The 72089-nt window shown below is 37.9% G+C and overlaps 1 protein-coding gene across 1 annotated transcript; it reads left to right on the forward strand.

Moving 5' to 3' along the window:
* The first annotated feature begins 17975 nt into the window (after positions 1 to 17975).
* RPE65 (retinoid isomerohydrolase RPE65) lies at positions 17976 to 37569 on the forward strand. Its single transcript, XM_017877274.1, has 14 exons — positions 17976 to 18032; positions 19232 to 19314; positions 20753 to 20903; positions 22688 to 22795; positions 22899 to 23040; positions 26593 to 26740; positions 27993 to 28074; positions 28312 to 28444; positions 28553 to 28692; positions 29316 to 29445; positions 34754 to 34868; positions 34963 to 35057; positions 35164 to 35275; positions 36414 to 37569. Exons 1-14 carry the CDS (start codon positions 18022 to 18024, stop codon positions 36563 to 36565), a joined length of 1602 nt encoding a protein of 533 aa, XP_017732763.1. The 5' UTR covers positions 17976 to 18021; the 3' UTR covers positions 36566 to 37569.
* The last annotated feature ends 34520 nt before the right edge of the window (positions 37570 to 72089 follow it).

Raw genomic sequence — 72089 nt, forward strand, 5'->3', positions numbered from 1 at the left:
GGTACTGTCTAGCATCCCTGAGGACAAGGCCAATGTGCCTTACTTACAGATAAAACATGTATGTTAGATAAACTTCATTCAGGTCTGAGCTATAGTGCTGTTGGCTGTGAGTTTCATGTTAATGGATCAGCAATATATATAAAATAATGTGTTTTTATAATAGAAATAAACATAAAATAAGGTAATGTATTGACTGGTTGATAAAAATGTTGGGCTTACAGTAGCCTAATCTTGCGTATCTGCTAGGAACAAAAGTTCAGTATTCACTAATTCAGTATTTGCAGTGACTTTATAGAACATAACTTCTACAAATAATGAGAATCAATTGTATTACCATATGTTTACAAAACAGTGGCGGTATCATGGTTGATTTGTTTTCCCTAAATATGGCTATATTTTCCAAATTTATAATCATGAATATGTACTAATTTTGTGACAAGGAATAAAGCTTTTAAAAATAGAGACACTGTTTGTGATACTGTAGTATGAATAAGAGGTAATTACGTAGCAGTCAGATCTAGGTTTGAGTCACCATGCTGCCACTTACTACCTATGTAGTAAGTATTACTACCTATATAACTTTGGAAAAGTTGTTTAACTTTTCATAACCTATTTCCCCATTTGTAAAACCAGGATAACACTATGGGGCCTTATTTTGAGGATTAGAAACAATATAGCTAAGTTATCCAGCTCAATATTTAGCATACAATGGACATGCAATAAAAATGCAGGTATGAATATTATTAACTTTCTCCTAGGATTAAACTGCAGGAAATCAAGCCTCAGTGGCTTACACGTCTTTGGGAAATCATGACTTTTATCCTAGTTATTATCCCCATTCATAAGCACAAATTTTACAGACTCAGTGCCTCAGCTTCTCATCCCTTATGTTCATTCTATCAATTTTTTCTTTTTTAGGAGAGACAGGGTCTCACACTGTTGCCTAAGCTGCAATGCAGTGGTACAATTATAGCTCATTAGAGCCTCCAATACCTAGGCTTAAGTGACCCTTCTGCCTCAGCCTCCGTAGTCACTGGGACCACAGGTGCACACCACCACACCCAATTAATTATTGTTTTGTTTTTCATGGAGACGGGGTCTTGCTATATTGTCCACTCCTGGCCTCAAGTGATCCTACCGCTTCAGCGTCTCAAAGCAATGGGATTACAATCATGAGCCATCACACCCAGCCTATCAACTGTTCTTGAGTGTTCATGATGGGCAGGTACTCTACTAATGTTGATTAAAATAGACAAGGGTCTTGCCTTGGTTCTTGCCATGGGTTAAAACATGTAATTTATACCTCTGTAGGAGAACTATAGTGATTTTGACTTCCACTTATATACCCCTTTGAATACGGGGAGATAGGGTTAAGGTAATTAACCATAAAATATAGCATATTCTAAAAAGTGCTTCTTTTTCAAATCAAGTCCCACCAAGTAGTTGCTCAAGGACCACCCCAGTTGTTTGTTCTTTAAACTGCTTAATATGTGTGGCATTGGAGTGTTTGATTTTCTTTCAAACAATAATTCTCCAAAGCATGTTCCACATGTTCCCTTCCTTTGAGAGTTCATGACATTCTCCTCTCTCTTTCTGACAACCTGGGCAGATTAACATAGCAGTACACTTACACTAGGTTAGTCTGCGACGGTCAACAGGACCTGACTAGTGTACACATTTAACATTTCTAAAATGGAAACTATTTCTAAAAGGAGTTTTTGAGAATAACTGAATTCATATCCCAGTTACGTTTAATAAGGTTGATTTAACTTGAACATAATTAGTGACAGAATTTATGCTTCTAAAATTAAACTACACAATACAAGGAAGTTCCCCTTGGCCTCTCATACAAGGAGGGGTAGCAGTGTGTTTCTGTGTTTCTCCTTACTTCTGTGTTTCTCTGCCAGCCATGATCTACCCACCTGTGTTGCTGTGTTCCTTGGTGTAGGGGCATTTGAAATGTCACTTCCTGTGTTCTCATATTTTGTCCAAGAGGCAGAAAAATTCTCTCCACCTATGGCCCCATGTCCTGTTGCTCCCATGAACAGAGTTTGCTCCCCTCTCCCGTGGGTTGCAGCCTTTCTGCATTTGTCTGTTTGATCTTATCTCAGCTTTTATGTTGCATTCTGTGTCTCTCTACCTTACATTATCATGTCCTCTCTCTGCATGTTCTCTTCTGCTTCAGTGCTCCACCATGTAGGAAAGACTATTTACCTTTGGGAAATGATTTTATTTTGCCACCAGAAAACCATTCCTTTCCCCTAGTGTTTCTTCTCTCACACACCATGGGTCCTGAGAACAGGACACAGTAAGTAGCTTTTCTTCATTCCAGAACATCCTGGGCCATAGTTACACAGCAGGGATCAAAGCAGGCACACATCAAAAGCAACCCTGCTGAGAAATGCAGCCCTGAGGCTTCAGCGCCTCAGGCTCATTATCCTCACTGCCTGAAAGTCATGTATATCTCATCTCATCTTTCCCTTGTCTGCTGTTCCTTCTCCACACCCAGCAGAGATCCACTCTTTACTAAACTTTCTTACCAACTCAAGATAAAAACTATTTCCCCTTCTCTTCCCCTGCTTCTTCCTCTCCTAATTAACTGATAAACAGTTTCAGTGATACTCACATGTTCAGTCAACATTTCTTAAACCCTTAACTGTGTGCCAGGTACTATGCTAAGTGATGGGGCTAGAAAAATGAATGACACCTCCCTGCCCTCAAATAGCTTTTTAACTAATGGAGTAAGACAGGCAACACCTAAACAGATCTATATAGTGTGATGAAGTTGGTGGTAGAGGCAGGCACAGAGTCTTTTGAGAGTAAATGGGAGAGGCCCCATTTCTTAGACAAGGTGATGCCCTAGCTGAATATTTTGCCAGACAAAGGGTGTAGAGATGTAGGGAAGACGAATGGGGGTGTATGGCCTGGCAGACAGCTGGAAATCACAAGGGTGAGAAATAGCAGAGGTGTTCTGAGTTGGGGAGGATAATAGAAGAAGGTCAGGACTGCTGAACTATGTATTTGTAGTAGAGAATTACTAGAGATAGGGCTAGGAAGAAAGAACATCACAGAAATTCATTTGAGTCATATTCAAGAACTTCAACTTTATTCTGGACAGATGAGCTTTATGGCCAGGTGCAGTGGCTCACACCTGTATTCCCAGCACTTTGGGAGGCCATGGCAGGTGGATCACCTGAGGTCAGGAGTTCAAGACCAACCTGGCCACCATGACAAAACGTCGTCTCTACTAAAAATACAAAAATTAGCCCAGTGGGGTGGCATGTGCCTGTAGTCTCAGCTACTGGGGAGGCTGAGGCAGAAGAAACACTTGAATCTGGGAGGGGGAGGTTGCAGTGAGCTGAGAACACGCCTCTGCACTCCAGCCTGGGTGACAGAGAGACTCCATCTCAACAAAAAAAGGAAAAGAAAAATGAGCTTTACTAAAATATAACCTCCTTTGGTAGGTAGAATAATGGGCCCCCAAATTAGTCCACATCCTAATGTCCAAAACCTGTGATTCTGTTACCTTATGTGATAAAATAAAACTTTGCAGAAGTGATTAAAGTGAGAATTCTGAGATGAGGAAATTATCCTGGATTATCTGGATGTACTCAATATAATCACAAGGGTCCTTATAAAAAGAGGGCAGGAGGATCAGTCAAAGAGAGAAGGTGTGGAGATGGAAGCAGAAATCAGAGAGGACAGAAGATGCTGTGCTGCTGATTTAACAGAGGGAGGAGGGTGCCACAAGCCAAGGACTATAAGCAGCCTCTAGAAACCGGAACCAGCAAGGGAGCATCTTATCCCCCAGGGGCTTCAGAAGGAGTTTGTTGTGACAGATGCTGGGAATTTGCCAGACGGACAAGGGAAGGAAGGGAGGTCCAAGCAAAGGTCTCGATGGGCTAAAGAAAGGGAAGTCTGAAACTATTTTAGACTTCTGAACCCCAGAACTGTAACATAATAAATTAGTGTTGTTTTGAGCCACTTAAATGTGTGGTAATTTGTTACAGCAGCAATTGGAAACTAATAACATTCTTTGAAAGCAGGAGTTTTTGTTTTATTCGCTGCTGTATCTCTAGTGCCTAAACAGCGTCCGGCACATGGAAGACACTCAATAAACATTTGTGAATTGAGTGAGTGAGGGAGGACTCACAATGAGAAACCACAGAGAAAACCTGAGACCTAACTACTGAGTCCTCAGTGCATAGCATGTGACTGTTTTGCCCCACCATCTTGATCTAATGTGCTTTTCCATTAGCATTCAAGGTCATATGCCAGGGAGTAAGTGAACACACAGGACAGCTAGGACTCATCTGTCTGCAGAATCAATTTATCATAACATTTTAGAGAATAAAAAGTATATACTCATATAAACATAGTATTTTATGTGGTAGGTGATTTGTTTTATGCGACCACCAGAGCCAGCGCCAGAGAAAAGGCAAGTAGGCAAGATAAAAAGGAGACTTTATTACATAGCCAATGTAAAGAAAGAGGAGGTGAGGTTCACCAGTCTCCAGCGGCGGAGGCCGAGGAAGTCACTCCAGCGTTCTTGGGCGAGGTTCCTAGGTCCGCATCTGAGGAGGGGCCGAGGAAGTTCACGCCGCGCACCTGCCGGGAGCGGCTTTTATGTCTTGGGCCCCGGGGGGTGGGAGGGCGGTAGGCGGGATGCAGGTGGGTGGAGGGCCCTGCGGTGGGCACCGCCAGGTAGGTTTCGGTTTCCTTGGTGGGATGTCATGCTGCGCCTGCGCAGTTGACCTGTGCCTTTCCCGGGCACGGGAAAGTTGGTGATGAAGAACCCGGAAGTACGCCATCTTAGTCACCTTTGTTCTTTGTTTTCCCTCTCCCTCTGTCCAGACAGTAGGCTATATGAATTTTTAAGAAACTTCAAAAAAATGTGGTCCCTCCAGCCAGTAGCCTCTGGCTATGGTCTTAAACATGGAGCATATTTTGGTGAAGAGAGTTGAGAAGCACATGAATACTGTTAAAGATGGGAAGATCCCCAGTCAGGCAGAGCTGCTCTCTTAAGCTCTCCATGTGTCATTCTCTTCAGTCTTATGAGAGGAGTTTCTGAGCGTTTTTCTTTACTGTGTTTCCAAAATTGATATTCATTTGCTATGGTTTGCCTTTTTTATTACTCTGCTACCACCCTGTAAATCAAGGTTTACAATGATCTATATGATCTTTTACAAATCACTTAACCTCTTTGGGTCTCAGTTTCTTTACCTGTAAACTGAGTATTTTCCACCTGGAGACCTTTAAGGTCTACTTCAAATTTTATTATATGATAATATGTTCTATAGGATTAGTTAACTGCTAATAATAGGTGACTCACAGCAAATAAGCAAATATTTATGACTTAATGCCTGTCCCTTATTTTTAATTATAGCTTGTATCGGGTAAGTATTTTTGCATTAAACAGCCACCCCAAAATTTAGAGACTTAAAAATAATGAGCACTTACTTAGTTCACAATTCTGTAGGTGATCAATTTCATCTGGAATCTGAAGGGCAAGTTTTCTGGTCTTGGCTGCTGTAGAATGGCCTCAGCTGAAATGTCTCATTTCTGCCTCATGTGGTCTGTTATTCTCTAGCAGGTTACCCTGGGCTTTTTCTCAAGACAGAGGCAAAGTCTCAAAAGACAGAGTGGAATTGTTCAAGGCCTGCAGAAGATTAGGCCCCAAACTGGTGCACCGTCCCTTCCACTGCATTTTACTGGCCTAAGGAAGTCACATGGCCAGCCCAGATGTAAGAGTTGGAAAAATAGGCCGGGCGCGGTGGCTCAAGACTGTAATCCTAGCACTTTGGGAGGCCGAGACGGGTGAATCACGAGGTCAGGAAATCGAGACCATCCTGGCTAACACGGTGAAACCCCGTCTCTACTAAAAAATACAAAAAACTAGCCGGGCGAGGTGGCGGGCGCCTGTAGTCCCAGCTACTCGGGAGGCTGAGGCAGGAGAATAGCGTAAACCTGGGAGGCGGAGCTTGCAGTGAGCTGAGATCCGGTCACTGCACTCCAGCCCAGGTGACCGAGCGAGACTCCGTCTCAAAAAAAAAAAAAAAAAGAGTTAGAAAAATAGCCTTATCTCTTGATAAGAAGAGTTGCCCAGACACATTGCAGAAAACATGGAAACAGGGAAAACATAAATTCGGGCCACCATTGTTGTCAATCTTCCCCATTGTCCAATGGTATTTTCTTTCTTCCCCTTAGTATCTTAGATACTCTCATGCTTAACCAACAATAATAACAATAATAGCTAACGATTTACTGAGAACTTGTTGCCAGACACTATTTTTAGCACTTTATATTCATAATTTATTTTTTACAAGAATTCTTTGAGGTAGGTACAATTATTCTTGCTATAGTACAGTGAAGAAACTGAGGCACAGGAAGGTAAAACAATTTACTAAGACCTTTGCACCAGGAAACAAAAGGCCTCAGAGGATAAACTATGTGATGGTAATGATAATTTCATAGCAATCTCTGGATCGTCTGAGAACATGAACACCTTTACAAAGCTCCTGTCCCACCAAAAGGCATATCTTTTCCACAAGATTCAGAGGCTAAAGTACTTGAGGAAGTGAAGTTTTCCTATCATTGTTAAAGAGATATTTGTACATTTACCATCTCAGCCAGAAAACAAGAACAAAATAACAACAACAACAACAAGAAAACCTTTTCAATCATTTGTAATGGGAAGAATTCCTCTGCATAAGATTTCCTCACCATCTTTATGGAATCTGTTTTATTTTAATTTCAGCAATATGTATCAAGTGACAATGGTGTCGGGCACTGGGCATATTAAGATCCACAGGGACTTTGGGTTTGACATATTAAACTCAACTGATTAGACAATTCTAGAGGAAGCACCAAATAGGAAAGTCAAGAGCAGTGAGCCTGTCCTCAGAGCCACTAACGTCACTCAACAACCTCAACTTTGAAGTCCTTGCTATCCAATAAGTCTAAGACCCTCTACCTTTATGTCCAATCTGCTTCTGTTTAGAGCTTGCCTTTTAAACTTTTCCTTCTTTGAAACAGCCATCTATACACTGTACTCTGTCTGCCTTGTTTCAGTTAGCTCACATATCCTATTCTAGTGTTTTTCAACCTTGCATAATATATTAAAACACACCTAATGAGTGACAATCTTCAGGAGAGAACCTGTATCTCTAACAAGTGCCCCTGGTGAGTCTTATAATCATGTAGATTTGGTAAATCCTGCCATACCTATTAACTAGATTGACTTTAAATACAGTCTAATTCTGATGGACTTAACTGAGTCCTAAAAGCTGGGTTCATGAAAATTGGTTTCTGTGGTGAGAAGTAAACTTTGCCTGGAAACTCAGCCTGGGCATTCTGTTTCAACATGTTGGGTATAGCCCAAACAGGAGGCAAGACCTAGGGTTCCCATTCCTAATAATTAAATGTGATGTGGAAAATTGCTATCTAGTATCCATATGGGCTACACGTCGGCTGTTGGAAATAAACATTCTCTGGTGGCAGAAAAGAATAAGACTGATAAATAGAAAAACAAATATGCTCTAATATGCCTAAAATCTAGTTGCTATATGCTATAACAATGCCATTTCAATTTTAACTGAATTGAAAGTAAAAGTAATGATACCCCTCGGGTTTTTACTAATAGATTAGATTACTATTCTTTTTGAAATTTAATTTCCCAATATGTAAAATGCGAAGTTTGGATGAGATTATCTCTAAACTCCTTTAAAGACAAGAATCTTGGATTCTTAGAGTCAGTTTAGTCAAACAAAATATAACAAGTCATGGATATGACTGAAACGTTTATTGAATTGATTGCAGTTTTACTATACTGATTGATTAATATGATAAAGACCAATAAATAATGTGTTTCTACAAGCCCAGCTAGTATTTTTCTTTAATCCAAATTTGGATATGAAAGAGGAAAGAAGAAGGAATTCCTTGTCATTCCTTTACTTCTTGTTCCAGACCTGAAATGGTCCCATGCTCCAACGATTGTTGAAATAGTGCTCACTTATTTCAAAGTGAAGAAATTCCCTTAACGCCCTTCAGAAAATAGACTGGGCATGTTGGTTCATGACTATAATCCCAGGACTTTGGGATGCTGAAGTGGGAGGATCATTTGAAGCCAGAAATTCCAGATCCGCCTGGACAACATAGAGAGATCCCCATCTCTACAAAAATAAAAATAAACAAATTAGCTAGACATGATGGCATGTGCCTTTAATCCTAGTTACTGGGGAGGGTGAGTCAGAGGGATTGCTTGATCCCAGTAGTTTGAAGCTGCCATGAGTTATGATCACCACTGTGCTCCAGCATGGGCAAAGGGCAAAATTCTGTCAGAAGAAAGAAAGGAAGAGAGGAAGACAGGAAGGGAGGAAGGGAAGAAGGGAGGAAGGGAGGAAGGAAAAGAAGGAAGGGAGGGAGGGAGGGAAGGAAGAAAGGAGCCACCCTGCTGCTTCTTCTACCCCATTTCAAATTTTAACTTTACTGATTCTTTCAAATCTGTTACCATCTGCTAATTATGAATTTTGCAGCCATAATAATCTAAGGTAGATTTTTTTAATGTAACAGTTGAAATGTAATTTAAGTGCAATTGGAACCTTTCTAAATCCAGTTGTTAAAAAAATTCCTAGTTAAACAAAACATCTCTAATTAATGAATGCAAAAAATGATAATTTTGGTATTCAAAAACTTGTCCTCACAAAGAGAAATAAAATGTGAACTTAATACTAGATTATTCAGACAAAAAATAAAGTGTTCATTTAGAAGTATGAACATTAGCGATCAAAGTGTTTTTTAAGACCAAGATTCTTTGGGTAATTACCTTAACTGCACACAGCCTGTGCAGATATGATTAACTTAGCTAAAGAAAGATTATGAAGGATTTACAGTGGGAAAAAAAAATTGCTAGCAGATCTGATTGTGAATTTCTGCATTTATAGATTGATGTCAGAGAATGACATTGTAGCGGTTTCATGAAATATTTCACAGCTTTAATGCACATATCAGCAGCTGCAAACTAATCATCACAGCTTGCATGGTAAACTATTAGAATCTACTAATCTGCCCACCATCGAGCTTTTTGAAATCTCCATATGCAAGATAAGCAGATTCTGGAAATAATTAATTTAACAAGTCTGATTTAGTCATCTTTAATAGATTATTGTCTGCTATTTTACCTTTTCATAATTACATTTGATGTCTTATCAAATGTTTGACCAAATGTTTAATTATAAAATAAGATTAAAACCTAATAACATGCATAACCTGACTACATTTTCTCTCATATGTGACTTTTCTCCTCTTCTCCTGTGTGTTCCTGTCCTCTTTTATAGTTTGGATACAAGGACCTTCAAAATACAACTAATTTTGGCAGAGGTTTTCAAATTGAGCTCTCTTTTATAAACTTGATTGAAATTTAAGGTATTGAACATGACTTGAATAGCTTGGCCTGAGCTAAAACATTTTATTCCACAGATATTTTTTAAAAATAGCTTGCTTGCCCATTCTCTATATAGTAGCCCAAGTCCATCCATTTGGTTATAAAATACCCACTTTGCTGAACAGGCAGTTTTAGAGGACACCGGTTGGGAAATGGGAATTGTCTTTATAAACCATAATAAAAGCATCCTCATCAGATGTAGATATTTCTATGGAAAATGGCTTACCTTTCCTTTTTCCAGCTAGCCTTTCAGACTCATTTTACTGACGGTGAATTAGCTTTGAGAAGGATACCTGAGGTACTGCTCATTCATCTATTTATTCATTCGTTTCTAAACATTATTTGAGATCCTGGGGACAGATACAAGGATCCTGCTGCCATGGACATGGTTCACAATTAGTTGCTGTCCTTTTTTGCCTTAGCATTTTTTGCCACATAGCTGTCTTGACCATATTGTGAAGTAAGTACTGAATAATACACAAGTAGACACATAATTAGCTTCTGTCTTCTTTGAATTTAGTGGATTCAAACAAGTGAATAACTGTTCACTTGTTTAAAGGTGAAGGCAAAAGAAATGGAAAAACAAAGTCATCACTAGAAGATTATTATTAGAACTTTAGAAAACATATACGGAGACTTAACATATTACAACACACCACCCTCAGTGGGGGTTGAGAATGAATGCATTGGCTATTCAATTGAGAGATGTCAGGGCAATTAGCTAAAAGTAACCAAAAGACCATTTATCCAAAATAACTTCCTTGGCCATCAATTTTGATACAAAAAAATCATACTGTCCATTTACCTATTCATTCACTGGTACCTACTATACGCTCTGTACTGTGCTAGATAATGGGGATAAAAGACTAGATAGGATACCCTGGTCCTGACTCCAGAGAAGTATGCAAACTGGTTGGAGAAAGAGATGAATACATTACCAGTTACAAAATAATGTAACAAGTGCTATAACAGGGGCAGCATAAGGCTATAATGTAACATAAGGCATATGTTGTGTATCTTTTGGTTATATTGTCTGTTGCCTCACTAGGATGAAGTTTGATTTTAAAAAAGGACTTTGTCTTCTAATTCACTGCCATATACACAGTATACGACAGGGAACTTTTATAGTTTATGAGTCTAACCGTAGTCTTTCTTAGGTTTCTTGCCTCCTATATTATTGAACTTCCACTACCACCATATCATACCTAGTGGTTTTAGTCATGAAACTTTATCATCTCATTTTCTCATATCTAAAGACTCACAACATAAATGTTTCCCACCGCAACACACTGTTCTATATGAAGGTCAGACAGTTCTCTGAAATTATTTCAAAACAAGTACTTATCAATTTATGAACTTCAGCTTCCAACTAAGATTGAGCACTAGGGACCATAGTTGGCCTCTGCCTAAAATAATTCAAAAATAAAACAACAGTGTTTAAGATACAAGACATCAGCGAATAAAGAACAATAATCCCTAAACAAGGTGAAAGCCATCCAATTGCAACATCTTAGTGTTATAAAAAGTTTTCAGGCTGTGGTATGCAAGAAGTGAGCGTAGATAAAGCCAGGCAACACACTTTCTGAGTCGAGGAGATGAAACTGAGAATCTAGAAAGAACGGGGTGACTAGGATTTACTTTTTAACTAATGGGTTCTACAATACAGTGACAAATTAACAGGGACACTACTCTCAAGAAACTCTCTAGGTAGGGAGTCAAACATAAAACAGATAATAAATACATGCTGGTAAAAGAAAATAAATATAAATGTGGACATTCAGTCAATTTATTAATAACTATCTCCTATTTAGGAAGCCTATTCTTTATTGTCTAAGAAGGCCCCCCAAGCAATCTAATAATTCCAAAAAATTCCATAAACTGGCTCAGCATAACCAGAATTCCTAATGCTATTAGAATAGCTCTTTGTCTGATACCTACAGTAAGAGGTTAAGTGGTTTTAATCTACACTTGAGGTTCTTTGATCAAATAAACCAGTTCTCTGGTCCAAAGAGTCAGGGAGAAGGGTCTCTTTTCCTAGAAGATTTCAGCTGCCCATTCTTGTTTGCATTTGCACCGACTATCATGACCTGAGAACTTCAATAGCTGAGGTACCACAGGCCTTCAATAGCTGAGCCACCATTAATCCAACAGGGCTGACCCAGAATCCTCTTTTGTGCTTTTTTTTGGTGGGTGTGAATCAAGAGCTGATTAACTAAAATCAGAGTACAATCAAGATTTTAAGTAAAATATTTCAAATTCTCTAAAAAAAAAAAAAAAATCCTTAAGCACTCATTTATAAACAAAATTTTTACTCTTGCCTGCTCAGTTCACTCAGGCAGCTCTTCTAGTGGCCTCTACTAACTTAGTCAGACATCAACAAGTTTTAAGCTCTTTAAGTACTGATGCCCTGAGCGTAATGCTCCACATTTTCAAGATATCAAATGTCAATACATATCACTCCCAAGCCAGAGACCACAAGTAATTTTGATGTTTACTACACACACAGGCATGTGGAAGGCAAGAAGGATTCTTTAAATGAGGGATGAAACTCACCAGCAAGAGGGCACTCTGATGTCCACTAGAGGAGGGGAGATAGAAAGATACGTGGCCGGGGCTATCCCTAGGTCCCTCTTCCCCATGACATTTTTGAATCATGCCAGGAGAGACTAAGTTCTGGCAGTGGTGGGAGACAAGAGGAGCAAGGAAAGTTGCCTTGCATGTGATTTATAGGTGTAAAGCAGAAGTGAGTGCAAAGCTTTGTTAGTCTGTCCATTTTCCCCTGGGGGAACAGGTGGCTGTCTCCAGTTTCCACCATGACAGATATTGAACAGTTTAGCCAACTATCAATGTGCTAGGGGTGACAATTCTATTTCTCTACAATAAGCAAGAACAGCAAGACAGACATGCTAACAAGTGAAATAATATAATGTGATCTATACAAAAATAGGCATATATGAGTTTCAGAAAAAGAACAAAGGATACCATCCTGTCTGAGGCATCCCAGCAAGGTTGTACTCTATCAGGGTTATGACAGACACTGGGAATTTGACAGATGGACAAGAGAAGGAGGGGAGGCCCAAGCAAAGGGCTAGACAGAGTGAAGGGAGGCCTGAAACAATATGCACTCCATGAGAGACAGTGGCCAGCTTGGTCCTACTGGAGCACAAAGGAAAGGAGAAAATGGCAGACGATGGCACTAAGAAGCCAGCAGGGGACAAGATGGGCAGGATCTTATGGCTGTGCTTTATCGAGTAAGTTCTATAGAGCTCTTAAAAACCTCAAGGAAGGAAGATGGTCAGATTTTCCTTTAAAAGAATGCGTCTGGCAGTATGGTTGGGAAAGGGTTGAAGAGAGATTTCAGCCCTTCCCAGCTAACTTCCCAGCAAGACAGCTGGGAAGCCTCCAGGATCATCTGTCTATAAGGAGTACTAAAGTATCATTGAGCAGGTAATGAAACCAAGAAAATTGTATTTGCTAGAATTTCTATATGTGGATGGAAGAAATACTTACAAAATATAGGCTCAGACTACTTTGGGTCAAATCCTACCTCTACTGAGAAAATTCCTTCAGGGAAGGGAGGATGAGGGCTGCTATCAGGGAAGGAGCAAGAGGGACAAGTAAGTGTCTGGAAAAGATGAATGTCTTACAGGCTTCTCACATCTCGTGTTTAACTGAGAATTTGTAATATACCCATTTCCACTCTGCCGTTTCTCCCCTAGTCCTGGAGAATAGTGTGACAGTCATTCAATTGCTCATTCTAAAACCTAGAAATCAAATTTGGGTCTCCCATGTGCTAAGCTGAAAAAATGCTTTCAATTCTACATCCTTCCCTATTTTCACGACCTCTGCAGTGTGACACTGTAGTTCTTCTCACTAAAGACTACCAAGGTAGAAGCTATTTTCACCCACCTCGAAGTCTAAGCTGGCCGCATGACTTGTTTTGGCTGGTAGAAAGTGGTGGAAGTGACAGTAGATTAGTTCTGAGCCTAGGCCTTAAACGGCTTCCCCTGTTTTCACTTGCTCTTTCATCTGTCATTGCTAGGAGAATAAGCCCAGGCTGGCCTGCTGGAGAGGAGAGGTATAGCACAGCCAAATAACCTCACTTATCTCAGCCAGCATCTAGACAGCAAGGTAAACTCCAGTTATGAAAGCAAATCAAGACATATTGCAGATATACCTTGCCAACCACCCCAGAAACTTACTCTTGTGTGACACTGAGGTTTGCTGTCTGGCTTTTATGCTACAATATTAGCAATAGATACATGATGACCTTTAACTCTTTTTCTTATATCCCAGATATATCAACCTATCCCATGTGTCCTGTAATTTCTACCTACAAAACATATCTCAAATCTTTCCATCTTTTTTCCGTATGCATTGCTCTACTCTAATCGAAGCACCATCATCATCTCACCTGAAATGAACTGCCAGTTCCCTACTTCCTCTCTAGACACTTACAATCCATTCTGCAAATATCAGTGGGAGTGATTTTTTTCCAAAACATAAATCAGATCCCTCAGTCATTCCCCTGTTTAAATACCTGAATATCTTCCCATAGCTCTCAGAACTGAATCCAAACTCCTCACCATGACCTGCAGGCCCCAGCTGATCTGCCTAATATCAGGATGAAAAAGCAGCTTTTAAAATACCCTCAAAACCAGTTTCTTCAAAGAAATGTGGAATCCATTTCTATTTAGAAATCTCTGTAGAAAGATGTTTTGCTATTTTAATTCATGGAATATTATTTTGGTAAATGTACCAAAGTATATCAAAATGTACCAAAGTATATCAAAAACAGTTTCTTAGGCAGACACAGAAATTGGACATAAAGATCTGATTTTACCAAAAGGCAAAAAATTAAGGTGGGGAAGGAATAAAAGGAGAGGATGAAAGGAAAAGTAACAATACACTGGGGATCCGGTGAATCACACTGAAATCAGAGAGAGATAAAGTTAGACCTAGAAAAGAGGTCTACATTTGAGGCTATAGGAGCAAAGAGGTCAAAATCATGCTTTGAAAGGATGTGGACATCTGATCTTTAACTTCACACCAATGGCAGAATAGGAAAAAAAAAAAAATGGGTTGCTTCTGAGGTAGGAAGTATAAGCCAGAAGATTAGACACTCCCAAACTTCCTGAGAATTGACATTAATAAGCATTACTTAATATTTGTATGGAATACTTCTGGCTAAAGAATGCTTTTGCATATTTTCCCTGCCTTATACCTGAGGAACTCAGGGATCAATGAAATTTCATACACAGAAATTAGTTTTCATCCTGAATTTCTCCAAGCATACTAATTTGATGATTCATAAGGCCTCTGAGTTTGTGAGCCTTCCTAAAATGAATTGCCGTGATTTGCACTTTTGAAAGAAATATCCTTCAAGAATCTGACTTCTAGGATCTATACGTTGAAGCGTAAAGGATACCACAGATGCAAAACAATGCAAAAAGCGTTAAAACTGGTTGCTGTCGTTAAACAATGTGTTTTTAGCCCCAGAATACCAAAGGCAGCACAGGGATATCTAAGAAAGGCACTTGGTGCAGTCATGGACACCAGTAAGACAGGATTCTCATCTCCCAGGAAGTGATGTTAAATGCAGTTAGTTAATGCTCTATCACTCAACTAATATACACTTTCTTTCCGACAGAGCCTTCTCTTTCAGCCTGTTGTAATGGGAGGGGAGAGGTGAAAATTTTACAAAGCTGCTGGATCTGGATATTAGTGGAATTTCTCTCCAGTGAACTGACAATATACAGGTTTGACAACATGGCCTGTAGCTCTTCTCAAAGAGAAGAGACTCTGCTGAGAAAATAAAATCCAACAAAAATGCTGCAGGAGAGTCTTTCTAACATGCTCATTCCTCTGCCTTCTCTCATTCTGCATATTTCCCTAGGAATGCCACCTCCATCTTTTTTCTGTGTCAACGTTGAGCTTATCCTTCAGATGCTAACTCATTCAGCCTCCCTACTAGGCTCTCAAATGATTACAGGCCCTGAGGATTTTCTCCTTTAATAGATAAGTTCAAATCACAATCATAATTCATTTTCTCTGTATCCCTGAAACATCACACACACACACACACACACACACACACACACACACACACACGGTGTGCACTATCTCAATGAATTGTACCAGAAACTGGGAACCTACTGGTAATCCTTTTTTATGCCTTTTGCTTCCCCAACACATTTACCAGTCCCAGAGTTAGATTAGGCCTCCTCTGAAGTATCTCTTGAGTTTGACTATTCCTATCCATACCTCAGTGCACCTGCTTATAACAGCTATCTCCACTTGTTTGATCTGTGCCTCCCTTTAAAGTGTCTTGCCCAAATCTCCCATTCCAGTATATTATCCACAATGCAGTCTAAGTGGTCTTACTAAAATGCAAATCAGATCATGTCACTCCGCTGAATAAAATATTTCAGTGATTCCCCCCTTCTCATGACAAGGGTCTGGATTTCTGTTCATGGTTTATGATGTTCTACACAATCTGGCCTATGATTATCTCTAGTCCAGTTTCATCTCTAGCTATTTTCCCACCTTACGTTAGCCTCTAGACTTTTGTAAATTCTACAAGCTGTGCCTGAACACTCTTCTACCTGCTCTTTGACTGGCTAACTTTTATATATTTATCCTGTCTCAGCTTAGATACTTCCTTTTTCTCCTGGAGCTTCCTGATGCTAGCATCAATGTTCTTCCTGGGTGGTACCACAGCATCCTACAGTGACGAGGAGGAGGTGGCCTAGATCCTTCCTTTTCTGGGTAAAGGGTGGAAGCAGTGTGGATTGTTTACATGGTGTGTTCTAATATCCATGTGTCACTATGCCCTTGTTCTTTGTGTCTTCACATCTCCTCCTGTTGCATTTTAAAGCACCTGCATAGTATGTGGTTTTGCCTAATAAAGCATTCTCATAGCAAAAAAATGTATATATGGTATTGTGCAAATAAACGCTCACTCCAAATTAGCGGTGTATTTATTGAAGTTTAATATTGTGTTTATGATACAGAAGTATTTGCTTTAATTATAAATAAAATTTTTTTTATTGCTGGTTTAAGAAGATTTGGATTATCCTTGTACTTTGGGGAGAATTTCTTATTTGAAGTATTTTGGAAATAGGTCTTTTAACGTGCAAAGATAGATATTAATCTCCCCTTCTAGCTCTCCAAGATTCAACAAAAGTGATTATACCCCAAAAAAATTGATGGTAGTATAAAATACTACCATCATTTTATAGGCATAGGGTTCTTAGCTGCAAATAATGGAACTAACTCTAATAAAGCAGAATGCAAACATTTTAAATATTAGGGAGGTAACAGAATCTCTGGGATGGCTAAAGGATGGAGCTTGGAGGCTACCCAGCCAGTAACAATTTTCCAGGCTCCACTGTGGAATGGAGACACTACGATTGCCCTGGGTGGGCAGAGATATTATGGAAGCTGATCCCCAGGTGCTACCACTAGGACTTCTACCACTGTCCCTAATGGGTGGAGCCCATCACATGCCTATGCCCTCACTGTAAGGAAATGAAGTATTGTTGTATATCTTGGGAAGCACTTGGATTAATTGTTATACAGTTTTGTTGAAGAAGACCCCTAGGGTAAGTAGCCATAACTACTAACTGAATTTAAAATTGTTAATGAGTTTCTCAAAAAAATGTTAAGGTTGTCAGCTGGCATAGTATATATCTTGCCTGTTTTCCAAGGACTTCTTTGGGCAGTACCATGTCTGTGCTGGCAAACAACTGAGACTTAATGAAAGAGTGTGGAGATATGAATGAATTAGTGCTGTATACTCTCTGAGTGCCAAATATATACCAATGGACAATAAGGTCAGAGCGAGAACAAGCAGGCATTAGTGACAAGCAAAGATATGCAGAATTTCATTCTCAGCAAATCAGAAGTCCTCAACCTGGTTGGAAGAATATTGGTACTGAATGCTATCAATAAGGTGGCCAGAGAGGGTTAGAGGTGAACAATGTGCTTCCATAACATTCTATACTTCTCCAACCTCAGCACTAATCAAAAGTTATTGAATAGTTTGTTTCCTGTAACTCTTACAGAGTTATAACATCTGTGAAGACAGGGACAGGGACAATACCCATCTCTGTCTGGTTCATAGATAGTATGTTTATAGATATTTTTAAACATAAGTGAGTGAATGAAGGAGGGTGAGAATGAAGGCACAGAGGCATTATAGGGAGGTGGGCCCCAGAGAATGGTGCCAAGGTCCAGTGGGGTGACTGGGATCAGCTCAGGCCTGATGCTGGCCACTCCCACCCGGGTCCTTTCTTTCTAATCTGTTCTCATTCTCCTTGGGAAGGATTGAGGTCTCTGGAAAACAGCCAAATAACTGTTATGGGAACAGCAAGCCCAAATAAAGCTCAAGCATCAGGAGGATCTGAGAGCTGAAAGCAACTTCTGTTCCCCCTCCCTCAGCTGAAGGGGTGGGAAAGGGCTCCCAAAGCCATAACTCCTTTAAGGGGATTTAGAAGGCATAAAAAGGCCCCTGGCTGGGAACTTGCTTCTTCACTCTGCAGTTGGTGCCAGAACTCTGGATCCTGAACTGGAAGAAAATGTCTATCCAGTAAGTATTTCTGGGAGACTTTTTAAAAACACCTTAGTGGATTCATGATAAATGTGCTATTTCAAGAGCTCCTGAAGAGAAGGCATTGATTAATGACCTGTTTAGGAAAGACCCTTAAAGTTTGGTGGGGACATTTTTTCCTGCTTATGTATTAAAGCAACTCTCTAGAATTCAGGTTCAAATTATGGGGGATTTGTGTGACTTAGCCCAGGGTTGGAAGCAGTCTTGAGTGTGGGGATTTTAGACAGACTCGGGCTCCACTTCTTGGCCAGTCATTTCCTAGCATGTGACTTTGGACAAATTACCTAACTTTTTAAGTCTAGCTTTTCCCGTATATAGAAAGATGTCGCAATAGCTTTTACTCCATTATGTTACTGTGAGATTTAAAAGAGCTAATACCATGCAAAGTTCTTTTTGTGGTAGGCAGGACATAGTAATTGTTGAGTAAAAGGTAATTATTATAATTGAGTCTGGTCAGAGATTCCACTCTTTTAAGTTATAAAATGAAACTGAACAGAGGAGGTAGAAAACAAACAAAAATAAAGAACCTGAATCTCCTGGTTTGACTATAATGGAAAAAGTACTGTAGGTCTTGGGGATTAGTAGAGAAATGAGATGACGGGGAAAAAATTATGGTATAATATGAGTGAATAATGAAGGATGAGGTACCTGACCCGAAAAGCTGTCATCTCCCAACCCCTAGGAAGGAGATAAATGAGTCTCTCCTTGAGGCTAGAAAATCAATAATGCAGTGAGCTGAGCATGTTGATAGGGTGGGAGAATACTGTGGGAAGGACCCTGTTTAGTAACAAATCTTAGGAAGTGAAGTGATGGCAGTAGGATTGATTGATTTGTCTTCCGAAGTAAGGAAAAACTGCAGAGGACAGGATTAAGTTCACTGTGACCACTGACATTAAAAGAGAGGTCATTTCTCTTGACATCAGAGCAGTGATCTGGGACCCCCTTCCATACCTGAGTAGTCTTCCCCACCCCCAGCCTAATGTGCTCCTCCCTCCCCCGTCCGCCCTTCCCCAGCTCCCGCCCCTCTGTCCCCTCGACCGACCGGCTGAAACTAGACTGGCAGGAGAGAACAGGCTTTGAGCCAGTCCTAGAGTGCCTTGTCTCCTGCAGCTCTGCCTCTATCTCTGCGGACTTTGAGTGTCAACATGGGCTTCTTCCTTATTCTTCCACTATTTCAGGGTCGAGCATCCTGCTGGTGGTTACAAGAAACTGTTTGAAACTGTGGAGGAACTGTCCTCGCCGCTCACAGCTCATGTAACAGGTTGGACTCGCCAGTCTTGAAACCATCCTCTTTTATGTCAAAGTCTCTCTTCTCTGGCTTCCTATTCCTTGGGATGTCTCAATGCAGACTCCCCCTGTGGGTCACAGGGAGAGAGATCAGGTGGTTTGGACTTTTTATAGCAAGAACCCATTTTCTTTCATTTGCCTTTACTTTATTTCTCTAATGTAGAAAAACGCTACCTAATTGGAATTCCGTAAGGATCAGGATTACACCTTTGTCATCTTCAAACTGTCAGTGCCTAGTTCAGTGCCTGGCACATAGTAAATGTCCTATAAATGTCTGTTCCATAGGTGTCTGAATAAATGAAGGTCCAGTGACAAGCACCTGGGAATGTGAAAGGGTGGTGGGTTTCATGCCCATTTTATTAGAGGAATGTTGGTTCTGCTGGGAGGCAGATGTAGATGCTAACCTAGCTCTATCATTTCACTGTCTGTGAATCCTCTAAGTTACTTCAACATTCTGAGCCTCAATTCCCTTATCTACAAAAGCCCAAACTTTACCTCATGAGGATTTTGTGAAAATGAAATGGAGTAATATAAATAGAATGATTCATGCAATATCCAACACAAAGTGATCAATAGACAGTAATTATTACTATCAGTACCATTATTAGCTACAGGAAATAATCCAGTTGCTTGAAAAAATTCACTGGCAAGAATCAAGGAAACACTGTCAAGCACTGCCCTTCTCAAAGGATAAATCTACCTGGGTTTTTAGGGACAAACCTAACTGTGAAAGCTGAGAGGCCTTAAGGACTCTCTTGGGTACCCCACATTTTGCAGATGAGGACACTGAGGTCCAGAGATGACATGTGAGCTGATCCTAAACCAGAAAGTCAGGTCCCTGACATCCAACCCTGTGGACTTCCTGCTACCGCAGATTGACTTTCATCCAGGCAGTAGCTCACACTCACAGAGGGATATAGCTCTAGATTTTAAAGAGCCAGGATTCCTGTTTATTCATTTTAAAAGTTTTTTTCCTATAGACACATCTTTTTAAAATATATTTATTCCTGTTCTTAATCCATCCTTCTACTCCTCACTCTACTAAAATATATCAAGAAATTTGAAAATCTTCTTAAAAATGAGATGGCAAAAGGCAAATGGATTGGTATTTGGGGAAATCTAGGTGGAGAGTCCCTGTCCTCTCAAGATGCTTCTCCCTCACTCCTTCCAACCCTTTATCCACACTCTGGGGCGTCGCCACATTTCCCACGGTGTGGTCTCCTAGTGAAGGAGAGTCAAGTCAGCAGACATTTTCTCAGTGCTGTCCAGCGCTAGGGCTGGGAATGAAAATCACTGCCAGCTCTACGAGGAAGAAGCTGCCCAATCAGGCTGCTGATATACTCTGCCTTACCAAGGACAAGCCCAGCCCAAGGCAGGGATAAGAAACAACATTCTGTCTCCCCTCATCACAGGCAGGATCCCCCTGTGGCTCACCGGCAGTCTCCTTCGATGTGGGCCAGGACTCTTTGAAGTTGGATCTGAGCCATTTTACCACCTGTTTGATGGACAAGCCCTCCTGCACAAGTTTGACTTTAAAGAAGGACACGTCACATACCACAGAAGGTAAAGCGGCACTCCGTGCCCCTCCTCCTCCCCTAAGTAGGGCCTAGTTCAGCTCCTCCTCCCATGTGAGTTTTAACCTCTGGACCCAGGAGGCAACCTATATACACACTTTCTTCTCAGAATGTACCTGGGCCAGTGTGTCTGCATGGACACGAGGGAATACTATCATGGAATAAAGGAGAAGCTAAAGCCTAGGGCTTTGGGGTCCAACATGCGTGGCTTTAAACCCTGTATTCAACAGACATGACTTGCCTGGGGTAAACTTTGGCAAGATGTTGACCTCCAATTCTTGGTTTTATAATTAGTAAAATGGGAGAAATAATAGAATCTACCTCATACGTTCATTACAAGCATTAAATGAGAGCACAGTGTCTAGCACACACAAAGCACTTCATAATAATAGCTATTGTGATGCTTGTTATTATTATTAAACCACTGGCCATCTTGATTCCTTTTTCTTTTTATAAAATTGGAAAGGCCACTGGTAAGGGGGTGGGAGGCTGCCACGAAGTAGTGAAGGACAAAGCATGCCACAATGATACCAGAAAGAGAAGTTTTCTGAAGACAAGAGATTATTGAAGCCCTAAATCGTCATTCCAGGAAACCCCTGTTAACAAAGTATTAACAAATACTTTGTCTTCTGCTTTCATGTTCAAGCCTATTAGTGGCTTTGTTGATCACAGATTTCAGGCATTTTGACAAGACCTGTAAAGCAACAGTGAAAGGGGACTTGAAGCAGGACAAGTTGCGTGATAATAGAAGAGAAACAGATGATGCCAAGCACAAATGTAGCCAGGAGAGCTTAGTGTGGAGTTCAGATAAATCTTCATATACCTTCGACAGACCAGGGCACTCTTTCTTCTTCATAAAAGTGTGACTGGGCATGTTGGCTCACATCTGTAATCCCAGCACTTTGGAAGGCCGAGGCGGCTGGATCACTTGAGGTCAGGAGTTCAAGACCAGCCTGGTTAGCATGATGAAACCCTGTCTCTACTACAAATACAGAAAAATTAGCCAGGCGTTATGATGCATGCCTGTAGTCCCAGTTACCTGGGAGGCTGAGGCAAGAGAATAGCTTGAACCCAGGAGGCAGAGGTTGCAGTGAGCAGAGATTGTGCCACGGCACTCCAGCCTGGGTGACAGAGTAAGACTCTGTCTCAAATAAATAAATAAAAGTACAAAATCAGATTTTAACTGGCTGTCCACATGAGAAATCCTGGACAAGGTATGCTATCTACTCTAAGACCTGTCTGGGCAAGAGATAGAATTCAAGAACACTTAATTTTTAAAACAAAATAAATGTTAAAATTGAAGAAAAACATAAAAGAGACAGAGAGAGATTGAGAAGAATATAATTCAGCACACCATGTCTGGAATTTCCCCAGTAAGTTTAGGTTGACAGGTTGTAGGTGACAGGAGTGGGGGTCCTATGTGAACTTCCCCCAGGGCTGCATGGTGTGATACAGAAAGTTCATACTGTCCAGCTCTGGCCAACTAGGATTCTAAACCAGCTTGGCTACATATGCCAACCACTTAACTCCTCTGAACCTCAATTTCCTCATATGTGAGGTTTAGAAGACAGAAATGTAAACTCGTGAGACATTGTGTCTGCCCTGCTTGGTCACCCCAAGAAAGTGAGATAATAAAAAAAACCCTTTATTCTTCATGTGGTGCATTTATGATTGTGACTTGATAAGGACACATAGAATGGCCAGTCTAAGCTCCACATGGGCTGTACGGATTGCTCCTGTCTATACCCTTCCTTATGTTTCAATGTCCTTCAGGTTCATCCGCACTGATGCTTACGTACGGGCAATGACGGAGAAAAGGATCGTCATAACGGAATTTGGCACCTGTGCTTTCCCAGATCCCTGCAAGAATATATTTTCCAGGTTACTGAACCCAAACTGAATGTTACTCAAGACATTTTACATTAGCCCTTTTTCTCTCATGGTTTGAAAATTACTGGACTGAAAAATTCACTTGCTTCTACAGGTTTTTTTCTTACTTTCGAGGAGTGGAGGTTACCGACAATGCCCTTGTTAATGTCTACCCGGTGGGGGAAGATTACTACGCTTGCACAGAGACCAACTTTATTACAAAGATTAATCCAGAGACCTTGGAGACAATTAAGCAGGTAGGACACAGTGCTAGGTGATGTTCGGGAATTTAGAATTTGGAACTTAAAATTAAATCAACATAAATTATTCATGCTGTGAATGTTTGATTCTGACTTGATGAGGACACACAGAATGACCATTCTAAGCTCCAAATGGACTGCACTGATTGCCCCTGTCTGTGATGCTTTCCTGCAATTGGTGCAATTTGGTGAAAAGAACATGAGAGCCAGATTAAGTTTCAAATCCTAGCGTTGTCAACAATGACTAGCTATTTGACATAGGACAAACATCGTTTCTTCATCTATAAATTTTTAAACACTTACATGGATTGGAGAAAACCCATATAAAATGCCTAATATATTCATTCATTCATTCATGACATAAATATTTATTGAGTGCTTTCCATATTCAGAATTTATGCTAGATCCAAGGGATAGATCAATGAGTAGGATAACATGGTCCCTGTCTTTCATAGCTTTTATAAGCTAGCATGAACCTGGTAAATACTGGGTGCTCAAGAAATTATAGCTACTGATACTGAAAATAATGCTGTTTATGGTTCTAGGCAAGTGTGTTGCACTAATTTGCCCCCTCTTATAGACACTTCTTATGAGAAATAAAGCTATATCTTGAATGAAATAGCATAGAACAAAATTTCAGCAATATTAGGAAGTGACAAATTTTACTGAGAACTTAGGGAATCTTAATGCAGCAGTCCTTAGATACACATTTTGAACCAATATTTATTAAGATACACCTATTTACAAGGCATTGTTCTTGTCATCAGGTGACTTAATGTCTAGGTGGAGAAATCAAATATATAACTGTAATAGGACAAAGAATATGATGAGTCTTTTAAGAAGGAAAATCTTTTAAGAAAGCACAAATACCAAAGGAATAACTTCTGGAAATAGTTGGCAATGCAAGGTGGGACAGGTGAAAGAAGGTTTAAAGGGAAAGGTTTTGGGCTGGAAGTTGAACGAGAGGTATGACTTCAGGGAATTTAGAGGAAGGATATGCTAGACAGAGGGGGTAAGGCGATCAAAGGCATAGAGATAGAAGGTGTCCATGAAAATTGGAGAACAATCTCCTTTGACTAGACTTGCAGCATTTCTCAGTGGAAGCACTAGTATGACATTAGGCAGGGGGGTGACTCATCATTATGGGGACGTCCCCACACATGGGAGAGGTTTGGCATCCCTGGCCTCATCCACTAAACACCAGTCATGTTTTCAATCATTGTACTAACCCAAAATGCTCCTGACATTTCCATATCTTCCCCTAGTGGGCAATAACACTCCCAGTTGAGAACTGGTTGCCTAGAGTAGTTAATGTCAAGGGGAATAGTGAGACACAGGGTAGGATGAAACTAAAAGCTTGAATAATTGGCTAAACATTTGGAATATGTTGTTTAGCTAATGGGAAGCTACTGAAAGTTTTTGCTCAAAGAAGTATTATGAGTAGGGCTATACTTCAAGATGTTTATTTGGGGAGCCATGTGTGAGCTATATGGGAAGGTAAAAGAGATACAGTATAGCTGGGAGACCAAGAGGTGAAATTGAAGGCCAGAACCACAAACGCAGTACTGGTAAAAATAAGAAGAAAAAAAATAGTCTCAACATTGAGTCTCAATAGCACAAGTTGATCTATAATTCTCAACAGAATTTGAGATCAGAATTTACTGCATCTGAACATATACTCCCCACAGCCCTTTCTTGTTTATACTGTGTGTGTAACCATGCACAAGTGTGAGTGTAGCTCCTTTAGAGAAGAACAAAAGCTGAGTTTCTAAGTCATTCCTTTGACTTTAATAGGGAATCTGTATTACAATTACATGGTATTTTAATTAGAAATATAGAAGCTATGGTATGGCTCCAGAATAGACTTTATTAGGAAGGGGTCAGGTTCCATTATTACTAGCACTGTAAAATGTAATTTTAAAAATGTGAAATTTTTTATTATTTACTGTTATTAACCAGTGCCTTTGCTTCCAGACTGATTCCCTTAAATACAATTTATTTAAGGCAGCAGTAGGAAATTTTAAAATATAAATATGAAATTATTACTCCACCTAGGGAATCCATAACTTCCCAAATAAAGTCCAAGTGAAGGTCTTTGTGACTGGCCCACTTTTATTCCCCCTCCTCTATGCGTGCTCTTCATGGTAGCCAGGTTAAATGACTAGTAATTGCCAAACAGCACACATTATTTCACAAGTCTATGCATTTACAGTAGGCATTTACATTAGGATTCCCACTCCCTGGAACACACTGTCAGCCTGCTCCACTTGGCTAACTCTACTCACCTTTCAAACATTAGTTGGAGTCATGTTTCTCAGGAAAACTGCCTAATCCCTCAGTCTGGACTAGATGGCGCTTCTCTATGACGCCATTGCACACTCGCAGTGCTTTATGCCAGCTTATTGGTCTAATGCAGTGCTGCCAATAGAACTTTCTGCAATAATGGAAATGCTCTATAACTGTGCTATCCTGGTGTTATTAAGCACTTGAAATGTAGCTAATGTGACTGAGGAGCTGAATTTGAAGTTCTATCTAAAAATTAGTGGTCACTATATTAATAGAACAGCACGGGTCTAGAATGAAGTTCTTGAAAGCAAAGATCTTCTCTTTCCTGGGCCCTGGTACAGTACAGTACCTGGCACATAGTGAAAGCCCAGAGCATTTGATAAATAATTGATTGAATAAATGAGTATCTTGCTTATTATTTAAATAAGTGTGCTAAAATGTTCTATGCTTTAAAAAAAAATCCCCCTAATTAATTGGAAAGAATTTATAAATATATATTCCATTAATTATTCATTCAACAAATCTTTACCAAGTAGGTCCCAGGTAGAAATCTAGTGCTGATTTATCTAGCTCTTTATCCTTAAACAAGACACTTGATCTCTCTGGGACCTCAGTTTATCCTTCTTCAAACAGAGATTTGTGTTACATTTGCAGTTCTAAACTTCTTATGAGACATAAAATTGAATTAAATGCTGAATGTTTTTGCCTGAAATGTTTATATTTAATTAAAAGAGATCCATGGTTCTCCTAAAGTCTATTTAAATTAAGACTTTCTATACTAGATGAAGCTTGAAGTCCCTTTCAGTTCCAAACTCATATAGTACCACGTGCAAGACACATTGTTGATGTTTACACAGTATCATACAAAATTGCCATTTTTTGAAATCAACAATTTTTGGATATTAGCAATTTTATACAATTAAATCTAATACAATAATAAGAGTATAAAAAAGTCTGAGGACTCAAACTTATGGCTTGAGGTCAATCTGCATATACTAAAAGTAACTAACCAGAGCCTTGTATAGTATACATCAGATAAAGAGATGTCACAGGTAACTCCAGATTCAGACACATGAGGGGGCAGTGTGTTCTCATGAAGGTGGGAACTCAAGGTGAAAAAGGGTAGAATCCAGAGAGATGAGAAGAAAGAGAAAGTGCACTTAGGGTGAGAGTTCAAGGGGTAGTGGTGACCTCAGACCTAGGGACAAAGGTATAATGTATCTTCCTTCTCTCAATGGGAGGATATTCACTTTACTTCCGTAGGTTGATCTTTGCAACTATGTCTCCGTCAATGGAGCCACTGCTCACCCCCACATTGAAAATGATGGAACCGTTTACAATATTGGTAATTGCTTTGGAAAAAATTTTTCAATTGCCTACAACATTGTAAAGATCCCACCACTGCAAGCAGGTGAGTTTACCAATCTGTCCTCTTCTGAAAACAAGTATCTGTATTGTGAGAAAGTTACTGTATTGTGAGAAAGATCAGAATATCAGAATAGCATTTTGTGCATACTTAAATTACTCTCAGATTTCAGAAGTGTTGCCCTCACCCCTACCCTATAAGGGTCCTAATGCCCAACGGCATCATATCAAAGGATGACAACTTGAAAATATAGAAAGTAAGTGTCCAAGTTCTCTTCTAGAATTTAAAAATGTAGTGTGCATATATATATGCACACTCACACACACACAAACACGTAATATATATATGGATTTGATCATATACAATTTGGATTCAAACTTAGCAAACATTTATTGAGCACTTATCCATGTGCTAGGTAAAACTAAATTAAATAAGCATGTATGTGTGCATAATAGCATACATACACATGTGAGAGTGTACTAAGTATGTTGTGCTTACTTCCCAAAACTACAAACAAATCTGTTAACTCATATAAATACTATAGAAAAAAAACTACAGCAAAAAGGAGTGTACCCTAGAATTCTCCATTCATTTTCCATTTATTGCCAGGTTCATTGTTCACCACCTTGATGATGGAATTATTTGAATGTATACAGATTTTTGTTTAATATTATTTAGTACAGTTCTCAAAGTGTAGTTCTCAGACCAAGACCATCACCTAGGAAACCGTTAGAAATACAAATCTTGAGCCCTGTCCAGGGCAGACTGAATGAGAAATTTGGGGAGTGGTGCCTGCAATCAGTATTTTAAGAAGCTCTTTATGTGATTCTAATGCACACTAAAGTTTGAGGACATTCACTTACTAGTGAGTAAATTTTAATGTGTGTTAAGAATTACCGCACAGGGCTATTGACACAAACCCATCTAAACTATATCCTTTGGGCATCTTAAGATGTTGCAAAAGGCATTTTGCCCATTCTGAGGTTTTTTCCCTACTCCCCTGACTTAAAACCCACCTCCAGCTATTGCAAGATGTGACTCCACTATACTCCGCTTGCCCCACCCTATTTGAATGCACGTTTCCAAATCTGCTGCTATTTGGATTTTCCTGGGTGATTTTGCAGCTTCACATGAAATTTCACTAAGAAGTGCAAATGATGGAGAAAACGAAAATAGCCTCTCTAAAACAATAAATATGTGTTTCTTTGCCTGTATAAGCTGTTCTAAATGCTTTGTATTAAAAAAAAAAAAAAAAAAAGAGGCTATTCCAAAGCCTTTTAAAACCACTTTATTTCAGACAAGGAAGATCCAATAAGCAAGTCAGAGATCGTTGTACAATTCCCCTGCAGTGACCGATTCAAGCCATCTTACGTTCATAGGTAACTTGAAGGCCTGCTATGAATCTTCAGGAAAACTCAAGTTTAAAGATTTGCTTTGCCTACCTTTGATATCAATCCTGATCACAATATTTTTTTTCAGAAAACTAAATTTAAACATAATTAATTTCACGTAGGCACTGTTGATTCTTGTAACTGAGCATACCGCATGTATACAAATTTGTTTGTGACTTGAGAATCAGCCCTTTCATTCACAAGCCCATTTGTGTTTCTGAACAGTTTTGGTCTGACTCCCAACTATATCGTTTTTGTGGAGACACCAGTCAAAATTAACCTGTTCAAATTCCTTTCTTCATGGAGTCTTTGGGGAGCCAACTACATGGATTGTTTTGAGTCCAATGAAACCATGGGGGTAAGTCTTAGATATATTTGTTGAGTTCGTGATTCTGAAGAAGGTGTGTTTAATAATGTACACTTTTTTCCTTTTTAAATGCATCAAAATATTTTCCTCATTTTCAAGGTTTGGCTTCATATTGCTGACAAAAAAAGGAAAAAGTACCTCAATAATAAATACAGGACTTCTCCTTTCAACCTCTTCCATCACATCAACACCTATGAAGACAATGGGTTTCTGATTGTGGATCTCTGCTGCTGGAAAGGGTAAGAAAGGACACTGGATAAATGCGACATCTCCCATTGTTCCTGGAAATTAGGGGCTTTTACAGAGACACTGCTCTCAATCTGAATCACATCTAAAATAGCAAGAGGTATGCGAGAGTCAAAAATGTAATTGAGAAAGTAGCAGGGAGTTTAGGTAATCTGAACATCAAAACTATGGTTAATGATTGAAAACTAATTGGGTCCACGAGCCCCACCTGAAAACAAAAGATTCTGTGACCTGAGAGGTGAACTTAAATTTGACAAAATCACTGGGGAAACTTGAGCCCCATCCTCTCTGAGAAGGGAGAAAAAGGCTTGCGTTTTTCAGACTAGCCAAGTCACTAAAAAGACAACAGCCCCTAAAGACACAAACAGAATGGTGACAGGAAAGCAGAACAGAAAGTATCTCAAAGCTGCTGTTACTTAAACAAATCCATTAAGCCGGTTTCTTTATTTTCATCCAGTGTGGGCAGGAGGAAATGATCTAATACACCTGGCTCAATAGCAGTTTCTGGGTTGTAGAATAAAGAACAGGCAGGCACTTGTGCTTAAAAAGGCATGAATCATCTCTCTAAAATTATTTGTAATTGCCTGTGCTCATGTTTGACTTTTTATTTTTGCAGATTTGAGTTTGTTTATAATTACTTATATTTAGCCAATTTACGTGAGAACTGGGAAGAGGTGAAAAAAAATGCCAGAAAGGCTCCCCAACCTGAAGTTAGGAGATATGTACTTCCTTTGAATATTGACAAGGTAATCTGCTTCTCCACAGATTTCAGATTTAACCAGAATGTTTCATCTCTCTCAGGAATTGTCCTCCTGCCTCATGTTTATACATAAAGTCTTGAAATTTGAGAGCTAGAAGGAGCTTTAAAAATAAACTAATTAAACTTCCTTCATTTTACAAATGAAACTAAAGCTCCGAAGAGTAACGTGACTTAGCAAAAGCAACTACAGCAGAGCCAGGATAAGAACCAGGTTTTTTGATTCTAAATCTGCTTTTCTTGTATCTACAAAATTGTCTTTAAAATATACTTCCTCGGTGAATAGTGCAGATCCACTGATTCCTATGATACTTTATCAATAATATAAATACTTTAAATAATTTTGAGATGAAGCATCACAAAGTACCCTTGTAGGGAAATCAGTTCATTATTTTGGTTTCTATAAATCTTCTGAAAAAAATCATTACTAACAATAGACAGTCATCTCTTGATTTCTACTTTTTTTTTTTTTTTTTTTTTTTTTGAGACGGAGTCTCGCTCTGCCGCCCAGGCTGGAGTGCAGTGGCCGGGTCTCAGCTCACTGCAAGCTCCGCCTCCCGGGTTCACGCCATTCTCCTGCCTCAGCCTCCCAAGCAGCTGGGACTACAGGCGCCCGCCACGTCGCCCGGCTAGTTTTTTGTATTTTTTAGTAGAGACGGGGTTTCACCATGTTAGCCATGATGGTCTCGATCTCCTGACCTCGTGATCCACCCGTCTCGGCCTCCCAAAGTGCTGGGATTACAGGCTTGAGCCACCGCGCCCAGCCCCCACAATCATCTTTAAATTAAGGAAATAAAAGAGGATCACTTAACTTAAATATTCACATTTCAAAATAAAGCAAAAGGAAGGATTTTTCTACCTGTATGGTTATCATTGCCTGAAGAAATATTACCCAATTACGAAATAGGGAACTGCAATAATGATAACAAATGTCTAATATCATTTAATCTGTCTCCTCTTTCTTCTAATAGTTATTGAGTAGCCACTACAACAGGCATCACACTCTTTATTTCAGTGGATACATAAAAGAATACACTTCTGGTTCTCATGGAGCCCATTACCTAGTGTATCAGAGAGAAAGAAGGCGAATCGGGAATAGCCATGCATGTCAGCACAGGAGTAGTACTCTCAGGAGGGATAAATTGATGTATTAATAGCTAGTCAGATGATAGTGCAGGGGAGATTCATGGAACATAGTTATTTGCAATGGGCAGTAATATGGCAGGTGGAGATGGGATAGAGGCAAAACAATTGAAGACAGAAAGAACGGTTTGAGGACAGACAGAGAAGTGGAGAGGGAGACACGCAGAGAGAATTGGCTATTATAATTGGTTGGAACATAGGCAAAAGTAGTAGACTAAATAGGATAAAAAGTTATAAAAGTACCTTGTAATCTTAGAAGGCTTTAAGGCCAGGCTAAGAAATTTGCACTTTATTGAACTGGTAATGGGGAGACAGTGAAGGTTTTTAAACAAAAGAAAAGCCTATAATTATTGGTATTGAAATGATAATAAAATACGTAAGAATAGAGAGATGAGACTGCTAGCAGGGGGGAAATCATACTTTAGAATAGGTTTTTGAAAAGAAACATTTAAAATTTGCTTATTTAAAAAATAAGGAATTTGAAAGCCAGAGAATACTGAGAGAGAAGATAGCCAAGCACAGTAGCTCCAGAAAATACCCACGTGTAGAAAATGGTAGAAATAAGACAAGCCAGAAAAAGAAACAAGAGCCACCAGAAAGCCCTAGTTCCCACTAAGAGAGAGTAATGTCACAAAGATGAGGGCAGGTGAGGGTTATACGGTGCTCACTGCTACAGACAAGTTGAAAAGGCTGAAGACTAAGAATGAAGCATTAGGTTTGGTGATCTCTAAGGGAATAGAGTGAGAGAGACAGAAGTCAAGTTTCAGGGCTCTTAAGGTAAGCAGTTGAGTATCTGGAAGCAGTTACTGAATGTACACTTTTAAAAGTTTGGCAATGAAGAGAAAAATAGAAAGGTCTTATGTCCCAGATACTTGGAAGGCTGAGGCAGGAGGATTGCTTGAGTCCAGGAGTGCAAAGTTACAGTGAGCTGCATGCCATTGCAGTCCAGCCTGGGGAACAGAACAAGACCCTGTCTCAACAAACAAACAAATAAAACAGAACAAGACCCTATCTCAGGAAACAAACAAACAAACAGGAAATCTAATTTAACAAGAAAAATAAGCAAACTAGAACAAAGTAAAAAAATTCAACTTGAAACCACATAAATAATATATTAAACAGAGACATAGACATTTGTACTTATTGTATGCATGTACATAAATATGCATACATGTGCACACCCCTCGCTACTTGCCAGCATCATCACTAAGTACCTCGAGTCCCTTATTTCACAAAATCTTGCAGAATCTTCTCCTCTGTTGGCTCCCACCTCCTATCCTTTCCCTATTCTGAAAATCTTCCACTATTTACTTTTAATTCTTAGTCCACCACCAGAAAAATCTCCTGTCTTCTCTTCTTAGAAGGTTCCCTTCACCTTCTTTTTTTAACCAAAATTTGGCTCTCTCCCCTAAAGACACCAGTCTCCCCAACAGTAATTTCCAGGAGAAGCAGTTTCTTCTCTGCACAGGGTACAGCCCTTTTACCACTTAGCCTGGAGTTGGGGTAGGTGTCCTTCCTCTTTGCTGCTTTCAGATCATTGTTCCCTCTATTCACCCTTAAATTCCCCAAGTTTTCACCTCATTTTATCTATTCATATAGCCAAGTGATGTATGTGTGTGTGTGTGTGTGTGTGTGTATCCCTCATACCCTCGACTTTGCCAGTACTTAAGACTATACTCCTTCCATAATCTCAGTTTCAAGCATGACACACTCTGACCTTTTATCTTTCAACATCACTTGCCCTACTGCAATTTCCACCAGGAACTTCCAATCCATTGAACACAGTACTTTCTCACTCTCTCACTCCATTGAGGATTTACCTTCTCTCCTCACTCAATTTAAGCTTTACGGTCAACAATTACAATCACTTTCTCATGTAGGCCTTCGTTTCCCTTGCCTCTTTCTTACTTTATCAAAGTCACTTGTCAAAACCACAACTCTAGTTAAATTCAGCTCTCCACCCCCTCCATACTTATACCTCTGAGGCTGAACTAAGTGCAGACAAGGCACAATCATGTTAATTGGTCCAATTTTAGATGCATGACCACAAATCTTTCTGCTACATTTCCCTGCTTCACTTACTCTCTCACTTTGCTAGTTAAATATTCCACACCCTTCTCTCTTTAAACTTTTATCATCTCCCACTTCCGCCTCCACACTCAGATGCAGCTGATGACTATGTTTCCTTTTTGTCTGAAACAAATGAAAGAAGTCAGAAAGGAACCATAGACTTGCCACCACGTCTACCCACCCACCAGCAGCTGTACTCATACACTGAGTTATCCATCTTCCTATCCAGAGTTGATCTCTTTCATCCTCCTTCACCCTCTCAGGGAAATCACTCTCCCAGTTCTCCCCGTCTTGCCTAGATCACCACTCTCCTAACCTTTACAATGGATCAGTTTTATCAGGCTCTTACAAAATCCTTCTCTTGACATTTTTGCCCCAACCAGCTACCTTCTCATTCCTCATCTTGTTGGAAGGCCTTGGTTCTCCTATCTTCCATTTCTACACTCACTCATTGTTAAATATTCATGCCTTATGCATTTACATTTTTAGCTTTTTCTTAAACTCAAGGTTCGTACCTGCTAGTGCCAGCTCCACATCTGCATTTGGATGTCGAATAGACATCTCAAGTCTAATAAGACAAGACCTGAACTTCTCATCTTCCCCTATGAAAAGTTTACTCTACCTGTAGTTCCTATCTTTGTTGTGACATCAATCTTGCTTTGTTCAGGTCAAACACCTTGGTGTCATGCTTGATGCCTCTCTTACTTTCATGCCTCTTCCTCGTCCCATATCTTATTTAATAGGAAATCTTCTTGACTCTGTCCTCCCCTTCTTCCACTTCTCACTAACTGCAATGCTACTGGCCTAGTGTGAACCATTGTTTTCTTTCAACTAGATTACTACAAGACAAACTGGTTTCCCTGATTCCACTCTTGGATCCTCCCTACTAATAAGTCTACCCTAAAAATAAATCATAGCATCTCACTCCTGTGCTGGAAACCCTCCAGTGGCTTCCCATCACTCACTCACAGAGAAAGATCAAGTCCTCATAATGACCTACAAGGCTTTGTACAGCCTGGCTCATGACCTCTACACCTTCCTTTCTTATTCTCTCCCCTTGCCCAGTCGATAGGATCCACACTGGACTCTCTGATGCTCCTCAAACAAACTCAGCATCCTCCTCCCTCAGGCTTTCGCACAATTTGTTCTCTCAGCTTGAATGTTCTTCCCCAGATATGTGCATTGCTAATTTTCTCATCTTCTAAGAGTCTTGTCTCCACTGCCACCTGTTCAGAGACCTACCCTAACCATCTATTCAAATGTTAACCCACTTACCCTTCACATTTCTGATCTTCTTTCCTCTATTCTATTTTTTCTCCCCACATTTGTGGTATGTTATAAAATTTATTAATTACATTTATTGTATATCTCCTTGAACTAGAATGTAGGCTTCAAGAGGACAGGGACTTCACTCTCCAAAATATCCTGAATGCCAAGAATAGAGTCTAGAACAAAATATCTAGTCAAGTATTTGATGAGATTATTAATAAGTAGATATGTGCTTAGAAAATCTCATAGTGTCCATTGTTTTATAAAACAATCAGAAAATCATGTGTGTGTGACAAGAGATCCTAGTAAACATATGGTCTAGTGGGTTTTTTTTTCTTTTTGTCAACATAACTGTAAGGATTTTTTTTTCAAGCAAAATCAAAACATATTCTAAGCGTGAAAGAGATATACATTCTTTCATCCCTCAGGCAGTTGAAGTCTTTGTTGTTCTGCAGATAAACATTAACTATTATTATTATTGGTTTTGAGATTTTTGTTTGGTTTTTGTTTTTTTGTTTTGCAGAGGCCTTTCTTTGGAGCCCAAAATTTTCTTCAAGGATGGTCTCATTTTACAAGAGAGAAATTGATGGCCTAAGAGGTTATGTGACTTTCCCAGTGATACATAGCCAGTGACTGACACAGGCACAGATAGTTTTCCCAGTCACATTCCAGGGTCCCTCATCTATAGCTTCCTGCAGTTCCTCCCTACACATTGACCTAAAAAAGAACTCAGGAGCCAAGACTTAGGAAGTCTGCGTTTCTGGCTGTTTGAATTCTTTCCTGCTCACCGAGGTTTCTGTTATCTTCTCTCCTAGGCTGACACAGGCAAGAATTTAATCACGCTCCCCAATACAACTGCCACTGCAATTCTGTGCAGTGACGAGACGATCTGGCTGGAGCCTGAGGTTCTCTTTTCAGGGCCTCGCCAAGGTGAGACGATCTAGAGAAAACCTCACACGGGAGTGAACAAATGTTTCCTTCAAAGAGATTAAGCGTTTTCCTATGCATGTGCTCTATTTCGTAGCGTTTGAGTTTCCTCAAATCAATTACCAGAAGTATTGTGGGAAACCTTATACATACGCGTATGGACTTGGCTTGAATCACTTTGTTCCAGATAGGGTAATTAATCCTTCTTACTAATATTTGAACAGTGCTTTGAATATATGCTAGTCAAGTAGAGCATATTGACTGATTGCTTCATTGATTTTTTCTTTCTCACAAACAGCTCTGTAAGCTGAATGTCAAAACTAAAGAAACTTGGGTTTGGCAAGAGCCTGATTCATACCCATCAGAACCCATCTTTGTTTCTCACCCAGATGCCTTGGAAGAAGATGATGGTAATGAAAGCAATTGTTGTGTCTTAATATTCTTCTTACTGCAGTTCTGTATATTAGTTCATTAGGGAAGGAGTAAGGTTGATTATTCCGTAATACTAAAAAATGATCCTTAATACTATAAATAGAACAGTACCGAATAATTAAACTTATTTGAAAAGAATTTTCATCTTTTGATCAGGTCTTGTTGATTACCAGTAGAAAAAAAAAGTCAAAGCACCATTTGGTGTCAGGATGGAGCATCATTGTCTGCTCTAGATGAGGGAGAGAAGGAAGAAAAAATGGCAACATGAATTCTAGCGTTTTGCCTTTCCTGATGAAGACATATTTCTAAAAAATAGTAATTCTAAGAAGAGAAGCTAAGTATTATAGCAGATACAAGAGAATGAGAAGGAAGCTCTGTGAATCATTTTCATCCGTTCTTTCAGTAAGCTAGGGCTTGAAAAAGACCCAGAACCACACCAGCAACTCAAATACAGTAACTCAAACTACAAATCATCAGTGTTAGTTAACTACTTCTCAGCTGGGACAGGGAGATAGATTACAGTCTATGGGATTAAAATATGGAAAACTACAGAGAAATGAGATAAAGGATTGTAGAGCCATTTCACACTAAATTATTTTATATATCCAGTCAAAACTGTAAAAGATTTGTTCTCATTTTGTTTGAAGGAAGTCAGCTTCCAGATCAATCTTAGAAACCATACATATGATATATCTTACTACTTTCAAAGTCTTTTAATACACACTTTTCATTTGATCATCACAGTTTTTACAGTATATACAGCAGGTGCTATATTTTTATGTTACAGATAAGAACAGATCCATTTATTCAGTAAGTATTTAATGAGTACCTACTATGCTGTAGTCATTGTCATAGAATATTGAGATATAGCAGTGAGCAAGACAGACATGACACTCCCCTTCTTAGAGCTTACAGTGTAGGTAGGGTACATAAAGACTTTGAAAGACATCTTTAGGTGGTCTCATGCCAGGTGGTACAAGAGTCAGAAAAAGAACTCAGGTCATATGGCTTTCTGTATTTGTCAATGTAATACCTCCTATATTATTTCAATGACATTTAATCTATAGCTTGGGCCTTTAAAAACTCAATATTGCCTTATTTACTTCTGATAAACAGGTGTAGTTCTGAGTGTGGTGGTGAGCCCAGGAGCAGGACAAAAGCCTGCTTATCTCCTGATTCTGAATGCCAAGGATTTAAGTGAAGTTGCCCGGGCTGAAGTGGAGATTAACATCCCTGTCACCTTTCATGGACTGTTCAAAAAATCTTGAACATACTCTAGCAAGATATGGTTTTGGTAGCAAAACCAAGAAAATCAGCTTCAGGTCTGCAATCAAATTCTGTTCCATTTTAGCCTGCTATATGTCATGGTTTTAACTAGCAGATGCACACAATTTTGCAATGTTTTACAGAAAGCACTGAGTTGAGCAAGCAATTCCTTTATCAAAAAAAAAGCACATATTTAGATAATCATACTTCCTCTGTGAGGCAGGCCATAACTGAAAAACTCTTAAATATTTAGTAATCAATAGGAAATGAACGTGGACTTACTAAATGGCCTTTAATTCTTATTATAAGAGCATATTTTAGGTACCTATCTGTTCCAATTATATTTTAACATTTAAAACCAAAGTCCTCTACACTTTATTTATATTGTATGTGGCTTTGCTGAGTCAAGGAAGTATCATGCAATAAGGCTTAATTACTAAATGTCAAACTAAACTTTTTCTCAAACCAAGGACTATCATCTAAGAGTAATTGCAGTAATTATTTTGCATATATGTAACTGCTCAAAGATTATGAAGCTTATGAATGTTAACCTTTCCACTTATTACAAGCAAGTACTATTATTTCTGATTTTATAATAAGAAAATCTATGTTTAATCAACTGAGTCCTCTCAACTAAATAATATCTCAGAGATTAAGTTACATATTAAAAGCTATGTAACATAAAAGCAAGTACATATAGTAGTGACTATATTAAACAAAGAGCATAAAATACTTACAAGTGTAATATTTACTTAAAATCAGATTATGGGATAATGTTGGGGGATTACACTTTATTGCATCTTTTTTGTTTAATTATATTTAAGCATTGTGCAATCACTTGGGAAAAATTAAATTATTAACATGCAGGTATTAATACATTTTAAGCCTTTTGTTTTAAAATTTCTTTTGTTCTAGAGATTATTTAAAAATAAATATTGACAAAAATAATGTTCTATATCTGAATTCTAGTATCTGTTTTATGCTCGAAAGCGTTACATACCATGATGCCTAAGGTGATCGGCATGGTGTTTGACCAGGTAAAAACAGGTTGAAGGAACAAGCTAACCAGGGTACCTGATATATCCATTTGGTCTTTATTTAGATAAGATGCAAACTCATTTTTTAAATTACAAATACTCAGTAAAGCATACTTTTCAAAGAATACCTAAAAATACAAAAAAGTAGAAACTGTAAAGTAAAATCATCCAGAGCTCATCTAAGTTCAACTGCTCTTAAGATTTGGGTACTGGTCTTTTCTTCTTTTCTATTCCTGTAGATTTTTTATGTAATCATTATTTTCCATCAGTAATTACTAGATAGAACTAAAAATCTCAAAAAGAAAGAAAATGCCAGGGAACTGCATGGAATATGTCACTGTAGATAAATATCAATCCATTGGTTTCTGTCTTTAGACATGATATATGAACAGAATTCCACAAAGAAAACTATTTTTCTATTTTTAAAAAAATGTAGAAAATTAATTACTGAAAAATTACTAAGTTTTAGACTTAAAGTCTTCAAATTAAAAAAACCAAAAATTCCTACAATTCCACTTCCTACCCTTGCCAATCAGTGATTCCCTGGCTTCTTCCCATTCATTTTTCATGAAGCAAGTCTCACAATTCAAGGTGACCATATCTTCTCCTGCTGTACAATCCCCTTTAGAGGTAACCAATGTGTGAAGAAAGGAAAGAGACAAATCTACGATAACATTCTGCTAATACCATTTCACCATCATTGGGATTCTCAATTACAATGATCACTAAGATTAGAGCAAGGAGATGTAGGAGCTACTTTTCAAGTGCAAGATAGANTTTAGACTTAAAGTCTTCAAATTAAAAAAACCAAAATTCCTACAATTCCACTTCCTACCCTTGCCAATCAGTGATTCCCTGGCTTCTTCCCATTCATTTTCATGAAGCAAGTCTCACAATTCAAGGTGACCATATCTTCTCCTGCTGTACAATCCCCTTTAGAGGTAACCAATGTGTGAAGAAAGGAAAGAGACAAATCTACGATAACATTCTGCTAATACCATTTCACCATCATTGGGATTCTCAATTACAATGATCACTAAGATTAGAGCAAGGAGATGTAGGAGCTACTTTTCAAGTGCAAGATAGACTATAAGCTTTAAAAACTTAAATTAGAATAAGAGATATTGAAGTCATGCAGGAGAGATTAACTTGTAAATTCGGATTTTCTAGGAAACACCTACTCCTCTGAGGGATCTAGAGAATCATGTCCCATCTATAAAAAATAAATCCTGTTTTAAGAAAAATAACTCAATTGAATTAATATAAATTAACCTGTTAATAAGCAGTTATTTTAAAATAACAAGCTGTTTGAAGTTTATTTTTTCTTCCATTTTTGGTGCCTTATATTTGCCACAGCCAAGGCAAAAAGATAATAAAATCTTTGACATAATATCATCAAGGGGTAATCAGTAACTGATAACTGCCTCATGGCAGATAATCTAGACAGTCCCTGTCCTATATTCTAAAGCAGAAAAGACCAACAGACATCAAAGGGAGTCTGTCTTCCAAGGATTCTATGGCAGTATTACTCCACTATCCCACAGTCTGGCTGAGGAGCTAAATGCAGTATTTCTTCTGTTCAACCTAATAGGAAGAATATCAATGATTAAAGATTGTAAACACATCTCCTAAGGAATACCAAATCTGGTACAATGCAATCTCAATGGGAAAACAATCTCTGAAAGACAAGAGAAAAAAAAATTCATTTATCGAGTTTCTTAAGATAAAAACTTAAATTACTAAGCATTTTATTCCTCATATTATACCCATCATGGTACTATTTTCACCATTTTAAAGATGAGAAAAGGGAGGCCAAGTTACTTTCCTAATGAGCAATAAAACCTACAATTTTGTAGAATTCTGTGAATTTCATATTAGGAACAGATAATAAGTGTTAACATGTATTCACCTAATAGATCCCTAAAATACATGAAGCAAAAACTGAGAGAACGCAAGGGAGAAAAGGATAATTCAACAATCATAGTTGGAGCCTACTTAATGCCTCATTTTCAATACTGGACAGAGGAACTACGCTGAATATCAAAAAGGAAACAGAACTTTAACAACACTATGAACCAAACAGGTCTAACAGACATCTATAGAGGAATCCACCTAACAATAGCAGAATAGTCGTTTTTCTCAAGCACACATGGAAACATTCTCCAGGCTAGACCATATGTTAGACCATAAAACAAGTCTAAATAAATTTAAAATTATTTAGATCATGCTTAAAATGTTATCTGTCCACAATTGGGATAAATTAGAAGTCAGCAATGCAAGAAATTTTGGCAAATTCACAAATATGTGGAAATTAAACTGCACATTCTTGAATATCCAAGGGGTCAAAGAAGAAATCATAAGAGAAATTACAAAATCCTCTATATAAATGAAAACAAACACAATGTAACAAAACTTATGGAATGCAGCTAATGCAGGGCTTACAGTAAAAGTTATAGCTGCAAGACACATATATTAAAAATATATACCTTTATTAAATACAATAAGCACCTCAAATCAATAATTTAAACATCCACCTTAAGAACTAAAAAAGAACAAACTACAAATAAGCAAAAAGAAATAATAAAGATTAGAGTGCAAACAAATGAAACAGAAAACAGAAAATATGAGAGAAGATTAATAAACCCAAAATTGGTTTTCTTAATATCAGCATGGGCGCAGTGGCTCATACCTATAATCCCAGCACTTTGGGAGGTCAAGGCAGGTGGATCAGTTGAGGTCAGGAGTTCGAGACCAACCTGGCCAACATGGTGAAACCCTGTATCTACTAAAAATACAAAAATTAGCTGGGCATGGTGGTGGGTGCCTGTAATAATCCCAGCTACTCGGGAGGCTGAGGCAGAAGAATCACTTGAACCCGGGAGGTGGAGGTTGCAGTGATCCGAGATCGTGCCACTGCACTCCAGACTGGGCAACAGAGTGAGACTCCATCTTAAAAATAAAAAAGAAAAGAAAATATCAACAAAATTAACAAAAGTTTTAGCTAAAGTGACCAAGGAAAAACATAAAAAACTTAAATTACTAAAATCAGAAATAAAAGAAGGGATATCACTAATAACCTTAAAGATAGAGATATATATGGGAATACTATGAACAACAGTGTGCCAATAAATTAGATGATTGACATGCAATAGACAAATTCCTAGGAAGACATGACCAGCAAAAATTGACTCAAAAATAAATAGAAAATCTGAATAGACCAATTAAAGAGATTGAATTAGTCATGTTAAAACTTCTCAAAATAAAAGCTTACCAGTGGCTTCACTGGTAAATGGTACCAAACATTTAAAGAGTTAATACCAATCCTTCACAAACTTCTCCAAGAAGTAGACATGAATAAAATACTTTCCAACTGATTCTATGAGGCATTTTACCCTGATAACAAAAACAGACAATGACATAATAAGAAAAGAAAAGAAAGAAAACTACTGAAAAACATCACTTATGAGGTCATAAACGAAAGAAAAGGATTCTCAAATTCAGAAATATATAAATATATAAAAGGCTTCTACACCATGACAAAATGGGATTTCTCCTAGGAATGTAAGGTTGGTCTAACATCCAAAATCAATATTAATAGAAAATATAATATAATAATCAACATTAATAGAATAAAGGACAACGTCCATACAATCATCTCAGTAGGTGAAAATATAACATTTGAAAAACATTCAATAATCACTCATGATAAAAGATAAACATTAGAAATAAAAGGGAATTTCCTAATTCTGATAAAGAGTATCTATTTAAAAATTCACAGTTAACATTATGCTTTACAATGAAAGGCTGAAGTTTTCACCCAAATCAAGAATAATACAAGGATATCTACTCTCATCACAACTCTTTAGCATTGTACAAGAGGTTCTAGTCATAACTATTAAGCCAAAAAGAAAAGATATAATATGTATACGATTGGGAAGAAAGAGTAAGACTGTATCTATTCACAGATTATATAATTTGTATATAGAAGCTTCTAAGGAATTCACTTTTAAATGTGTGTGTAGATAGATAGATAGATAGATAGATAGATAGATAGATAGATAGATAGATAGACCAATAAACAACTTCAGCCAAGTTGCTGATACAAGATCAGTATACAAAAATCAATTATATTTATCTGCACCACAAATGAACAACCTAAAAATAAAATTGAGAAAGCAATTCTGTTGATAATTCAATTTGAAAGAATGAAACAAGTAGAAATAACCTTAAAAGAAGTTCAAGACCTGCATACAAAAACTACAAAACACAGTTGGAAAAAAATAAAGAATTCTTAAATAAAGGAAAAAGCATTCCACGCTCATGAATTGGAAGATTTAAAATTATTGAGATGCCAATACAACTCGAATTTACCTACAGATTCAGCCCAATCTTGATCAAAACACTAGCTCTTTTAAGCAGAAATTGACAAGCCAACTCTAAAATCCATATGAAAATACAAGAGACCAAGAGTAGCCAGAACAATTTTGAAAAGGAAGAGCAAAGTTGAAGAATTCACATGTTCTCATTTCAAAGTCTACTACAAGGCAACAATAATCAACAAAGTGTGGTACTGGCATAAGGATAAACATATACATTAAGTGAATAAAAGTAGGACTCCATAAATTAACTTTCACATTTTTAGTCAATTGATTTTCAACAGAAGTGCTAAGAAAATTCAATGGGAATTTTTTATGTTAGCCTTAGATAACAGGTATAGTCAAAATACGTAAAACACAATATCAAAAACAGCCGAGTAATAAAGAATAACTAAGATACCAAAATTTATAGTCTTAAAAATTGAATAGAATCATAATCTCACAAACTATAAATATACTTAGTGTCATGTAAGTGAGATTTGTCAAATGAGCAAACTTAATTTTTTCCTGACTTCAAGGGAGTTCATTTGCAACCAGCAGACTTTGTATTTAAGAAAAATATTCATAAATTAAAATCATGGTGTTAATAGCTAGAGTTTTAGATGAAGTTATGTAAGTCTTAAGGTAAACATTGAACATAGAGGTTACTACAAGACATGTAATAAAGGAACTTGGCAAGATTCTGTTGCCATCCATAGGGGTATGGACAAGTCTCGTCACCTCTGTTCTTCAGTATCCTCAACATCAGAGTAACTGAATGATGTATTAGTCCATTTTCATACTGTTAAAAAGATACTACCTGAGAAGGGGATTTTTGAAGAAAAGAGGTTTAATTGACTCACAGTTCGGCGTGGGTGAGGAGACCTCAGGAAACTTAACAATCATGGCAGAAAGTGAAGGGAAAGCAAGGCGTGTCTTCTCATGGCAGCAGGAGAGAGAGAGCAAAGGAGAAAGTGCCACTTTTAAAACCATCAGATCTAGTGAGAACTCAATAACTATCATGAGAACAGCATGGGGGAAACTGCCCCTATGATCCAATCACCTCCCACCAGAACCCTCCCTCAACATGTGGGGATTACAATTCAAGATGAGATTTGGGTGGGGACACAGAGTCAAACCATATTAGATGATACAGTCTTTATGGTTCTTTCTAGCTTTGAACATTATGTATAAGACAGTAAGGCCTAAGGGTTATGAGTTCTACATGCATTTAGAATTAGATAATATCCTCAGTATTGACTGATTATCTACTGTGTGCCAGGCTCTATTGCAAGCACCATGGTGAAAGAAACAGACAAATATTCCTATCCTCTTGAAGTGTACCTTCTAGTGGGTGAAGCAGATAATAAACAATATAAGTAAATAAAAATAAGTATGTTAGATAACGGTTAGTGTTAAGGAGAGAAAATAAAGTAGGGAAGGGGGATGTTGGGAGAAGGGTGAAATTTTATGAAATTTTATGAAATGTTGGGAGAAGGGTGAAATTTTAGATAGGGTGGCCAAGGAAGATCTTTCTGAGAAGGTGACATTTAGTCATGTATGAGGGAAGAATCCACAGTGAAAGAAGGAGTGTGGAGACTGAGGGCAGAGAGGTAGAGAGCTCTTAGGAACTGGGAGGATATGTGATGACATGCTAAAACTGCAAAACATAAAAGAGTTGTGAGCAGAGATGTAAGATGATCCTGTTTACATTTTAATAGCATCTTTTGGGTACCGTTCTCAGACTATATTGCAGAAGTAGGGGAAGCTGTTAGGAAACAATTGCAGTAATCCAGGTGAAAGAGCATGAAGATTTGGACTAAAAAAATGGAATGAAAGTGATAAGAAATAGAATTCTGAATATATTTTGAGGAGAGAGCCAACACAATTTGCTGACAGACTAGGGTGAGAGGAGAATGTAAGGAGTCACAGATAACTCCAAAATCTTTCTACTGAGTATCTCGAAAATGGAATTACTATTTATGGGAAAGTTGGCATGAGGATAGTTTAATAATTGTTTAGAGATGAATATTAGGGATTGTTTTGAACATGTTAAGTTTGAGATGTCTGTAACTATCCACATGACATATCAAGGAAGTTGCTGGATACAGGTTTCTGAAGGTGAGGAGGGGTCAGAGCTGCAGATATAAATTTGGGAGTCATCACCACATGGTATGGCTTTAGTAGTTAAAGCCATAAAACTAAATGAGATCACCTAAGGAAGAGGTAGAGACAGAGGAAGAAGGGGGTTCAAAGACTGAACTCTAAGTCACTCTAACATTTACCACTCAGGCAGATAAGAATGAATTAGCAAAGAAAGAGCAAAAAATATATAGGAGAAAAAGAAAACAGACAGGCTGGGTGTTATGGAAACAGTGTTTCAACAACAAGTGAATGATCAAGCATGCTAAATAATACAACAGATCAATTTAGAAAAGGATTGGAATTGACCTCTTACCTAGCAATGTGGAAGTCATTGGTTTAACTTTAAGAGAAGTTTCTGTGGAATGGTGGTGAAAAAAAATACTTAATTGGCATGGATTCAAGAAAAAATGAGAGGAAGAAATAGGAAATACAAAATAAAGCACAAAAAATGCCTTAAACAAGTTTTTCTGTAAAAGAAGGGAGAATAATGAGAAGATAACATGGGATGATTGAGACAGACTGGGATCCAAAAGGTGGGTTTTTATAATTGAATACATTACAGAATATTTGTATGCTAATAAGAATGACCTAGTAAAGAAAAAATGATGATTTAGTAAGGAAATTCTAGGATAATATCAATAGACAAAGGATGGAATTGAAAAGGAAAATTTCTGGGAAAATATCAATTGGCAAAGGTTAGAATCTAGAGCACATGTACATTAGATAGCTTAATAAATTATAGAACCTGTGCCACAAAGTTGTCATGACAGTCATGGAGTTTAAGTAGAGTAAGATTGGAAAATAGAACATTATAGTGGTTACAGTGAGTGGATTATTGGTCATGTCAGACCAAATTATTTTTGAAATCAGGGAAAACAAGAGGTGGTGGTTACAAAGTAGAATGTCTGCAATTGAGAGTTTACAGTAAGGAGTATGATAAGATCGAGGATGGAACATGGATTGAGTGGCTAAGGAGGAGTTAAAGAGAGCAGGTCAAGCAATTTATCACACCAAAGCATGAAAACTTACCTAAGGGAACGTTGAAATTCTCCAGAATTATGATGAGAATGAAGTTGGATGGAATGAGTGACCCAAGAGGTAAAATGTTCAAGGAATGAAAGTTAGCAATCTGGGAGGTATTAAACTAATTACATTAGGTGGGATGATGGATATAGAGTACAGTCTGAGAATATGAGATTCAAGCTGGGTGTTTTTCATGGAGGAGAAAGGGAGAAGGGCCTAGAAATCCCAGGATAGGAGCAGTCTGGGAAATAAAACACTCTACATTAGAAAAGGCAGTAGAAATATAGCATTATCAGGATAGAGCCAGATTTTGGTTACAGCAAAAAGAAGAAGAGAAAGTTGACAAATGAAATTTAAGATAAGATTTGATTGCTGATTCACAGAGAATTCTAGGGTTTCAGCAATTGGGGGAGGAGGAGATTGGTACAGAAAAGATAATGTCTAGTGTCTTACAGAATTCAAGTCCAGAGTATGAGACAGACCAGGAAATATATGAACAGTGATGCAGGGCATCATGATATTATTTCTGGTGTACCAGAAACATAAAATGGCAGAGAGGCTATGAATGTTTGAGGGAGAAAGATGTGGGGATGTCTTGCCAGAGCAGGAATTGTTCAGAGCCTCATACCTGGTTCCCACAGATGGAGATAAGATACCTGCAGAAGGGAAGGCTGATTCTGAAGATGCAGGCACTGTCTTGAGCCTTACTGATGGTGGTTGCAGAGCATGGTCTTAATCGACGGCTGGACACTCCCTTGCCCTCTACCAAATGGCAACCTGAAAAGGGGGTCATCATAGTTACTTACTCATTCACTCACTCACTTTCTACGTACTCAGCACTCTTCCAAGCATTTTCCATTCATTAACTCATTTAATCCTCATAATAACTTTCTGAAGTTGATACTACTTATCTGTTTACAAATAAGGAAACTGAGACACAAAGAGGTTAAAGAACTTGCTCAATACCTGGTAAATAGGAAAAGAAAAGAAAAAGAATTATGCTACAAGGTCTACTCATCTAGGAAGTCATCACAGGTATCACCAATTGGCCAAAGGCTAACTAAATAGAGAAAATCAAGAGCACAAAATTAAATTTAAAAAATCATCCTCAACAGCAACAACAACAAAACTGAAGAATGCAATAAACAAGGGTTAGAGATAATGATTTCAAAAGTCTCTAAAACAATAGAGGATTGTAGAAGGGAGGCCACTTAGGGGCCGTTCCTGGAGTATATAATATATGATTAACTTAATGCACAGTGTCATAAATAACTATGACAATTATAAAATCTGAAATAGACACTATTTACTGTGCTCTTCCTATATGCTATGCTAAGAGTTTTACATGGCTTTGCATGCTTAATTTTCCTACCAAGCTAGAAAGGTTGGTTTTATTATTATTTTTATTTTACAGCTGAGAGAATCAAAGCTCAGAGAGGCCAGATAACTTCCCAGTGATGAAATCAGGATTTGAAACTGGGTCTGTCTAGTTCTAAATCCTGGTTCCAGATCCTGTGGGGACTTCATTTTTTAGAGGAAAAAAACTAAAGCTTTAATGTAACAGTGCTATTATGATTTTTTAAACGATTAGATAGGAACATATTTAATTCTTTCAGAGACTAACAAAGTGACTTCACTATTTTATTGCTGGAGTTAATAAAAAGAAACATGAAATATAAGTATTAGGTCTGCTTTTGAAAACAAACCCATCAGGGACTTTTTCTGTAAGAACCTACCAAAGAAAATTAAACTGTGCTTTCAAAGGGAATAGAAATGTCGGTTTTGCTTATTGTTTATCTCCCACTTCAGACACAAGCTGAGCACATTAAACCCACTCAAGAAATATAATATTTGTTGAAGGAATGATTGCTAAAAGATTTCATTGATACCAGGTCAAAAAGTATCAGAAGCACTTATTCTGCTGAACTTTTCAAAACAACAACAAAATACAGAAAGCCCATTTATTTACAAGACTCAAGCCTTTTTTGACAGCATTTAAAAATCTCCCTCCAAAGTGACATATCTGTGAGAGGTTTGTTCTGTGTTGACACTGTAGGATGGTGTTCAGGAGAAACAGGATTGGGATGTTCCTGTAACTACACAAATTGACAAAGTGGCTCTCTTTAAGTGACCTGGTATGTTAACTCACCATTATTTCCCACTATTCCAAGCAGATATCTGCTAAAAGAAAAATACAAAGTCACCACGTAGTCTTATGTGTTCTCTAATTCTGTTCTAACCACTGCAGAGGTTTCTTTTTGTTTTTGTTTTGAGACGGAGTCTCTCTGTGTTGCCCAGGCTGGAGTGAAGTGGCTCGACCTCGGCTCACTGCAAGCTCCGCCTCCCGGGTTCAAGCCTTTCTCCTGCCTCAGCGTCTGGAGTAGCTGGGACTACAGGCGCCTGCCATCACGCGCAGCTAATTTTTTGTATTTTTAGTAGAGATGGGGTTTCACCATGCTAGCCAGGATGGTCTTGATTTCCTGACCTCGTGATCCGCCCGCCTCCGCCTCCCAAAGTGCTGGGATTACAGGCGTGAGCCACCGCGCCCGGCCTGACCATTGCAAAGTTTTTTAAAGTCCTTGATGAGTCTTCACTCAAGAACATGACTGTAGAAATATGCATCTTGCTTTTCTGTCATTTACAGACAGAAAATGTCATTTACATTCTGTAAATGACAGAAAAGCAACAAAGAGAACAACAACAATAACAAAAACCCCGCATACTCCATTTGCAATAACATATATAATCTAAACACTTCAAAATAAGCATAGGGCTATGAAAGTAACTGAGAAAGGACAGAAGGAGTAAGGGAAGAGGTTTAAAAAAAAAAAAAAAAAAGCAAACAGAGTAGAGAAAGATCCTGAGGTTAAAAATAATGTACTTTCATTACCATGGTTTGCATGGCAAGCACAAAACTTAGAAAAATGAGTGCAAGAGGCAAGAAGCGCTGGTGGACTAAGTCTTCCTAAATTTATTTGGTAAAGACAAGCTGAAACGATAGGGCTACACAGAGATCCACACAACCCAACCATATTTGCAGGAAGCGATCTGTGGCTAAAGGAGCAGCACAGAAGAGAGTCGTTAGGGTGTGAAGCTGGAATACAGCCCTGGTTCCCCATTGACCCTCCCCAAACACACAAAAATAAATCCCCTGAAATTTGCTGATCCAGAAAAATCCAACTCAATAATTGAAAGATAAATAAGTTTCCTACCACTGCCATAATGAATACGATAAATAGAGTGGCTTAAAATAACAAAAATTAATTGTCTCGCAGTTCTGGAGCCTAAAAGTCTGAAATCAAGATGTTGGCAGGGCTGTGTTCCCTCTGAAACCTATGAAGGAATCCTTTCTCACCTTTCCTACTTTCTGGTGGCCCCGGCATGCTTTGGTTTATGGCAGCATACTTCCAATTCTTAATCTTTAGATGGCATTTCCCCTGCGTATCATCCCATCATCTTCCCTATGCATTTTTGTATCTGTATCCAGATTTCCCCATTTTTTAACTTTTATTTTAGGTTCAGGGGTACATGTGACATGTGCAGGTTTGTTATATAGGTAAACTAATGGCACAGGGGTTTGTTTTACTGACTATTTCATCACCCAGGTACTAATCCTAGTACCCAATAGCTACTTTTCCTGCTCCTCTCCCTCCTCCCACCCTTCACTGTCAAGTAGGCCCTGGTATCTCTCGTTCCCTTCTTTCTGTACATGAGTACTCACCATTTAGCTCCCACTTACAAGTAAGAACAAGCGATATTTGGTTTTCTGTTTCTGCATTAGTTTGCTAAGGATAATGGCTTCCAACTCCATCTATGTTCCGGCAAAATGCATGATCTCATTGTTTTTATGGTTGCATACTATTTCATGGTGTATATGTACCACATCTTCTGTATCCAATCTGTCACTGATGGGTTTTTAGGTTGATTTCATGTCTTCACTATTGTGAATAGTGCTGCAATGAACACTCACGTGCATGTGTCTTTATGGTAGAAAGACTTATATCCCTCTGGATATTTACTCAGTAATGGGATAAATTCGCCCTTTTAATAAAGACATCAGTCATATTGGATCAGCACCCACCCTAATGACCTCACTTTAACTTGATTACTTTATAAATACCCTATTTTCAAAGAACGTAGCTTTCTGAACTACTTCGGGATAGGGCTTCACTGTGTTTTTGAGAACTACCCATAATGATGAGTAGTAAGAAGAAAGTAGCATGACATTGATAAAAGGCAAAAAAAGTGGAAAGTGCTGCAAAACTTTGCAGAGAAATAAATAAACTCACCACAAAAGGTGCACAGGAATAAATGACAATTAACAAGAAATGTGTGAGATATTTATAGCTGACTTTAAAACACTACTGAAATGTAAGAAGAAATCAAAGGAAAGCTGCAGGACAGACTAATGGAGAGAATCATGTTAATAAATCTGTGTATCAGAGACTCCATGTTAGAGGTGTATGATAATGACAACAATTATCAGCTTCCACTGCATCTTGGTGTAACTTCTGAACACTAAGATGTAAGTACAGTTAATGAAATTGGGACTTCTCCTTAACAATAGGCGCTGATATCTTCTACTACTTCTTCTCCCCTTCATGCTAGCTGGAGTGAGGATGTGCTAGGGAGTCACTTTGGGCCCCGTAGATAAAGGCAAAAGACCAGTCCTGGAGAACAAATTGGATGGAAAAAGAGTGAGAATAATGGTGAAATCCAAAAATTGTAGACAAAAAACTACAGTCCAACCTGACTAGCATATTGCTATGAAATTTTTAAATAAAATACTAACAAATGAAACCCAGCAACACATTAAAAGAATGATGTATCTTGAGCCATGTGGGGTTTATTCAGGGTTGCAAAGATGGCTCAATATTAGAAAATTTATTGCATTAAATAATTATACTAGTATATCTAAGAAAAATTGTATAATCATCTCCAAAATGCTAAAAGCATTTGGAAAATCCAACAATCATTCTGAGTGGAAATACTCAATGAACTATGCATATGTGGATATTGCCACAACATAATTAAACATATCTACTTTAGTCCAAATGCCAACATCATGCTTAATAGAGAAAAACAATATATTCCCTCTAATGTGAAAAATATCAGGATACCCAATATTTCCAATGTTAATATTTTTTGTAAATATGCCAACCACATCAATTAGATGAGACAAAGCCTTTAAAGTATTGGAAAAGAAAAGGTAAAACTAACACTATGGATGATATGACTAAATACTCAAAACAATCAATTTTTAAAAGCACTGAAATCAATTTGAGAATCAAAAAATATGGTGGATACAAGCTTAAAACATAGAAAGTATTAATAAACTTACTACCATAATAACCAGTTAGAATGTAGTAGAGAAAAAAGTCCTTTATAATGAGATCAAAGATGAAATGCTTCAGAGCAAGTTTAATGTGTGAAATTTATATGAAAACTACTTTAAAAGATGACTGTGATTATCTTGACTGTAGTGATGTAGTGATGGATACACAAACCTGCACATACGATAAAACCATACGTAATTACACACACACAAATGAGTGCAAGTAAATTTGGATAAATCTGAATAAAATAAGCAGATTATATCAATGTGAATATCCTGGTTGTGCAGGTATACTATAGAAATGTTACAGATTTACAAAATGTTACCATTGGGGGAAACTACACAACGTTTATATCTATCTCTCTGTATTTTTTTTGTTGTTGTTGTTTAAGACGGAGTCTCCTCACTCTGTTGCCCAGGCTGGAATGCAATGGATCCCGGCTCACTGCAACCTCCACCTCCCAGATTCAAGTGATTCTCCTCGCCTCAGCCTCCTGAGTAGCTGGGATTACAGTCGCCTGCCACCAGCCTGGCTAATTATACACACACATACACACACACACACATATACATACACACATATACACATATATATACACATACACACACACACATATATATATATGTTTTTTTTTTAGTAGAGACGGAGTTTCACCATGTTTGTCAGGCTGGTCTCAAACTCCTGACCTCAGGTGATCTGCCCATCTTTCAGCTTCCCAAAGTGCTGGGATTACAGGCGTGAGCCACTTTGCCTGGCCTCTCTGTATTATTTCTTACACTGAATATGAATCTTCAATTATATCATTAAAATGTCATTTAATAAAACACTACTGAAGGACAAGTAGATTTAGACAAATATTACACAAGTACTTATCATTAAAGAAAAAAATACACATACCACGCTCTGTGGAAGGAAGACCCATCAATATGTTTATTATCCCCAAATCACTTTAAAGTTTAACATCCTACGAATTAATATGCTGAACATTTTTTAATCAGACAAACTGATTCCAAAGTTCAAATGAAAAAATAAACAAATTAGTATGCCAGGAAAACTTTGAAAAAGCAGAGCAATTAGAGAGGACTTACTGTTCCAGATATTAAAACAAATATAGGCTTCAATAATTAAACAGTGTGCTACTGGCACATGACTCAATAGTTAATCCAATGCAGCAGAATAAAATTGCAGAATTAGCATAAATATATACAGTACTCTTTAAAAATCTTAATTCAGTAGAGAAAATTTGAACTTCAAAACCAATATCATAGCAAATATCATTTCTCAGAAACAAAAGCTTGATTCATACCACACCACGTCCACCAGGATAAATTTTGGATGTATCAATTATTTATTGTGTAAAAAAGAAAAAACCCATAAAAGTAGTTAAAGAAAAAATAGGAAGTCCTCTATAACTTGCAGTGGGGAAGGGGGAAGGCATTTACAACTATACTCATAAAGAAAATATGAAAATTATAGCTTTAAAAGTACTCTGCATAGTAATAAAAAAACAAATCACCATTAAGAATAATCACAGAAAAATATTTGTAACTTCTATCAGAGATCTTAAAGAGATAAAATATAAATTCTCCTGGGAATTAATTAGCAAATGGCCAAGAATTCAACAGAATAACAGGTAAGGAATACAAATAGACAATTTACATTTAATAATATATAAATGCTCCTCAAAGATATTTTAAATGCTCAACCTCTTCCATATTAAGTGAAACAAAATTAAAAGCATTAAAAAACACCATTTCTCACATATAAAATTGGAAGGCAAATCCAAGTTTGATATACACATTCTATTGTCAATACTGTGGAGAAGCAGAAACTCTCAGACAGTACTGATGAGAATACAAACCAACAGAAGCCTCATGGAGGGCAATTCATCAATAACTATTGGACTTTATCTTTTCAAAAGGCACTTTTTAAGATGCTTTTCACTTTTTACCATGTGAAATCAAGATGCACCTTACAATCAATAACATTGGGCAGTTATAATTGACAGTTTGTTTATTAATGGAACATAAAATAGTTATGCTTCTGGAAATAAATGTCATCGTATATTTAATGAAATACAGTATCAAAATCATAAATGCATTTACCTATTAACTGGTCATCTCCAATTCCAGAAATTTATCCTACAGATATATCTGCATATATGTAAAATGACACACGTATGGATAGACGTTGCAATACTGTTTGTAATAACAAAATATTGAAAATAGCATAAACATTCATCAATATGGAATTGGTTGAATAAATTGTGGTGCATCCACACATTGGAATACTATGTAGCTATTAAAGAAATGCAATATTAAATGAAAAAATAAGTTACAGAAGAGCATACGTACATAGAGAGAGGAAGAAAGGGAGGGAGAGAGAGGTGTTTTGAGTTAAAAAAAAATGAGGAATGGAATGTATTTATATGTGTGTGTTAATGGTTAAAGAAACTGGAAGGATAGACTAGAAACTACCGTTATTAAGTGGGAGTAAGGCAGATGGAAATTGAATAGAAAGGCTATTTTTCACTGTGTAACTTCATGTATTTTTTAGTTTTGTCTTTCAAATAAAGTAAATATACTATTCCTTTAAAATTAAAAATGAAATATTTCATATCAATTACAAAAGCTAAATAATGATTTCACATATAAAATTCAAAGAAACATATGACCAAAGCCAAAAGAAATATAGAAGAAATAGCTTCATTATCTTTAAATTATTAATCTGTGTGGCTCCCCAAAGGTGTTCACATCCTAATTGCTTAAACCCTTGTGAATATGGTACATTATACAGCAAAAGGGATTTTACAGATGTTATTCAAGTAAGAATTTTAAAATGGGGAGATTATTGTGGATTATCTGGATGCACCCAGTGTAATCCCAGAGAGTCTTTATAAGGGAGGCAAAAGGGTCAGAATCAGAGGGAAATAGACACATGAGATTATTACTATTAGAAAGGAAACAATCAACAGACTGAAGAGACAACATGCAGAATGGGAGAAAATATTTGCAAACTATGCATTTGACAAGTAGTTAATATCCAAAATGTATAAGGAACTCAAACAACTCAACAGCAAAAAATAAATGAATAATCCAATTTAAAATGGGCAAAAGATTTGAACAGACATTCCTCAAAAGAAGACACACAAATCACCAACAGGCATATGAAAAAAATTCTCAGCATCACTAATCATTAGAGAAATGTAAGTCAAAACCACAATAAGATATTAGTACAGCCATTATGGAAAACAGTATTGAGGCTCTTCAAAAAATTAAAAATACAGCTACCACATGATCCAGCAATCCCACCACTGGGCATATATATATTCAAAGGAAAGAAAATCAGGATGTCAAAGAGGTATCTGTACTCTCAAGTTTTTTGCAGAACTATTCACAATAGTCTAGATATCAACTCAACCTAAGTATCCATCCGTGGATGAATGGATAAGAAAAATGTGATATAAACAATGGATTATGACTCATCCGTAAAAAGAATGAAATTATATCATTTGCAGCAACTTAATGAACCTGGAGGACATTATGTTAAGTGAAATAAGCCACACACAGAAAGACAAATACTGCGTGATCTCACTCATTTGCAGAATTTTTAAAAGCTGATCTCCTGGAAGTACAGAGTACAGTAGAGATTACCAGAAGCTGGGGAGGGCAGTGGAGAGGGAGGGATGCAGAGAGATTGGTCAACAAATTGCAACAAATTGCAACAAATCTGCAGGTACAAAACTGCAGATAGATAGGAGGAGTAAGTTCTGGTGTTCCATTGCTCCATTGCTTAGTAGGATGAGTATAGTTAAAAATATCGTAATATATATTTCAAAATAACTGGAAAAAAAAAAGAATTTTGCCAGTTTTCCTGCAATTCAGGGGTCAATTTATACAAAGAATAACCCTGTATTCTTCAAGGCTTCAAATATCCTGCCAGACACAGGTAGATGAAATAATCACGATTTTTAAAGCCTAGAGTATAACTCAGTTTTATAAAATAAAAAACAAGTATTTTTTATTTTAATGTACACAAAATTTTTTGTAATATACATAAAATATATAGTCATGTATTTCTGAAAATATGAGGGAAGATTATACTGTATTGGTTTGAAATTTTGGTTTATTACCATTTCATATGATTGTGTTACTGATGGCAAAACAACTTTGAGTTGCCAATAGAACAGAACTAGATTAATCTATATTTTCAGCTGCTACAGTAATGGTGATTTCCCATGAAGGTGCAGATATCTGAGTATTCATTCTGTATTGTTTTTTTTTTTTTGAGAAGGAGTCTCGCTCTTTCACCCAGGCTGGAGTGCAGTGGCCAGATCTCAGCTCACTGCAAACTCCGCCTCCCGGGTTTACGCCATTCTCCTGCCTCAGCCTCCCGAGTAGCTGGGACTACAGGCGCCCGCCACCTCGCCCGGCTAGTTTTTTGTATTTTTTTTAGTAGAGACGGGGTTTCACCGTGTTAGCCAGGATGGTCTCGATCTCCTGACCTCGTGATCCGCCCGCCTCGGCCTCCCAAAGTGCTGGGATTACAGGCTTGAGCCACCGTGCCCGGCCGCTTTTTTTTATTATTACTTTTCTTTTTGGAGATGGAGTTTTGCTCTTTTTCCCCAGACTGGAGTGCAATGGTGTAATCTCGGCTCACTGCAACCTCTGCCACCCGGGTTCAAGCGATTCTCCTGCCTCTGCCTCCCAAATAGTTAAGATTATAGGCACCCACCACCACGCTCAGCTAATTTTTATATTTTTAATAGAGACAGGGTTTCACCATGTTGGTCAGGCTGGTTGCCAACTCCTGATCTCAGGTGATCCACCCACCTCCACCTCTCAAAGTCCTGGGATTACAGGCATGAGCCACTGTGCCTGGCCTTCATTCTGTATTCTAATGAAGCTGTGCCCCTGTATTTACTATTAAAATTCATATTCTTTCAGTAAAATTTGGTTTTCATTTCTTCTCCCTCATATTATAATAGAATATTATCTTGTTTTTTAAAATTATATATACAGTTAGATTATATCATCTACATATTTTACTTCATGATAAAAAGGCAAAGCCATTGTCCATGTTACAGAAAGCAGGCTTCGGGACTGCTAAGGTAAGAAATTCTTCTCTAGGGCACAACTGTCCTATAGAACTTCTTGCAATGATGTAAGTGTTCTATATTTGCACTGTCTTATATGATACACACAAGCTGGTGTAGCTACTGATCACTTGAAATGTGGCTAGTTTTAACTAATAGAAATTTAAATTACTATGCACCTAGGGCTAGTGACTTCCATATGGATCACATAGCTTTAGAGTCTCTGCACACATCTGGCCCTATGGTTGAAACAGGTAATCTGAACTAGCACTAGATTCAGAGCCATTCAGATGTTAACTGAGCAGACACAGTCCGTGTCATGATGTCATACACTCCACAAGTAAGTCTGCAAAGTACTACCCTCATTTTAAAATCAATTCACCATAACATTAGCACTTTACATTGTATTTAACTCTATTTTCTTATTTAAGCCTTGATAAACACCAAAATATCGGTGGTATCATTCCCATTTTATAGACAAATATATCTGCAGAGGTCACAAAGTTAGTAAGTAGCAGAATGGGGATTCAAATCCATGTCTAGCTAGTGCCAAAATAATTGTATTTGAATGTAAATGGCACAGTTATCCAGAAAAAGGAGAAGTCAGTAGGGGCTGAAGCTCTGGGAGAAGGCATTATAGAGTAGCATCATTTTGAACAGCTTTCAAAGAACAGGGAATAGAGAGATTTTGAGGAATAAGGAGAAGCACACCAAACAAAGGAATACAGACAAATCCAGCTGGGGCATGGTATGAGCCTCTTGATACTGAGAAGGATAAATGGGGTTTGTGACAGAGAAAAGTATGGCTATGTTTGAACCAATTCGGAGAGGCCTGGGTGAGGGTTTGGGGTTTGATCTGCTAGGATATGAGAAACCATTGTTGATCTTCAAACACATGAATCAAATTATTTGTATAGTATCTGGCCAAGTTCAGCCTATTCGCTCTTTCATTATGGTTGGAATGATTACCAAATAGTTTACTTTTAACAGAAAAAATATATAGATAACATTTCTTAGTAGAATCTGTCCTATGCTATAAATCATTGAAAATTCTCAATTCTATAAATAAAGAACATATATTCATAATTGAAGCCTGGTTAGGAAATAAACATTGCTTCATTTGCTGGTGATATGGATTTTTATCACGTATAAAAACACTGGCTTTGTGTTGAATGCTTTGATCAGCTGCATCATTTAAGTCCCCTGGGTAGTTGCTACATATAGCTTTTACTGGTTATCAAGAGAATAAGAATCAAATGTAAATGAGAAAAGTCATTATTCACACAAAGTCTTAGTGAACTAGAATGTGAGGGAGCTGTTTCTCCACATGCAGACAGTGGTGGGAAGACCCGGACAGTTTTTCTGCCTGCAAGTGGTAGACAGCATTTGGAGATGGACTTGAGTTTGAATCCTGGCTCTTCCATTCCTGAGCTAATTCTAGTGCTCCACTGGAAGAAAGGGATCAATGAGAGTACCTACTTCTCAACGTTACTGTGAGGATGAAAGGAAAGAAAGTTCCTAAAATGTTAAGCACAGTATCTGGCACTAAGTGAATCTAAATAAAGTGTTGATTGTGGTGATGGCAGTTCATGGTGGTGGTAGCTGTTTTGGGATCATATCAGATTTTCTCTCAAGCAGGAGAAAGGACTTTAGAGTCAGATGGACCTGGATGAGAATCCACGTTCCTCCACTTACTATTTTTGTGAACTTTAGGATAGTTCATTTAATATGGGAATAATATTCTATAAAATGGGAATAATAATGGTAAATACCTTATTTCCTTCTCTTGGAAAAAAGGTCACAACTTATCCTTCTTTATATGATTCTTGACATGCTGCCAGACTCTTGGGTTCTCAATGAAGTATATTTTATCACTAATTGATAGACTATACTCAAAACACCAAAGAACAGGAGTACAGGGGCTGCATTCGAAGGAGCCTTGCAGAACCCATTTTCAGGCACATGGTAGATGTTTAATAAATACTTATTAATTTTAATGGAATTTTACTCACTCTAAATGTTCACTCTGTAAGATCTTTCCAGAGCATGTGATTGCCTACTCTCTGAAATATGTCATTCACAGTTTAGCTCTAAGAAGGTAAAACAATTACTGTTTTATAGCTAGCTAGATTTCAAAATATAATTGATTGTCACAGTATACACTGGTAAGGTAGGTAGTATTCCTGATTTGCATATTTGCTTTTTAGCTCTTTTTTTTTTTAAAGAGTAAACTAAAGTTCAGAAAATATAAGTGACTTGCTCAAATATCCTCATGTTGTAAGTAGTGGACAAGAGACCAAACCCTGTGTAAATTCAAATTCCATCCTTTTTTTTTTTTTTGAAACTGAGTTTCGCTCTTGTTGCCCAGGCTGGAGTGCAGTGGTGTGATCTTGGCTCACTGCAACCTCCGCCTCCCGGTTTCAAGCTATTCTTCTGTCTCAGCCTTCCTGAGTAGCTGGGATTACAGGCACGCACCACCATGCCTGGCTAATTTTGTATTTTTAGTAGAGACAGGATTTCTCCCTGTTGGTCAGGCTGGTCTCAAACTCCCGATCTCAGATGATCTGCCCACCTCGGCCTCCCAAAGTGCTGGGATTACAGGCGTGAGACACTGCGCCCAGCCCATCCTTTTTTTACCATTGTTCACTGCCTCTAAATCAAGCAAAAATTTTAAAAGGCAAAACCACAGCCCAGTTGGAAGTGTAGAAAAAGCTGAAGCAGGCTCATGTTAATGTCTATATCTGTTACTACTTATCAATGACTGCATCCCCCTTCAAAGTAAATTTGATAGATCTCAGCAGAGTGAAAAGGAATCATAGAAATCCTGGGTTCTAGCCCTGTTTTGCATTTCACAAGCTATGTAATCTGATGTGAGTCACCTATACAAATGCTCTGATTTGAAGCTTGTCCACATTGTTGGGATAATTATATCTGCCCTATCAGTCTTCCAAGATTGTTGTAAGAGATGTAAGATGACATATATAAACATCTTTGGTAAATTGAGAGGAAGGATTCAAATGCAAGACACTAATTCAAATAATGTAACTGTTAGTTATGAGAATAATAAATGAACCAATTAGCAGTCATGTTTAAAAATCAAAAACTAAAGAAACAAGTTAGAGGCAGATGCCAAAGAAAAAGTAAGGTCACTTTCACTTCTATTATTGAAAGCAGCGTTTTTGTCATCCACGCAGGTTGCTCGGGAAACCATTGCCAATGGATTATAAATCCCTTGACTACTGGCTCTGCTCTCCAACACACACACACACACACACACACACACACACGCACGCACAATTCACATTGTTCTCTTAATACAGACTCACTTCACAAAATGCCTTAGGAGTAGTCCCAATGCTGTTTGGGAATGGAGAATAAAAAAATCAGAAAGTTAGAGTGGCCTTCTTGGGAAAAGGAGGAAAAACAAACAGGGTCATAAGTTATGTAAAGTTCTCCCTGTTTCCTGCAATCAAAAGGGAAGGTCTGTGTATCTGCAAGAACAGAAGCCACCAGGAAACACCATCCTCAGCATATGACCAGCAATAAAAATTCACAGTGCATCCACAGAACACAAGGTCCCCCATGTAACTATTTGGAAGCCATAAGGGAAATAAAATTTCTTCAACATGTTCAGGCCATTCACCATTTGAAAAGAGTTTTTGATTCTCAAAAAAAAATGCTATCAGGTATGCAAGGCAAGTATTCTTTGTTCTTTCAAGTATTTCACTCAGCTAGTATTTATTGAACAACCACTGTGTACCAAGTACTGTCTAGACCAGTAGAACTTTCTATGATGATGGAAACGTTCCATTTTGTGCTGTCTAGTGCCATAAATAAGGGCCACATCTTTACTGTGCACTTTAAATGTGGCTAGTGTGACTGAGGAACTGAAGTTTTTTGTTTGTTTGTTTGTTTGTTTGATACAAGGTCTTGCTCCTGTCACTCAGGCTGGAGTGCAATGGTGCAATCATGGCTCATTGCAGTCTCAACCTCCTGTCTGAAACAATCCTCCTGCCTCAGCCTCCTGAGGAGCTGGGACCATGGGTGAATGCCAACATATCCAACTAATTTGGTTTTTTTTCAGTTGTTTTGTAGAGACGGGATCTCCCTATGTTACCCAGGCTGTTCTCAAACTCCTGGGCTCAAGAGATCCTCCCACTCAGCCTCCCACAGTGCTGGGATTATAAGCATGAGCCCCTGAGCCCAGCTAGAAGTTTTAATTGGTATTTTCATAAACAAGGAAAGCCAGTCTCAATAAGCATGTTACTGCCATCACCAGGATATTCCTTCCCCACCCATACTCTTCCTTCTCAAGGATAAAGGCCCAGCGCTAAAGCTGCTCTCTTTGCTTGGGCCTTGACCCTGACTCTCTAAGTGCCCATGTGGATGGCCAGCCTGCTCTAACTGTGTGAGAAGACTCCCTCCCAGACCTCCAGGATGGGCTTGGCCACAGCCCCAGGTGCATGCCTTAGTTTCCTTATCCTGGTTGCCTGGATTTTCTCATCACCTACTGAGCTCAATATTTCTAAGATGTCGCTGCCTCTGCTCTGGAGAAGTTTCTAAGATATCTAAACAGGTAAGATATATCTCCAGGAGCCAGCAAAAAAGATTTTCCTGAAAAATGCATCCTAGGATGCCGAGACAAAGAAAGACACTAAGCTGAGCAAGGATCATGTGATGGAGATGTTAAAGATGAGTACAGTAAAAAGAAAAGGATTTCTCATTCATGTCTTTGCAATTCACTTTAAGGGTACAGAACAGATAGCAATAATATCAATATTGACAGCTATATTGAGCACTTACTATGTGCCAGGGTCCAGTGTAAGTACTTACATGTGTTACAGCATTTCATCCTTCCCAATTCCTATTTTACTGATAAGAAAGCTGAGGTACAAAGAGGTTATGGGACTTTCCCAAAATCTCACTTCTTATTAGGATTATAGTTAGGATTTGGACCAAGGTTATCTGGTTCTAGAGTTTCCACTCTTCATCACCAGCTCTGCCACTCCTCAGTATTAAGCTGCTATCACTCTACTACTAATCCTACTTCTAATTACTTCCTAATTATTCTCTGTCTCTTCCTGCTTCTCCTTTCCTCTCTCCTTCCTTTCACTCATTGCCACATTGCTGCTGCTGCTGCTACTACTCCTACTATCACTACTACTACTACTAGTGCATCATACTGGTTAAGAGCACAGTTTCTGAGATCAGATTGTCAAGGTTTAAAATTTAGCTTCACCAGTCACAATTAGTGACTTGGCAAGTTTCTTAACTACTCTATGGCTTAATCTCACCCATAAAATGAGGGTGATTACATACCTATTTCACAGAATTATTCTGATGATCAAATAAAGTAATATATGTAAAGCAATTAGAACAGGTCCTGGCACATCGTGAAAGCTCAAAGCATGGTATTTTGTTACCATTTCAGCTTAGTTGGAACAATTCACATAGTTATTGGTTTGTTTGTAGTTTACTATAATTATGTCTGTTTAAATTATTTCCTAGAACACCTGGTCAAGGAAAGCCATTCATTTCTGGTCCAACAGGCTTTCGGTGTCATTCCAAAATAATGAAAATAATGAAACATATAGACAATAATACTGAATTTATTAAGCCAATTGTTCTCACTTTTCTCCAGAAATTCAAAATTCACGACTGTGCCCAGCAAGTTTAAACACACCCAGTGGATATTCATTAACTATCTGTGATGATGATATATGATACAGCATAATTTGCCTCTTAATTATCTTGAAAATTTTTAACTCAAGAACTAAAATATGAGCTTTCCCTGCAGAAAATGAATTTGCCTGACATAAGCAAAGTGAAAGTAAGTTAAAGTAACTGGAATAGGATTCATTTTTACTTTGAGCTGTTGAAGGTTTCAATGCTGAAACAAGTTTCCCACTGCAGAACTGTCTCAGTCCCTGGGAATGGAACCAATACTCACAGAATTTCATTCTCTCTGATGCAACTTAACTTGAAGTTTTGCTTCACCCATAAAGGTGCTTAGTTCTCTCATGTTATTGTCAGAAGTGAAGGCTTGAGTTATGAGTGAAAAGATTCACCTTGGCAGGGAGGCTTTTGTAACTTAGCTTTACAAAAAAGATGAGTTCATGCAAAATAAACCCCTCCAGATGAGCCAAACCCGTTACAAACATTGTTTTACATTCTGCTTTGAACTCATGGACTCAACTTCCATCTGTCAACTGACTCAAAATCTACAAAAGGCATGTGACATATGCATGCACGACTCAACTGATTAAAATGTCCTCATGAGGCACTTTGCAGAAACTTATCAGTTAGAGTTTTAAATTTGCATTTGAGTTTATTTAATTAATATCTGTCTCTTCCACTTTCATGTAAGTTCATCTGGCACATAGGAGGTAATCAATGATTATTTGCTGAATAAATGAGCGACCAAATGAATAAACAGTTTAAAAACTGATTATATCCAGACATTCATTTATGTGTTCACTCAACAAATATGTATGTGTCAGTCATTCCAAGGAATACAAATCCTGGTAAAGCATTAAAATAATGGCCAGACCCTTTTCTTTTTTGTGTTGTCAAATAATAGCAATTTCTGCTACAAGTTTTGGCACCTATGTAACAGCCAATAATAACAGCTATCATTTTTTAACATGAGCCAGACAATTTACATGAATACCTGGTTAAATTTGTATTATAATATTATGAAAAAAGATGTTATGAATGTGCTCATTTTAGATAAAGAAACTGAGACATACAGAGTAAATAACTTACTCAAAATCACATTTTTAGAAGTAGTCGAAAGGGAACTCAAAATTGGGATCATCAAATTCCAAAGGCTATTTTGTGACTACCACTGTAACTTTGTTTTATAAGAGCTCACTCTTGGCCGGGCACGGTGGCTCAACCTGTATCCCAGCCACTTTGGGAGCGGATGGCGATCACGAGTCGGAGATCGAGACCCATCCTGCTACATGGTGGAACCCCATCTCTACAAAATATACAAAAAACTAAAGCCGGGCGAGTGGCGGTGCCTGTAGCCCCAGCTACTCCAGGAGGCTGAGGCAGAAATGGCTGAACCCGGAGGCCGAGCTGCAGTGAGCTGAGATCCAGCCCACTGCACTCCAGCCCTGGGCAACAGAGTGAGACTCTGTACCAAAAAAAAAAAAAATCTTGACACTTTTTGGAAAACTTCCTTAATTGAAATATACTTTTCCTAATTCCATAGGATCCTGGGATTGGGCACTCACACATTCTCAAACATTTCTAGCATTTTCTTTTGCTTGGATATTTAAAATATGCTAACAGAGTTTGAAGGAAAAACAATCAAATTTCAACAGGAGTCATCAAGTCCCATTAAATTGGCATCAGCCTGAAAAAGCATCACACTTAGAATATAACTCATTAGTCTCTAGTTGATCAATGATGTTTAAAATTTATTTATGCCATGTCTTTATAAAAGAGATAAGTATTCTTTATCACTAAGCTTTGACTTTTGTTGTCACATTTGATAATTTATGTAAATATTTTGCATAAGTGTACCAAAATTTTAGTAGAAATGATTAATTATTTGTCCAGGCAATCCATTTAGAAGCAAATGGATTTTTTTTTTCTTTACCCATTTAACATCTAGATGAGACTCAAATTCTTGAGGGGCCAGTTCATTCAGCTCTTCTAGGCTGTATAAGGGGTCATCATATTTCACAGGCTCTTCAAGTAGAAATCTATAATTTATTGTGAGAAAAATATTTCTAACCTGGTTGTAGGCTCTTTTTCCAGAATATGGAAGATAGCCAACACCACCACTGACTCTAAATGGAAACAAATTAGGGTATAAACATGGAAATTTTCCATTCAAAATATAAAGTTATAGATAAAAATTTAAGCCCAGATGATAGAAAATAATTATGTTCTCATAAGCCCAGTGGATATTTTGTCTATATTTTTTATCAAGAAATAATCTTACCTGACCTTGGCATTAGAAAGGGTTATATTTCTCTTAGGCAACTGGAATATTTTAATCTGATATGATTTGTAAAATTGATTGGAATTCATTTTGCTGATAGTTTCTAGAAAGGTTAGCATCAGATTTGTGTCCCACTGATTGGACAAATGTACGATGTTGTGGTACATGTCTTTTAGAGTCTCATCCCTGATTCTATTTTATGTCTCTACTGTAACTCTGCTATCTTGTTTTTTATGTACATTTAATTTTAATTACTTCTTTGCGCTTCAGGTAACTTAATAAACTGCTTTGAAATGCTTAAAATAGTAATTTATTTCTTCATTTTCCATTCTTATTTTTTAAAACCTTATTACACTGGCTAGGACCACCAGGATAAGGCTGACATGACAACGAGCATACTTGACTTGTTCATAACCTCAGATGGATGGCTTTCAGCAGGTTTTTGTTTGTTTGTTTTTTCTTTTTTAAAATACTTTTTACTAAATTAGGGATGTTCTTTTCTATTTCAGATTTTCTAAGAGCTTTTATTATGAATGGATGTTGATTGTTATCAAATGATTTTTCTTGTCTAAGGAGATTTAATGAGTTTTCTAGCGTCTGTTGATGTGATGAATTCCATTAATTTTCCATTGAAAGGACAAATTTGCATTACTAGAAATAAACCAGGTTGATTTTGTTCTATTATTCTTTTTAGAAAATTCCTGGATTTGGTGTGCCAATATTTTATATAAGATTTGTTATCTAGGTATGTGAAAAAAAAAGATTGATCTGAGATTTTCCCTTTTTTTTTTTTTTTTTTTAAGCTCCTGTCAGATTTCATTATCAAGGTTACGTAGATCTCACAAAAAAGTTAGGAAGCATTCTCTATTTTCCTGTTTTTTAGAAAAGCTCATGTAAGATGCATTACTTCTTCCTTTATATACATTCATATGCTGCATAACAACGTTTCAGTCAACAACACACGGCATACACGATGGTGGCCTCATAAGATTATATCGTATTTTACTGTACCTTTTCTATGTATCTGTGTGTATATATATATATACACATATATATATACATGTTTACATACACAAATACTTGCCATTGTGTGACAATTGCCTACAGTAGGTCACTACAGGAATTTGCTATACAGGTTTGTAGCCTGTAGCCTACATGTATAGTAGGCTATACCATCCAGGTTTGTGTAAGTAAATTCTCTGATATTCACACAATGACAAAATCTCCCAATACATTTCTCAGAATCTATCTTCAATATTAAGTGATGCATGACTGTATTTTTAAAAACTCATTGGTAATGCTAGCTGCACTTAAAGTTTTCTATATGGAAAATGTTTAATTACACATTTTCTTTAGAAGTTAAAACATTTCTCAGATATTGTATTTTCTCTTATGTCACTTTTGCCAAGTTTTTGTTTTCCCAGAAATTTGTCTATTATATTCAAATTTGTAAATTTACTGACAAAATGTATTCATAATATATTTTATGGTCTTTTAATGTCTCCATTTTCGTTCCTTCTCACTTTTGTAACTTCTCACTTTTGTCTTGATAATTTTCACCTGAGACTTATCAATTTTATTAATCTTTTCTAAGAGACGATTTTTGATTCTGTTGTTTTGTATTGAATACTTGTTTTTTATTTCAATATTTTCTGCTTTTATTTCATTTTCCTTGTGAGGATTTTTGCACATGGCTTTTGGTGGCAGAGATGCTCATTGCTTTTGGGATGGCTAAGTCATAGAGCTGGAATACCTTTAGCTTCGATAATTATTTACAATTTGCCAAAGTGTTTTATCAATTTACATTTTCACAAACAATGTATGAGAGTTCCAATTGCTCTACATCCTATATCCTTCTCAATATTTGGTTTTGCCAGTCTTTTTAATTTTAGCCATTCTGGGTGGTATCTCCTTGTGACTATAATTTGCATTTTCCAAATGAGTAACGATGTCAAGTACTTTTCCATATGTTTATTGCCATTTGAATATCTCATTTTGTGAACTGTCTGTTTCTAATAAAACTTGAAATACACATATGCCTTACCCAATACTTCCACTTCTAGGAATCCATTCCACAAAAATATTCACCCTATTTATGCAAGAAATATGTATATTGAAACATTGCTTATAAAACCAAAACACTGGAAACAACCCACATGTTTTGTTTAGGAAAACATTATGAGAAACTAGGCAGTTATCTTTAGTGATGCAAATTCATGAAAAACAGTTTGAACACTTTTTTTGCCCTTAGGGATATACAGGGCAGAACCAGAGAGGAAATGTCCTACCAGATAGGAGACTTTCTATACCTTTTTAAAGAGCTGCCACTTTCTGCATATATGACAGGCTCCAAAATAGATAATAGTATCTTTCCTATCAATAACACTGATTTTTAAACATAATAAAATGAGATGAACTATGTGAATGTATTTTTAGAATGATATGAATGGTGTGCTATACGAATGTTTTTCTTAATTCTCCAAATACCCAATAAATCTGTCAAAATTTTAACTGTTAAGAATTTAGTAGAAGGTTTAAAGATATACTAGTAACTTCTTATAATTGCACAGTGCTTTCTGATTTAGGTTATATATTAACATGTTTTCTATTGTAATAACTGTTGAGTAGAAAAAAGACAGATACCGTTGTTTTTGTTATTAGCGGTGGTGGTGGTAATATTACTATCACCACTACCATGACTAGTAACAACTAGTAGGACTAGCAGTGGTAGAAGTAATAGTGGTAGTAGTTCTATTTATGTTTATTTATTATAATCCTCCTTAAGATAGGAAGCCAGGTTTGAAAAGTTTCCGAAGGCCAAATAGTTAGTCAAAGGTAGATCCAGGATTAAAATCCAGACATGGTAACTCCAAATACGAAAAAATTCTATCTGAGAGATTAAAATGCCTCATTCACACAGTTGATATAAAAAAAGAGCTAAAACCCAAATCAAGGCACTCTCCCTTCAAAGTCCATGCCCTGAAATCCTGACTTTCTTTTTTTACACAAACCTTGTATCAAAGCTTGGTACCCTTGTTTTCCATCGTGTACAAACTAAAAGGAAATAAATTAGAAAAGACACAGGGCAGATAGTCTCTGCTGCAATAAACTTGTAAAACCAAACAACAGAATTAGGAAAGCACAACTGTAAGAGATATTTAAAGTCTGGGTAAGAAGTGTTATTTAAATAGCTACCAAACTTGTATCTGCCTTATTACCCTTCACGTCCTTTGGTTAAGCATCAAAACACCTGATTATCAAAATAAGCAGGTATACAACTAATTTTAAGTGTGATTTTTGGGGGGAAAATATTAAATTACCAATATTAGTGTAATAAAGGGACTAGCCTTTGAAATAGGAAAACTGTGAAACAGTCTTCATTCTTCCTTGATGACAGATAAAGGAAAAGCTCCCATCTTGTGGGACTGGGTGTGTCCCAAATTCCTGCAGATGTAATTGGCTGTTACTGTTATAATAACAAACCTTTAAAGATTTTTTAATATTTTATGAAAATATTTCTAAAATACACTACATGTCTTCTTAAGTAGCTAATACTGACCAGTCGGCTTTCTCTGTATGCTTTGCCTTTTCTTTTTTTTTTTTTTTTTTTTTTGAGACGGAGTCTCGCTCCGTCGCCCAGGCTGGAGTGCAGTGGCGCGATCTCGGCTCACTGCAAGCTCCACCTCCCGGATTTACGTCATTCTCCTGCCTCAGCCTCCCGAGTAGCTGGGACTACAGGCGCCCGCCATCTCGCCCAGCTAGTTTTTTGTATTTTTTAGTAGAGATGGGGTTTCACCATGTAGACCAGGATGGTCTCGATCTCCTGACCTTGTGATCCGCCCGTCTCGGCCTCCCAAAGTGCTGGGATTACAGGCTTGAGCCACTGCGCCCGGCCTGCTTTGCCTTTTCTATGGTCTTTCAAGGTTCAGTTAAAATACATTCATTTGTTAAGTATATTTATCTTTTACCACCAATAAAACAAAACAAAAAAATAAACAAAACAAAGAAAAGGAAAGGTAAATGACAACCCCCCCAAAAAAAAACTATGAAAAGGAGATAACAAAGCTTTTGAAAGCGTGTAAATAAAATGTAAACTAAATTACACACATGGGAATTCTTTTATGAGTAAAATAAATGCATAAATTTGGGACTGTGGCTTTATCATAGATATAATAAATTTAGACTGCTTGGAAGCATTTGCTATTTATTGCTGGTTTTTGACTATTGAGTTTCTAAAGAGATGATTATAGAATAATATTTCACAAAAGAAATCTGATTGTCATCTTTCTGCTTAAAACTCTTTAGTTATTTCTATCCATCCACAGGATAATGTCTCAAATCCATTGTATGGTTCACAGTCTTGCCACTTTCTGACCTTCCAGTCTCATTGTCCCACATTTCTCCTTGCACCCTCTGATCCAGTTACATTGAACTATTCTCAGTTTGTCAAACATATGTTCACTTTTGTGCCTACAGGCCTGTCCAGCTCTATTTCCATCTACCTGGAAAGCTCATCTCCACACCTACACCTTGCCCTCAACCTAGCTAAATCCTATCCAAGCTTCAAGTTATAGCTGAAGTATCACTTCTTCAGCAAGAATATCCCTGACTCCTAGACCAAGGTAAACACCCTAGTACATGCTCCCATAGCTGATTTAGCTGAAACACTTGGCATATTTACAATTAGTTATTTAATATATGTCTTCCCTGCCGGAATACAAACTCCGTTGGGGTCCTAAATATGACTACTTTATCCACCATTATATCCAGCCTCCAGCACAATGCCTATCACAAATCATGGCCTCAGAAAATATTTGTTGAGCTGAAATAACCTGATTGTGGAATTACGAGTAGGTAAATTATTACTGCATTATTATTAGTTACCACATATGAGCTTAGTGACATCCTTAAACAAAAAAAAAGAAAGAAATCAATTGGTGTCATAGCTAGGAATCAACACAGCTGACAGAGAATATCATCAGTGTTTCAGAGATTAAAGATTGGGAACTCCTGCCAGGAGTAAAGATTATCAGTGTGCTCTTAAGAAGTTTATATTCTGATATAAAGAATATCAGATTCTTTGTTGTTCTGATAGAGAAATCAACAACAAACAAGAAAATTAAAAATTGCTTTTTGGCTGAGCGCAGTGGATCACACCTGTAATTCCAGCACTTTGGGAGGCCAAGGCTGCAAGATTACAAGGTCAAGAGATCGAGACCATCCTCACCAACATGGTAAAACCCTGTCTCTACTAAAAATACAAAAATTAGCTGGGCGTGGTGGCAGGCACCTGTAGTCCCAGCTACTCAGGAGGCTGAGGCAGGAGAATCACTTGAACCACGGAGGCAGAGGTTGCAGTGAGCCGAGATCACGCCACTGCACTATATAGCCTGGTGGCAGAGTCAGACTCTGTCTCCAAAAAAAAAAATTGCTTTTCTTTTCTCAGTGAAATAACAATTGGAGGAAGAGATAGCCCCACATTGCATCAGGAAAGACACCTGTAATCTGGACAGTGCTAGAGAAAGTCATGGCCTGTAAGGGTGACAGCTCCAGAAAATCCTCATCATCCAGAAGTAACCTGAGTCACTTATGACCTAATATGGTTTGGCTCTGTGTCCCCACCCACATCTCATCTTATATTGTACTCTCATAATTCCGACATGTTGTGGGAAGGACCCGGTGGGAGATAATTTGAATCATGGGGAAGAGGGTGGTTTCCTCCATACTGTTCTCGTGGTAGTGAATAAGTCTCATGAGTTCTGATGGTTTTATCAGAGGTTTCTGCTTTTGTATTCTTCTCATTTTTCTTGATACCACCATGTAAGAAGCATCTTTCTCCTCCCACCATGATTGTGAGTCCTCCCCAGCCATATGGAATTGTAAGTCCAATTAAACCTCTTTTTCTTCTCAGTCTCAGGCATGTCTTTATCAGCAGTTTGAAAATGGATTAATACAGTAAATTAGTACCAGTAGAGTGGGGTGTTCCTGAAAAGATATCCAAAAATGTGGAAGTGACTTTGGAACTGGGTAACAGGCAGAGGTTAGAACAGTTTGGAGAGCTCAGAAGAAGACAGGAAAATGTGGGAAAGTTTGGAACTTCCTAGACACTTGTTGAATGGCTTTGTCCAAAATGCTGATAGCAATATGAACAATAAGTTCCGGCTGAGGTGGTCTCAGATGAGATGAGGAACTTGTTGGGAACTGGAGCAAAGGTGAGTCACATTATGTTTTAGCAAAGAGAATGATGACATTTTGTCCCTGCCCTAGAGATTTGTGGTACTTTGAATTTGAGATACATGGTTTAGGGTATCTGGTGGAAGAAATTTCTAAGCAGCAAAGCATTCAAATGGTAACTTGGGTGCTATTAAAGGCATTCAGTTTTATAAGGAAAACAGCTCATAAAAGTTCAGAAAATATGCAGTCTGACTATGTAATAGAAAAGAAAACCCCATTTTCTGTGAAGAAATTCAAGCCAGGTGCAGAAATTTGCATAAGTAACAAGGAGCTGAATGTTAATCCACAAGACAATGTGGAAGATGTCTCCAGGGCATGTCAGAGGTCTTCATGGCAGCCCCTCCCATCACAGACCTGGAGGCCTAGGAGAAAATGGTTTCATGGGCCAGACACAGTGTGCCTGTGCTATGTGCAGTCTAGGGACTTGGTGCCCTGCCTCCCAGCCACTCTAGTCATGACTTAAAGGGACCAAGGTACAGCTCGGGCTGCTGCTTCACAGGGTGGAAGCCCCAAGCCTTGGCGGCTTCCATGTAATGTTGAGCCTGCAGATGCACAGAAGTCAATAACTGAGGTTTGGGAACCTCTGCCCAGATTTCAGAAGATGTATGGAAACACCTGGATGCCCAGGCAAAAGTTTGCTGCAGGGGCAGGGCCCTCATGGAGAACATTTGCTAAGGTAGTGCAGACGAGAACAGTGGGTCAGAGCCCCCACACAGAGTCTCTACTGAGGCACCACTTAGTGGAGCTGTGAGAAGAGGGCCACCATTCTCCAGACCCCAGAATGGTAGATCCACCAACAGCTTGCACCATGTACCTGGAAAAGCCACAGATATTCAATGTCAGCTCGTGGAAACAGCCAGAAGCGGGGGCTGTACCCTTCAAAGTCACAGGAGCAGAGCTGCCGAAGACCATGGGAAACCACTTCTTGCATCAGTGTGACCTGGATGTGAGATCTGGAGTCAAAGGAGATCATTTTGGAGATTTAAAAGTTGACTACCCCACTGGATTTCAGACTGCCTGGGCCCTGTAACCCCTGTTTTGGCCAATTTCTCCTCTTGGGAATGGCTGTATTTACCCAATACCTGTACCTCCATTGTACCTAGGAAAGAACTAGCTCATAGGCAGAAGGAACTTGCCTTGTTTCAGATGAGACTTTGGACCGTGGAAATGAGTTAAGACTTTGAGGGAATGTTGGGAAGGCATGACTGGTTTTGAAATGGGAAGACATGAGATTTGGAGGGGCCAGGGGCAGGATGATATGATTTGGCTCTGTATCTCCAGCCAAATCTCATCTTGAATTGTATCTCCCATAATTCCCACGTGTTGTGGGAGGGACCCAGTAGGAGATAATTTGAATCATGGAGGCGGTTTCCCCCATACTGTTCTCGTGGTAGTGAATAAGTCTCACTAGACCTGATGGTTTCATCAGGGGTTTCCGCTTTTGCATCCTTGTCACTTTCTGTTGCCTCTGCCCTGTAAGAAGTGCCTTTTACCTCCCACCATGATTCTGAGGCCTCCCCAGCCATGTGGAACTGAAAGTCCAATTAAATCTCTTTTTCTTCCCAGTCTCAAGTATGTCTTCAGCAGCAGTGTAAAAACAGACTAATACATGCACTAACAGCTTGTGATTTTTGTCCTTGTGTCTAAAGATGTCCTTTTCCTTTCTTTGTCTGGATGCTAGCAATCACTCTTAATATCTGGGTTAAAAAAAAAAGATGAATAAGAACAAATGATAATTTTTAAATTGATACATTCCATTAATTTATAAGTCCAAGATCATTTTGTTTGATAACAGCTTTTTAATATTTTCATTTCATTGCTCATGAGAGATGAAGTATCCCCTGTCTATATTCCAGGATCATTTTCTGTCTCTTTATACCTTGTACTTTAGGGCTACAGAATACCCCCGATTCATTGTAATTCACCATGCATAATATTTGTTTCACACCTCTGAGTCCTTGTTTGTCTTGTTTCTTTTAATTAGAAGGCCCTTTTCACCCACTTTTAGCCTCAGTAGCTCCTATTTTGTCAAAAGTCAGCTCAGAATCATTCTCTCCAGAAACTCTAAAAACCCCTTTTCTACACACCCATGCACTTTTTCGCATTGTATTAAAATTACCTGTGCTTCATCTTCAAGACTAAAGGCATTGACTTCATTAAAAAAATGTATATCTATTATTGGACAGGCATTCATTTATAAATTCATTCATTGAACAAATATTTGTTGAGTGCCTACTGTGAGCCAGGTGCTTGTTCTCAGTGCTCTAGGCACAACAATGACAAAGGCAATAAATTTCCTATCATCATGAAGGTGACATTTAGTGTAATTTCAGATAGCAATAAG

Source organism: Rhinopithecus bieti, unplaced genomic scaffold (assembly GCF_001698545.2).
Source record: "Rhinopithecus bieti isolate Rb0 unplaced genomic scaffold, ASM169854v2 scaffold_6380, whole genome shotgun sequence".
In the NCBI taxonomy this organism is placed as follows: Eukaryota; Metazoa; Chordata; class Mammalia; order Primates; family Cercopithecidae; genus Rhinopithecus; species Rhinopithecus bieti.

Coding starts and splice junctions, on each gene's coding strand:
- RPE65 (XM_017877274.1), top strand. Junction 19,315..20,752: donor GCTCACAGCTCATGTAACAG/GTTGGACTCGCC, acceptor CCCTCATCACAG/GCAGGATCCCCCTGTGGCTC. Junction 28,445..28,552: donor AGTCCAATGAAACCATGGGG/GTAAGTCTTAGA, acceptor CTCATTTTCAAG/GTTTGGCTTCATATTGCTGA.